General features: G+C 37.6%; 1 protein-coding gene across 1 annotated transcript; it reads left to right on the top strand.

Annotated features, from left to right (window-relative positions):
• The first annotated feature begins 34,815 nt into the window (after positions 1 to 34,815).
• Positions 34,816 to 71,042, top strand: SLC27A6 (solute carrier family 27 member 6). The gene is made up of 10 exons (XM_054397741.1): positions 34,816 to 35,329; positions 43,006 to 43,212; positions 45,370 to 45,528; positions 46,550 to 46,674; positions 56,422 to 56,616; positions 65,277 to 65,367; positions 67,121 to 67,319; positions 67,877 to 67,974; positions 69,478 to 69,608; positions 70,866 to 71,042. The coding sequence occupies exons 1-10, from the start codon at positions 34,816 to 34,818 to the stop codon at positions 71,040 to 71,042; spliced, it is 1,896 nt and encodes a 631-aa protein (XP_054253716.1).
• Positions 71,043 to 72,089: the final 1,047 nt, after the last annotated feature.

The following is a 72,089-nucleotide window of genomic DNA, read 5'->3' as shown; positions in this document are numbered from 1 at the left end:
TTACCTGCAGGAGTGTGCAATACACCTGGAATCGATTGCCCCAGGGTTGGAAACATAGCTCCACCATGTGTCATCGACTGATCCAGACTGACATGGAGAAGGGCGTGTCGTGGAGAGGAGGATTAGGGATGGAGGATGACGGTTATTAATTATGAATTATGAAATACAAATTATGAACATTATTATTTATTAATTATTAAAATTATGGATAAATATTAATCACCATATATATTGATTCGAATGCATGGTTGTAAAAATATAGTCCATAACTGGTTCCGTATATGCAATTATACCCAATTACAATATTTACAGTCAATTTCTAATTAAGGGAACAGAAGGTGCAGTTCTGCTGCTTGTCCACTAGATGGAGACTTGACAAGACGCTTGGCGGCTGCAACTATGTAAAGAGAAATTTATAATGTTATCACGAGGCAAGTTAAGCAGGAAATATCACACGGCTACGGGCGGGCGCTTTGAATAGAATGTTATTGAATGTTGCACATATGGAAAGATACATTCTGTCTTTCTTTGTAGCGAGGCAAGTTGCTGGGTTACACTGGCTCGCTGCTTATGTGCCCGGGTCTGGTCCCATTCGGGAAGTACCCTGCTTTCTCCTCCTGCCTCCATGGGTGGGGACCAGGCTTGCTTTCTCCTCCCATGGTCGCATGGAGGAGCGAGGCTTTCCTTCTCCCCCAGTCACGGGGAGGTGACGGTTCCCGGTAGGTGGGTTTCGGTAGGGGGTGCAGTGAAGCGACGCTTTCCCCCTCAGCTTGGCTCGAAGTGAGCTGACTGCCGAATATCGGTGACTGCTTTCCATTAAGGTTACAATACTGCAGTCTTTGCTTGATCTCAACGGAGAAGCTATCTTTCGCTCTCTCTTTCCCTCGGGGAAATCCCCAGTGCTTTGCCCTGACAGCACAGAGCTGTGGAGCGACTCTGGCTCCTTTTCTCTCCCGCAAACAGCGGGGGTCATGCAAGATGCATTTCTGCTTATTGCTGCAGCAGATCTGGACTGCCAGGCTTGGGCTTAGTCCTTTGCCTTCTGGGCTAGAGCTTACCCTCTCTCGGGGCTTCCTCAGTCCTTTCAACTGGGTTTACGACGCCAGTTAGGCAAAGGGATCATCCTTTGCTGGTTCCTTGAGTGGCTCGATGGGCTGGCTTCTTTTCCATATCACAGAAGCCTCTAGTATGATTGCGTGTTGAAGGCTTACAGCTTATGCAGCGTGAGCTTACATAACGAGTGAAGGCAAAAGGAGAGAGCAAAGTAGTAAACAAATGGAGTAGTACTTACAGATTTCTCGAGGCTGGATCTGGCCAATGGGCACACTTGTCAACAACCTGCTTTGACCTATAGAAAGGGTGAAGCTAGAATTATGCCTTTAGATGGAAAGAGCATGAGCATGGCATGCGATGGGTGCATGCAGTTGTTTACCCCTTGGAGACAGGTTGGCGCATGGGCCTTTGTCCACCTCTCCTGAAAGGAGGGTGGAAAGGGGGACTTACCAAACATGTTGGGACAAGTTTGCTGGTATCTGGGGGCATAATTCTGGGCATGTGGTGCCTTTGCTACAGGGCGATGCCCCTGAACATCTACAGCACATTGATGATATCATTGTATGGGGTGAGAAGGAAAAAGAAGTGTTTGAGAAGGGAGAAAAAAAATATTCAGATACTTCTGAAGGCTGGATTTGCTATAAAGAAAAGCAAGGTCAAAGGACCTGCACAAGAAATTCAGTTCCTGGGAATAAAATGGCAGGATGGACACTGTGATGTACCTATGGATGTGGTCAACAAGATAGCAACCGTGTCTGCACCATGCAACAAGAAAGAGACACAGTCTTTCTTAGGCCTTGAAGGTTCTGGAAAATACATGTTCCAGGATATAGTCAGCTTGTGAGCCCTCTCTATTGAGTAAATGGGGAAGTGAGCAACAACAAGCCTTTGAATGGATCAAACAAGAGATAGTTCATGCAGTGGCACTTGGGTCCATCTGCACAGGACTGTCAGTGCAAAAAATCCTTTAAACTGCAGCCAGGGAGCATGGTCTCACTTGGAGTCTCTGGCAGAAGACATCAAGTGAAACCTGAGGTTAGCCAGTGGGATTTTGGAGCAGAGGATATCGAGGATCAGAAGCCCACTATACACCAACTGAGAAAGAGATCTTAGTGGCCTATGAAGGAGTTTGGACTGCTTCAGAAGTATTTGGTACAGAAACACCTCTCCTCTTAGCATCCAGGTTGCTTATGCTGCACTGGATGTTCAGAGGGAACATCCCTTCTACACATCATGCAACTAATGCTACATGGAGTAAGTGGGTAGCACTGATTATGCAGCGAGCTCAACTGGGGAAACCCAACCACCCAGGGATTCTGGAAGTGATTATGGACTGGCCAGAAGGCAGAGACTTCAGAGCATCACCTGAAGAAGTGGTTTGTGCCCAGGAGGCACCACCATACAATGAATTATCTGAAGATGAAAGGCCTTATGCTCTGTTTACTGATGGATCCTGTAGTGTGGTAGGAAACCATTGGAAGTGGAAAGCTGCTGTACGGAGTCCTACATAAGTTGATGGTTGCCTGGGAGAAGAGACCAACCCCCTCCTGGCTATAACCTCCCTTCAGGTAGTTGTAGACAGCAATGAGGTCACCCCTGAGCCTCCTCTTCTCCAGGCTAAACAACCTCAGCTCCCTCAGCCTCTCCTCATTGGGCTTGTGTTCCAGGCCCATCACCAGCTTCACTGCCATTCCCTGGACACGTTCCATATGCTTGAAGATAGAGGCAAAAAAAGAGGAGCAACAGAACAAAACACCTGGGACAGCCAGGAGGCAGAAAGAAATCTTAGCCTGTATGTCCAGGCATGCAACACTATATGAAACCATAGTGAAACATGTCAGGTGTGGAGCTTCAAGAGAACCTCTGCTTGGATAAAATCAACATATTAGCCATGTAACCTTTCTCTGAGTGACACAAAGAAGCAGAAAGGATCTAACTGAAGTGACAACACTATCAAAATAAAAAATTAAAAAGTTGATAAGAAAATATTTGTTTATTTATCATTCACATGATGGAAAAAGCACTCGTTATAAACTTAACTAAATTATGTCTGCATTTCTTTCACAGGTGACAAGTGTTACAGCTGGGTCAGCTGCTAAATGACTGACAATGTTCTCTATTAACCTCTCTCCTTTCCCCAAGGGTAAGAGGAAGGGAATATCGGAGAGAGACTTCTGAATTGGAAAGAAAATTAAAATTACTGGAATGAAAATGTAACGATGAAATTAAGTATATAAAAATACACGCAAACAAATATCAAAGCCACCCCCTCTCACGGAAATTACATCACTGTCACCACCATCACTGGTGATGTGGGCAGGCACTGGAGAAATCCCAGACCAGACCTAGTAGCAGACAGGAAGTGGATTCAGGAGCTGGATTCTGGAGCTGGATTCAAGAACTCATGGATGGAATTGAAGGAACTCATACAACTGAAGGCAGTACAGACAGAGCTCTCTTCAGATGCTAACCACAGAAGAGAGCTTGACTCTCACATTCCCTTAGTTTTAGACCAAATATAATATATGTGAAATTAAATACTTCACTGGTCAGTTTAGGGTCCCCTGTCCTGTCTGCTTCTCCCTGCAGTTGAGGCCTTTCACTTTCTGTACCATGAACATAGCTCACAAGATTTAGCAATGACCTTGGTTTGCATACAAAGAGATAGTTACCACTGCTCTCAAAGCAGACACTGTGAAAACACGCCATTAACTGCAGAAAGTGTTGCCACAGAGAGGACACTGAGATGAAAAGTAAATCACTGAACAGAATTAGTTCTGTTCTAACTCAAAACAGGACAATAGGAAATTTCTTATTATTTACACAAACCATTGTCCACTAAATGTATCTGAAGCCTTTATTTGCTTGCACTGCACTTTCCTGAAGTTCTTCTTTGTCTCTCTGCCTCAGTCAGATAAACATCTGAATATAGTCCTACTAATTAAAGAGTACAGTGAGCTTCAAAACGGAACTTTTGCTGCCTGTTGATTAGATTGCTTTTAGTAAAGGTAGCTTGTTGTTTACTGAAAAAGATGGCAGATTAGCTGAAAAACAGAATATTCACTTGAATTATTAGTGAATGTTTGGGCTCATGTATTTGGAAACCTTTCATTTGTCATTATTCATCCGATTGCCTAGATACTAAGAAGTAGTTAGTTGTGCATTTTGATGCTGTTAATTCCTTTCTTAGTCACTTGTGGTTTACTTCCAGCTTTGAATACCCAGAGAAAGGTATTCATTAAAATGAATTGTTTCATTAAAAGGAATTGTTTTCAACCCTTGTGACTGCAAAGGAAAAGATGAAACAGAGGAACAAAGCAGAGAAAATAAGTAAACAAAACTCCACATTTCCCCACTTTCTGACTCTACAGCACAAAAGGACCCTGACAAACCAAACCCAGTGACAAACCAAACCAAACGGTGAACAGTTTTCTTGAATTCAATTGCAATTTTGTTTTTAAAAATTTCAAATCAGAAGCTATGTAGCAATTGTTCAAAACAATAAGGCTATTAAAATGCCATTTCTATCTTGAAAATATTTTTTCACTAGATGGATCAGTGCCTGGCAAGATTATGGAGCAGCTCATCCTGAGTGCCATCAAGCTGCATGTACAAGACAACCAGGGGATCAGGGTAAGCCAACATGTGTTTAGGAAAGGAAGGTCCTGCCTAACCAATCTGGTATCATTCTATGACTGGGTGGCCCTACTGGTAGATGAGAGGGGGGCTGTGGATGTGCTTTACCTAGGCTTCAACAAAGCCTCCTGAAAAGCTGGCAGCCCATGGCTTGAATAGGTGCACCCTTCGCTGGGTTAAAAATTGAATGGATGACCACGCACAGAGAGTGGTTGTGAATAGTACAGCACAGTAATGGAATTCTCTCCAAAATCTCCTTTTCAAGCAGAGAGCGGGAAAGATTCTCCACAAGACATTCCTCACCTGTGTAGAGAAGGTGCACACCTATCAGGATGTGGACAGGAGGAGTGACAGAGCAGCACAGGTCTTGTGAAAAAAAAAATAAAATCACGCTGTCACCCTGCTCATGGTTGAGGACCTGACTTCAACCATGTCTCCTTTGATCCATCCAAGCTGGACTGTGTGGTAGCTTCTCTCAGTTTCTACATCCACTCCAGACCTATCCTGCTCTGCATTAATATTTGTGCAGCAAAAGCACTGGTGATAGGAGAAGGTAACTTCTCTATTGTGATTGACTTAATACTGACTTTCAACTGTTTTATGCTTTTGATCAAAAGTAGACAGTCAGAGCCATTCCAAGCACTTTGTATATACATATATATATGCTGGCTAAAAAAGGGAGAAAATAGTATGTGGAAGTAATAATTAGTACTTAAAAAAGAAAAGCTTAAATTTGAAATTCTCCAAGTACTGAACAATGTACCAGCAGAAACAATCATTCATCAGCAAGTGAACAGCCTGGGAAGGGACTTTAGCATCATCTCATTTCCATTTCTATTTATTTGCTTAAGTAAATACAACTCCACTGGATAGTGGAAGACTCAGATTCCCTCCGTTTCCATCATATTCACATTATGTCAGACAATTAGACAAGGCACATTGGGTCACCTTGTTCTATCTCACCTTAAAGTTGAGCTACGCTTATCTTCACACTGGGAAGTACAGGTGAGCATGTGCACTAATAAAGTAAAACTGCAGCTCTCTGAAAATTAGAGTGGTACAAATTGAGCAACAAGACAGGCAAACAAAAAGACAGATCTTGAATTTTAAGTCAACACAAGGAGAACCCAATTTAGTTAAAAGTATAATATGCTTTAAATATTTTTTTCCTTGGCATAAGGGCATAATTCCAGTTAGTTACCTTTTGCATAGATATTTCATGGCTGAATTTTATTTCTTAAATGTAAGGTCAGTGAGGTCAGTCTCTAACAGCTCCTCAGAACCCACGGTAACAAAATTTCACATGCCTAGTATAAAGAAATATGGCCAGCACAAGTGCTTGTGCCTTGGGATAAAACTACCTCTGAGATTGGTCTGAATTACAAAGCTTCACATTACTTCACGGGGAAGGAAAAGGGAATCCTTTCTAAGCTAAAAGCAGGGAAGTCATTCTGCCCCTGTACTCAAGCACTGGTTAGGCCACACCTCTGGTACTGTGTCCAGTTCTGGGCTCCTCGGTTCAAGAAGGACATTGATGAGATACTTGAACATGTCCAGAGAAGTGCAACAAGGCTGATGAGAGGTCTGGAGCACAAGCCCTATGAGAAGTTGAGGGAGCTGGGGTTGTTTAGCCTGGAGCAGGCTCAGGGGAGACCTTATTGCTCCCTACAACTACCTGAAAGAAGGTTGTGGACAGGTGCAGGTTGGTCTCTTCTCCCAGGCAACCAGCTACAGAACAAGAGGACACAGTCTCAAGCTGCGCCAGGAGAAGTTTAGGCTGGAGGTGTTCAAAAAACTATTGGTCGTGGCACTCGGAGGCATGGGTAGTTGTCAGGTGGTGTTAGGTAATAGGTTGGACTTCATGATCTCTGAGGTCTTTTCCAATCTGGTTGAATCTGTGATTCTGTCATGTCTTCCCTTGTAACACATCAGTGCCTTTAGGAATCGGTGGATGAATTGAATCAAGAATCAAGAATCAAGAAGGTTGGAAGAGACCTCAAGGATCATCGAGTCCAACCTGTCACCCTACACCTCATGCCTATCTAAACCATGGCACCAAGTGCCACGTCCAATCCCCTCTTGAACACCTCCAGGGATGGTGACTCCACCACCTCCCTGGGCAGCCCATTCCAATGGTCAACCACTCTCTCTGTGAAGAACTTTCTCCTCACCTCCAGCCTACACCTCCCCTGGTGCAGCTTGAGACTGTGTCCTCTTGTTCTGGTGCTGTTACCTTCTGGTGAAGTTTCATTAACTTCATAATGATGTAACGTTTTATTATTTGCTCTTCATTTGGTAACTCAAATATTATGTCTGCTAATAGACTTTTCTGATTTTTATCACCTTCTGCAGCCTGCAAACAATAACTAAGACACATGCATAGTTTTTGAAGACTAGGACAGACACCAGTTGTTGCATAGATCCAACATAACATGACTTGAATTCTGTGTATTGCTAATACTGCTGCATATGTTTTGTAGGTTCAACCTGAAATCATATTTGTGTTTTACACCAAAAGTCTGCAAGGGCATTCACACACTGAGAAGCCAGGCTTGATTTTTAATGTTAGAAGGTAGAAATCATGAGAAATGAACTCACTCTTAAGTTTTAAGTATAAAAAGTTTATTATAAAATAAAGGCAAACAGTGCTGAATGCATTGCAAAACAAAGTTGCTAGAGGCACATACATAGCAACACGGGCTGGGCTTAGTTTTGGGATTGCATCAGGATTATGGCTCCACGAATCCCCTTACAATTCCCAGGTACACCCCCACCCCTCAGTCCAGCCCCCTGGTTTTGAAGGTTATTTTGCATTTTCGTTAGGTGTTTTCATCACCTAGGCACATCTAGGCACAGCTTGTGCTTTGAAGAAACTTTCTGAAAGCCAGGTTTGGAATGACTGTAGAAAAGACAATGTTACACTGTTTCTGCATGTCTCTAATCAGCAACCAGTGTAAATTCTTGCCTGCAAATGAAGCTTTAAAATAGAGCTAATTTCTATTTTATAACTCATATAGCTTTACTCATTTCTCAGTGGTATAACATCTTTAATATTTGATAGCTGGTTTGGTTTTTTTTCCAGTGCATACAAAATTTGGGTCTTTTGCTCATTGTAGTTCTACAAAAGCAATCCAGTTTGTAGTGATTACACAAAACCAAGCCTGGCAGGATGGAACAGTTATGCCTGGGCACTAACATAAATTCCACTACAAAACCAAGCCTAGTAGTTTTTCATCTGAGTCACAGACAAGTGGTAGATCAGTAAGATAAAGGTATAAGCAGTAAAAGCTCTGTGGGATCAAAGGAGTGCATGACCGAGATTAACTGCTTAACTGCTTGCTCCAAAATAGTTACTTATGAAGTGAAGGCTACTACACTATTTTGTATTTAATGGCTGATAAATAATTTTTGCATGGCTTTCAAACGCCTGAGATAGTTCTTTGGGTTTATTCTGTTTGGTTTTTTTTGGGGGGGGGGGGGGGCAGGGGGGGTGGTGTTGGTTGATTGGTTGATTTTTGTTGCTGGTGGTGGTTTTGTTTGTTTCTTTCTTTCTTTCTCTTTTTTTTTTGTTTGGTTTAGTTTGGTTTGGTTTGGTTTTTGTTTGAAGGCACATTTCATATCATGGTTTTGTATATCATGTATATTGCCTGATTATCATGTGGGACTTCAGCCACCCTGGTATTTGCTGGAAAGGCAACACAGCAAGAAACAAACAAAAGTTGATTCCTGCAAAGGATTGATAATAACTTTTTGACACACGTGGTGGAGCCAACGAGAAGAGGTGTGCTGATGGACCTTCTGCTAAAGTGATGTGAAGGTTGGAGGCAGTCTTGGATGCAGTGACTGCAAGATGGTGGACTTCAGGATCATGTGAGGAAATAGCAGGGTAGTAAGCAGGATTGGAACCCTGGACTCCAGAAGACCAAACTTTGATATCTTCAGAGACCTACTTGGAGGAATCCCATGGGTTAGGATTCTAGAAGGTATACAAATCCATAGGCCTGAATGGGATGCACCCATGATTACTGAAGAAATGCTCTCCAACATTTTTGAAAAGTCATGGAAAACAGCGGAGGTGCCTGAGGACTGGAGAAAAGCTGGTTGTCATTCCAGTCTTCAAAAAGTGCAAGAAGAAAAATCCAGGAAACTACAGACCAGTCAGGCTCATCTGCATCCCTTGAAAGGTGAGACCATTCCGAGACTCTGTATGTAAAGCCATAGTATTAATCATGAGGTGTAAAATATTTTTAATTCCTGGAATAACAGTCCTGAAGAATTTGGGCACTATATTGTGATCACAGTTAGGACAAAAGTAAAATGTTAGCAGCAGAAAAGCAAGTCTGAAAATATTTATTGAATCATAATGCTTCTTTCTTTACCATGGTGGGAAAAAATGGCTAATGTTCTTAATTTTGTACTTGGGAATTAGGAAGTTACTGAAGGGAGGTGACAAGAAGTATTCCTACCTACCACAAACACATCATGTATAAGCACAAGCTTCAAATGATCTCTGATTTCATTGGTCAGAGACTGATGCAAGAACTGGCAACAAGGGAACATTTGAGAGAATTCAACAGCAGGTTTGAACGGAGACTTCTTATTGTGAGGTCTGGATGTAGGAGAGGGGTCAAGAAAAAAATGTATTAGTGGAAACAAGACAGGAAAGCTGTTGGCTGGAACTTAAGTCTGTACAAACATTATGTCAGTAGTCCATGGATCAAAAAAACCCCAAAGGAACAATTAGCTAGACCAGACTAGCTGTACAAAGGTCTCTCCTGCAGAAAAAGGCAGGAAGAACTTTATCTGGCATGATAACAAGAATTTAACAGAGAAGATATTGATATTTAACTGGCAGCTGGTGGTAAGAAGAAAAACTAGAAAGGCAAGCTCACTGAGTTGAGACAGATGAGAATGCCAACAGAAATGGATCAGAGAAAATAGAGAGTCCCGTCAAGTTCCAGTACCTTACTGAAGATACAACTAAATTCTAGGGTACCGCTGTGAAAGAAACAGTGAAGGGTAATAAACCAGCCAGCTGCATTTCACCTAGACTCCTTGTGCAGTGGCATGCCAGAGCACAGCAGTTCTGGTGCTGCCCAGACTAGAGCTACCTAAATGAGGGACCTATTGGAGTATGTTCTAGGCCATATCCAGGGTGTCTGTCCTTATCTCCTCTTTCACAAAGCATGCCTAGATCTCACACTAAAATTGAGAAAGAACACATATATGTGAGCTAGAATTTCTTGATGTAGAAAGAGACTCTAGACACCAGTCTCTGACTAAATAGGTCTACAAGAAGCTTACCCAGCATCCACGTACCTGCTGGAACTAAACTTTAAACATGGTACACTATAGAAGGCAACAAGCAAAACAGAATGTATGTAGAGGAATGTTTTTAAGGAGTATCATACAATTTTTAAAATAAAGGTATTTTGAAATTCAAGGTAGCATGTGGAAATCCTGCAGATGGCTGTACCAGGGATGGAACAAGGTAAGTGTAACAGTTTGTCCTGCACTGCTTATAAACCCTGATACTCCCAAAATTTAATCTAAGTCCCAGAGTCTCAGAATCTATTTTGAAAAAAATAAAAATGAGAATCCATTATTACACACTGAAGACCAAATGCTTCAGCACTTGCAGGAGAAGGGACAGTACTAGGCATGCAGTAACTCTCTCTATCAACCTGCCAGCTGGCTCATAACTGGATTTGACCACATACATGTTCTCAAACCACGCTATTCCTCCAGGTTTACAATTAACACTGCAAAAAGAACACAGGTCATTAAGCAGATTCCTCCAATCCTGTTCTTAACAAGTGGAGTTTGGTCTGATTACAGATCATCCTATTTGTGACAAATAATTTATCTGCCAGAAAATGCACTTCTGGATCAAATGAAATTGTCGGTTAATCAGGAGTTTATAAAACAATTCTATGTGAATATTTTTAAAGGCAAAAAAATTTAATCACTGATTCTGATAATACATTTCAGTGTAATTCTCAGGCAATGTTCCATTTTGAAATCACCTTAATGTTTTTCAGAAATTGAATGTATTTTTACAGTTTTTGAAGTTTAAAACAACACTGACATGGAAGCAAAATGTATTTATTTGATTTGAAGAAACTGTTCCCATGGACCTGAAATAATTTCATTTTCTGCTGTCATTTAGCCATGACAGTAATGTAATTACTCAATCTCAACTGCATTTCCAAAAAAAGTGGAGGCTTTTCCATAGGCACAGTCTTGACTATAGTCCTATCTATAGGGCCCTGAGCAGTCTTGTTCAATGCAGAAAACATTTACATATGTAAGCATTTGAGTATTTTGCCACAATAGTGACATAATTGACATGTAACAATGTCACATTAATAATTACATTTTGACTACAGATTTGATTACTGTCTATTCTGAATTTGGATTTAAGATCAAAAACTGCACATAATTATATAGGCTATGGCAAGGAGATATTTATTTATCCTTGCTTCAGAAAGGAATTTCCATTCATTGTGAAATGACACTTACTTAAAACATATTTACAGTTTCAAGATAAAAAATTCTTCTATATTTTGTAGTACACTTTTCTGCTACAGAATTTGTAAGTGAAAGTAGAAAGAACTACAGAAATAATGTTTTCTTCTTATGAAAATCCTTCCATCTCAGACCAACAAGAATTCTGATGACTGACTGGGTTTTAGTAGTGTGAAGTAGTTTAGTAGTTTAGTATTTTAGACCCACTTTTCTCAGCTGCAGAACTTCATCTCTTCCAGAAAGAAGATGTCAGAGTTCACACACAATGTGTGTCTGGGAAGAATTTCTGCGGAGGTCTTGCCCAATTACAATATTTGAATTCTATAGATCCACAGAAGGAAATCTTAATTTCTTGAACTATATTAACAAAATAGGAGATATGGACCATGTTGGCTTCTTCTTGAGTCTAAATTTAATCAAATCAACCAACCAATAAACTAGGCAACCAAAACCAAACCAAACCAACCAACCAACCAAAAACATAACAAACAAACAAAAAAGCAGATGAAAGGCGGAAAGAGCAAGGAAGAGTCTGCTTACTGAAGTCCAGATGTCGTAAAAACTGGTTCATGGAAACAGAAACCTCATTCTTAGCCCCTTTTTTGACTCTATTCTCTTGACACATTGTGAAGCTAGAAAAATAAAGTAGACAGAGCAAGGCCACAAAAACTGAAACTACTGCTTTTGGCACCTTTTTTCCCAGAATAAAAACAAACACACACACAAACAAAAAAACTCACTGCATAGAAGTGCCTATCTAGAGGACTGATTAATGCTGGTTTTTTGTTTAAATGTACTTATCATCCTGAAACCCCATAGATATTAAGTAATGAGGCAGAAATTATTTTTAATTTGAATTCTAATGTGAATCAGTAGATATATGTTCTACTCCCAAATTTACTCTCTGACTGTCCATTATTCAAAGCAATTTTTATCAGAACAATTGGAAAGTGAGTAAGACAGTGAAGACTCTAAGTATGCCTGTGAATCTTTTTAATCTAGTTCCTACATTCTTTTGAATTGCTGAAATACGATATCTGGAAAGAAGAACTCAAAAAAGGATGAAAAGGAAAGCACTGACAGGTAAGAAAAACCATTAGTTATATACTAATTAACAGGTATGTCAATTTAGATGGGGATATTTTGAGTCAGGGATTAACTCTCTGCTCCATGAGCAACAGGTTTATGACATAACTTATAACTTGAAAATGACACAGGAAAAATATATGATTGATAGATCCAAATACAAATCTATTGCTAATATACCCCAGAAATATATTTATATTTACCCAATATCACATGTTTTTAATCTACCCAAATATAGAAAAATACAATAATAGACAAAATAATTAATATTCTGGGCTCTGGGGTTTTATTCTCACTGCAAAAACTTGTTCGTATTCCTGAACAAATCAAATTTTTTAGTACTGCTTTTTTCCCCTTTTGTTTCCTAAATAAACTGGACACAGTGATTCCTAGATTTGTTGTGTTCCAAGAACAGGTATTTACAGATGCTTCCTAATGCCCAAATTTAAAGTTCTGAGAAAGAACTGTACCATTTCAAAATGTGGATAATGCTTTTCATATTTTTGCGTTCAGTGACCAAAACAGATTTAAGTACTTAGTACCTAGAGTTGCACAGAATCTCCAAGCTCCTACTGAAAATAGAATACTACTACTCAGATAGCTAAAGCTCTCAAGCTGAAAATATGATGCCTCGTGGTTGAGAATATCTTTGAGAAAAATCCCTAACACTGACTCTCAGAAGGCACAGCAATGCATTTTACTACAGACACATTAAATACCTGTGTGTACAAGAATCTATGTGTCGCAAAATTTTGGGAAAAAAAGTCTTTAACATCACTAGTTTTAATATGCAGATTAACTGTCATTGAGATAAAATTCCACAAGGCAAAGAAGAGGCTTGCACAGCTCACCTAAATTATATTTGTCATGCTAATGTCAATGTCAAATACATAGTAGTATTGGGCACCAAACCAGCAATTATTATTACTTATTTCTCCTGGTATATTATATTCTGGTAGTAGTGCTAGAAACCCAAGTACCAATTGATAGATGTCCCTGCCCATGGCAGGGGGTGTTGGAACTAGGTGATCTTGAAGGTCCCTTCCAACACAAACCATTACACTCCTTGTGTACTCCCCACAAAATTAGCTTCTGCAACAGGACAGGAAAGCATGAACTGCAAAGAGCAGGAAAGGCCCCCACATAATATATTCTGAAAGTTTTTCACATAGTTTTCTGCTGTTAGGGAATGCTGAGAAGTATTTGGCAGTTCTGCCTCTCCCTGAGTGCTGACAGACTGAAAGGCACACATTTGAGTACAAGATGGGAACATAGCAGAGTAAGTAATATTGGAGATTAAAAGAAGAAAAAAAAATTTATACATTTATAACGAAGTGCAATTTTAATTAAATAACTGAGGAAAGTTATTTTTTCACTAATAGGTTACTGTACCGAATAAACAGACCCAAACCCAGTGAGCATAGGGTGCCCTCTTCTGGGAAAAATGTTTGGAACAAGCTTGTCTATAAGAGAGCTCCAGGGTCCATCCATGTGGAACTGATTAAGCCTGTTTGCATTTCTGTGCTTTCTGACTAAAGGGTTTTTTTGGTTAATTGAAGACAGCTTATTATCAAAGATGCTATCAGTACTCAGGAACTGGAACGGGTTGCACAGGGAAGTGATTAAGTCACCAACACTGAAGGAATTTAAAAGACATCTATAGATCACAGTATCACAGTATCACAGTATATCAGAGGCTGGAAGGGACCTCAAGAGATCATCAGGTCCAACTCCCCTACCAGAGCAGGATCACTTAGGGTAGTCTGCACAGGAATGCATCCAGGTGAGTTTTGAAAGTCTCCAGAGAAGGAGACTCCACAACCCCCCTGGGGAGCCTGTTCCAGTGCTCCATATCCCTCGCTGTAAAAAAGTTTCCCTCATGTTGAGGTGCAATCTTCTATGTTCAAGTTTGAACCCATGTTCCTTGTTTTATCACTGTGAACCACTGAAAGGAGCCTGGCTCCCTCCATTTGACATCGACCCCTCAGATATTTATAGACATTGATGAGATCCCGTCTCAGTCTTCTCTTCTCAAGACTAAATAGCCCCAGGGATCTCAGCCTCTCTTCATAGGGGAGATGCTCAAGTCCCCTAATCATACTCGTGGCTCTCCGTTGGATTCTCTCCAGCAGGCTTCTGCCTCTCTTAGATGCACTGCTGAGGGTCATAGTTTAGTGGTGACTTGGTAGTGCTGAGCTAACAGATGGATTTGATGATCCAAAAGATTTGTTCCAACCAAACCAATTCCACTACTCTATGATTCTATAATTAATGTTTACATGTCTAAATACTTACTAAAGAAGATAATATCAATTTAATAAAAACAATCAAAATTATTAAAAAATATGTTGTTGCTTTAAAAAACACCATGGGGAGGATAGTAGAGTGAATGCTGAACTGAGTGTTTTCTAAGTGTACAGAAAATGAAATCCTTTAAAAAAAAAACAAACCAGTATCTTGAGAAAGAGTTCATCCTAATAAAATGACAAACAGATACAAAATTCTTATGTAAAATTTTATTTAAGATAAAATAAATCTGGAAATTTTTTCATCAGTCTGTATGTAGGTTCTTTCTAATGTGACTTGCAGCTATGGTTGACTGGTTTTGTGAAACTCAGACAGACTGAGAATTGTTCTTTTCAACCTCTCTGACTTGACTCTAGAAGAGGAGTAAAGCCCCTGGGACAATGATGAAGGTAATCCAAGGCTCTGAGACAATGATGCCAGTAATCTGAGGCTCTGAGATAGTAATTCTTTTCTCATGACTCTTGCTTAACTTCATTTTTTGTTTGTGGAAAGACATTAGGAAGAGGTTTGTAAGAGCATCCAGGGAGTGATTTCAGTTCCGCATTATTTGTGCTCTGTTTTATTTTGTGGTTTGTTTTGGTTTGGTTTTGTTTGTGTTTGTTGTTTTGGGGTTTTTTTTAATATTTTTTTCCAAAATTTTTATTTCCATGTAGAAAAACCTGACTTTATTAAAATAACATCAGGGATCATTTAAACAGAAAAACTCAGAAAACTGTATTCACAAGCCACACTTGAAATATTTAATACCTGTCTTTATTAAACTTATAATCTTCTCACTGCAACTTTTTAAATAATTACCATGTTAGCTATTCAATTTGAAGCAATTCTGCTTGGTAATACTTGAACACTACCATCATGTGGCAGCTATTCAGTGCCTGAATGACCTGAGTTGGTGGTTTAACATTTGATTCCAACTACAGCTGCTGCCTAAAGAAAAGAATGAACTGGCAAACTTACACATAGTCTCAGATCAGATGCTAAAGACTAAATGATATGAAAGTTGTGGAAACAGAGCAGCAGTGTGAAGAAGAAATCAGACATACTACAGATCACGAAAAAAAAAAAAACCAAGAATTAAAAATGTGGTCTGCTTCAGGACAAGAACTAAAAATGGTGGCTACATTGAAAATACTGTACATGTAATAACAGTGCTGGAGAATGGTGTGTTTTAAACTTTTCCCTTAATGTGAACTACATTTTAATTTGATTATTTTATAGACCACTTCTGCTCTCACATACTGATTATTGTGTGCAGACCATCTTTATCATTAACTGGCAATTGAATAACTGCTGTACTGTTTACACATTAAAAAAAAACAACAAACAATAAACAAAATCAGGAAGGCATTTAACCTTTTATAGTTTGTTTGTTTTAATGTCTTAAATGAAGTTTAGCAGTTGGGGTTCAGAGGAAAGCCATAAAATCACCTGGCTCTCTACAGAGCATCACTAAGCATCAGCTGCACTGAAATGAAAACATTTATTTTGAAACAGAAACTTGAAAGCTTGCATATGGCGTACACAGAGAAATGAGTAAGAAACATAAGATTAGAATCACAGAGTGGCTTAGTTGGGAATGAGACCTGGAAGATCATTTACTCCAACCCCTCTGCCATGGGCAGGGATGCCTTTCAACTAGACTTTCTTACCACAACCACTCCAGGCAACTTTTTCTAGAGTCTCACAGCCCTCATGCTGAAGAATTTCTTCCTAAGATCTAGTTTAAACCCACTATTCTTCATCTTAAAACCATTCCCCCTAATCCTTTCTCTAAAACCCTTATGAAAAGTCCCTCTAGCTTTCCTGCAGGCTCTGTTCAGGTATTGGAATATAATGACTGGAATATAATGATACATTTAGATTTAGATTTCATTTTATTTATGAATTAGATCATTCTGCCTATAGTAAAATTCTGTGATCCATATAATTCAGCAATTACACCATATTGGCACTCATATAATCTGAAATGGAATTTGGTCCTTTCCCTTTGATGATTTTATTCAATTACTGCAACTTTTAAGCATCAGAAAATACTTCTGGTGAAAGAAGTGTTTAATCCAGAAATTATATCTGAACCACAGTACTTCATGTATGGACCTGCACATTCGTTTATTCCTTTGGCAAGAAAGATACAGGAAGGTGGTTTCCAGTGAAATATGTTTATAAAGCATACAAAACAACAACCCCATGCAGAGCTACAGGCTGGGGTCAGAGTGGCTGGTGAGCAGCCAGGTGGAAAGGGACCTGGGGGTACTGGTTGACAGCCACCTGAACATGAGCCAGCAGTGTGCCCAGGTGGCCAAGAGAGCCAATGGCATCCTGGCCTGCATCAGGCATAGTGTGGCCAGCAGGAGCAGGGAGGTCATTGTACCCCTGTACACAGCACTGGTTAGGCCACACCTTGAGTACTGTGTCCAGTTCTGGGCCCCTCAGTTTAGGAAAGATGTTGAATTGCTGGAGCATGTCCAGAGAAGGGCAACGAGGCTGGGGAGAGGCCTTGAGCACAAGCCCCATGAGGAGAGGCTGAGGGAGCTGGGACTGTTTAGCCTGGAGAAGAGGAGGCTCAGGGGAGACCTCATTGCTGTCTTCAACTACCTGAAAGGAGGTTGTAGCCAGGAGGGGTTTGGTCTCTTCTCCCAGGCAACCAGCACCAGAACAAGAGGACACAGTCTCAAGCTGCACCAGGGGAGGTTTAGGCTGGAGGTGAGGAGAAAGTTCTTCACAGAGAGAGTGGTTGGCCATTGGAATGGGCTGCCCAGGGAGGTGGTGGAGTCACCATCCCTGGAGGTGTTCAAGAGGGGATTGGACATGGCACTTGGTGACATGGTTTAGATAGTCATGAGGTGTAGGGTGACAGGTTGGACTCGAAAATCTTTGAGGTCTCTTCCAGCCTTCTTGATTCTATGATTCTATGATGCTAAATAAAATTACCATACAGAAAGTAAATTTCAAATATCCTCCTGCAATTACTGCAACAAAATCCAGTAACCAATATGTGTTCTAAAAACATAAGACAATAAAATTAGTGACAAAATTTATCACTTCGTTAGACAGAGCCACAGTAGTTATTTGCATTGTGGAATCTGCACTGCATCTGCTCATATTGCTTACAGGGCTTACACTGCAGATTATTTTTTTTTCTACACTTAGTAACTTAGTAAATACTTTACTCCTTTGGATCTTAGTAATGATTCTGCTTTTAGAATGCATAACTTATTAGAAGAAAAATGTTATAGGCATTAATAAAATATAAAATGGGCACTCAGAAACATAAGCAAAATACTGCAAATATATTGCACATAGATTTCAGTTTAATGCTTATTGATTATATGATGCAATATTTAATTACAATATTTTCTGTGATGCTCAATTTCAGATTTTTATGGAAAGCATTCTGTGTCAATACAGTCATGGTATCTAGTCACCGTTATTTTCCACACCAGAACAAACAGAGATTAAGCTATTTGCAAATATTCATACATGCTAGCATTATGATCTCTTCTTTACTTACCAATTGAATTTCTGAAACAGAGCTTTCACGTAAACAAGGCAGAAATTACTATACTACTCCTAGGATCGTTCCTAGAAGGGTCACAGGCAGAAGCAGATCAGAGAGCACTAGTATATCTGTTGGATGTACTTTGCTTCACTGTACAGACCTGATTACATTAAAAATCAAACAAGTCCACATATAGGTGTAGATAAACCTCCCTCCTGTGTATTTCTCTGAATTCACATGTTCTGTTGTCTGGATGAATGAAATAGCTATTCCATTAAGCTAATTCTTGCCCCATTTGGAGCTCAGACTTGCATGGTTAGCCTTTTCCCAAATATGAGACTTACTTTTTATTGGGTTTCAGTATGAGCTATTACTACTGCAGTTACTACTGCTATAATGCACTGGAACAAGATATCTAACCAAAACTCTGTTGGTCTATTATAGAAGGACAGAACAGCAGCCTTACTGCATCCACAAAAGACACATTTTGACTAACAAACTTGGTTATTATCATAACCCTTGACAACGCTGTGTAACTTGCAAGACACATCATGGTACCTGTGCCATTCCAAGTTACGAAGTGCATGTGTGTGATAAGACCTAACACAGATACTGGAAATTGAGATCTAGAAGCAGGTAAACAAAAGTGTACATACTTGGAAAACATACTACATACACCTATGGCACATTGACCTTTCCCATAATACACAAGGTTTCAGGGCATGGAGTGAGATACTCAGAGTTCTGGGGGGGGGGGGGGGGGGGCACTCCCTAAAAACAACAGTTGCCTAAGTTCTTGCTTCCAAAAACTGATCATTCATGGACTAGGAATAATACTGAGCACAATGTGGCCTTGAGGAGGACCCTAAAAATGCCAGTGGTCAGAATTCAATATGTGACTCTAGATCTCCCCAAAATCCCCTTTGGCTGAGGTAGTTAACTTCTTATAGCTTGCTATGAGCTCTCAATTTCTGGCCATCCTAGTGTCAAGAAAGGAAGAGCCCACTTATTCATGACTGTTGAATATAGTGGTTCTGTAACTACTTCTACCATGGTCTTCCAACACATTAATCAGTAGGGTTCACCTAGAGATCACCTCAGAAGCTGACATCTTCTGTCCAAATTTTCAGACATGGTAGTGAGACAGCTCTGAATTGTAAACAAAATATTTGTACTTTTCCTAGCATCTAATGTTGCACATAAATACACAAACATGCACCCCTTTAAACACATAACCTTTACAAGGACTATCCCTATATAACTGTTGATACCAATACAATCAATTAAGTTTGCAACATTTACAGAGATCCCAAGAGCTCTGGCAGAAGTCTGGCCATTACTTTCCAGTTGTGCTACAGAAGTCTGTCTGACTTGTCAGCTATTTCCCCCTTTTTCCTGTCAACCTTTTAATTTCTACATTCAATTCCTTCCCAACATCCATCCTTCAGAAAAAGTGAAAATAATTAAAAGCACAAGATGATAATTCCATCCCTGGTTGCAAAATTCGGTCAGTAGCTTACTCACGTATACATATATACAGGCAGCAAATTATGTCCCACTCAATCTATATATGGGCGTTTTTCCTTAATGTTTTCTAAAAGCCCTAGAAAAGAAATTACTTCTTTTCTGTTTCCAGTTCAGTTTGAAATTGTAACTTAATCTCTGGTTTAAGGAACAAAAGGTATACTAATAAATTTCTCTTCAACAGTGGAGAAGTTACCGGTATACTTTTTAACTACCAATGCTTTTTTTGCTGCCACTACAAGCAGACTGCAAAACAGTCTTGATAAACTGAGGAACCAAGAAGATGGAAAACAGGTAAAGAACTAAACACAAGAAGGAATAATTTGGACCCACATGAAAAAGAACAACAACTAATCAGCAACTTTTGATGGGGAGAGTGACCAAATCAAAGGACATTGCTTCCAAAGTGGGTACAGGCAGACCAAGGCTGTTCATCCTCCAGCAGGACACATAAAGCAAGCTCAAAACCATTGAGGGTACAAAGCACAGCGGTCAATATAATATAACCTGCATAAAAGCTTGTGCTTTCTGCAAGGCTAACATGGTTACATCGCTTCCAAAACAGCTCAGAGCCCCCAGGGAGGAATTCAGCTGTTTGCATTCATCCATAAAGACACAACCAAAAGTACTAAAAGGCAGTTTTAATGAGCTCAAGCAGTAACAGCACGTGCCACCCACCTAATTAAGCATTCCTAATTAAGCTTTCAAATCTCAGTGCCTTAATCACACTGCAATTAGATGTCCATAGAACAGTGAAGTCCTCTTTTCAAAGGACTTCATTCTCAACAGCATAGAAGGTATCTCTGGGTGAAGGGCTCTCAATGCCTGAACAGTGAATCAAATACTACTTTCAAGCTGAGAGAAAGAGAACAAGGTAGCTGGGTATTATGAGACACTTTCACACACTAACAGAAACTGCTAGCCTGCTGAAGAGGCTGTAAAATCTACGTTGTCATAAGCTTGTAAAAAAAAAACAACTTAGTTCAGATGTGCCCTAAGCTTCTGGCCAGAAGCCAGAATTTAACTTGAGTTATGAACTTACTTGAGAACATTATACTGTGACTCAAAAAAAAGCCATCCTGTCATGATGGCATTCCCAGGAGGTCATGTATCTTCGGGCACAAGGACTGGTCATGTATGTTGTTCTCACAAACTGCATCTATCAGTGAGACAAATACCAGGAATATTTTATTTACAGATTAATTTCTTTGAAAGTGAAGATGCATTAGATGATTTTTTCCTGGTCCTATGCTTTGTAATTTTAATTAAAATACAGGAGCTTTATCTCAGGACTAAAAATAACCTACTCTGTATGCAGCAATAAGGTCTAGGTGACCTGCAAAATTCAACATTTGTAAAGCTATTGTTCTAAGAAACAGATGACAGAAGCAGGTATTCTTTCATAAGCTTTCATCAGCTTCACAGTTCAAAGCTTTTAGTATTGCTTCCTGTGTCAACCTCACTTTCATGTTTTTTGTTCCTCTTTAGGTACTTTCCACAATCACCTCCTGATCAAGAAGCTTCAGCCAACATCCAGTTCAAAGCAGTATCACTAACATCTCTTTATTTATTTCTTCAGATTCCTGTATGGATGACCTTGCTTTTGTTTTGCTGGAAGACATGCATTCAATTTGGAAAATTATATTACCTAAGAAAATTTCATAAAAGAATTCCACCAGGGAATGTACAGCAACCTTGAAAAAATAACAACAGTGCTTAAATCAGAGCCAAGCCACCATCATAAAAATTAATTTAAAATATTGTACTAAAACTTTTTAGTACAGAAAAATACATAATTTCTTAGCCTATGTCACAGACAGATGTATACATCACTAAAAAGGCTAAAAAGACATAGCTATGATTTATATGTCAATAAACTTTTGAGATTTAGAGCTTGTTGTCATTGATCATTTTCCCAACATAATACTTAAGTACTGATCGGATTCTGTAGTTTGTTTCACAAGCAGCTGAGTACATTTCTGTATTGTGCTGATTTTCTGCACCAAAAATCCATTGCTCTGTTGTTCCTGTTCATGATTTTGCTTATGCAAGAACCACTTCTACCTATGAACAAAACGTATTTTTTCAGTTGAGAAGTAAGTTAAATATTCAAAATATTTCCTGCAAGAGCAGTTCAGGGAAGGAATACATAAGGGAGGGAAGGTATAAAAAAGAAAAATCAATTACCTCTTTTGGAAGAAATAAAAATATAAGTTTATCAATATCCTGTCACAAATCTCTTGACTTTTGCAGCTAAGAAACACAGGAAATCTTGTGCACCCAGAAAACTGGGAGCTTTTTACCCTGTGCATTATTAGGTCGTGAGGATCTCCAAGTCTCAGGCAAGCAGGTAAACAAACTGCCAGAAACTAGCCTAAAATTATCAAAAGTTCAGGGGCAAGTGAGGCATTGCATGGAATTCTAATTCACATTTTGCATGCTGATTTTAAAATATCACAATGTTTTTATGTGGTATTGCTAATTTTACCTGGCATTGCTAGTGTTCTAGTATTGTTTAGCAATATTAACTATTCTCTGCCAGCTCTGTCAAGTTGCTGTTCTACACAGACTGTAGTATTTAGCAATTTCAAATGACTATACTTTAAAAAATTTGTTCTGTGTTGATGACGAGTTTAAAGCAACAAAAGTCATAACTGTGAAACCATTACTATTAAGAAGTCTATTAAATTGTGGATCTTCTACCTAGATTATATTTAGCAATGCCTCTCACAATTTTTCTGATCTGTTTTTGAAATTTCAAGGAAATTATTCTTGAATTTTTACTAAAAATTAACCAATTCTCACATGGAAATTTTCTTATTAAATAAATACAGAGTAACCAAATTGCAAGTACACTCAACACTCATTCAGGAGAGGATTTTTAGCAACTTCCAGGTGGAAGCTTTATCACTTTCCAAGGTAAGAGCTGCAAATGAGTAATAAGGCTCTAAAATGCTTCAGAAAAATTTGACGTGAATGAAGACTGCATTTCTGAAATTTATAGGTATAGCTAACAATTCTGAACTTTACCTTCAGAAAAACAAATAATCAGTACTGGATGTCTGAATAACTGTCAGGTCTCATAACACATGTCTGTGGCATGTTGTCTCTTCTCCCCATTCCACCACTGCATTTCTTTGACCTCTAACTTGCAAAGACCATATACCAAATCTCTGGAAGACAGTGTAGTACTGAGGGACATGGGACAGGAAGGGGACAAGATAAGGAGTGAAGCATGTCATTGGCCTGTCAATCCTTTCTACTGTCCTTTTCCCCACATCAGTCTTCATTCACTCTTGATCCTATTTTGAGAAGACTAATGCAGAAAAAATCCCAACCTTCAATATTTTACTGGAGTGAGAGGCCTCCACTAAGCTCTTTCAAGAAGAGGGTGTATGAGAGTAGTGTCTTGGTGCTGTGTCTGAGCCTGTGCTGTCCAGGCAGAATGCTGCACATTGCTATCACAAACATGAAACCTCTGTGCTCTGTTTTTGTTTCCTCCAGTTAGGCAATTCTCTGCTTTGCTTATTCCACAAGCTAACCATGCACGAACTTTACTGCCTTGGCATTCAGTGGCAATTGAGAAAGCAACTCTTAATCTCATTTTGCCCAGCTGTTATTTATCAGCTATCATGGTTTACAGACAGATGGGAAATGTAGGTAGACATACTAACTGCAAATTACTCCAGTGGGACCATGTTGGCTGGTCATCTTAGCACATCTTTGTGCAAGTCACCTGATCTTCAGAAAGCATCCAGAATTCCCTTTGCTTTCAGACATAAGTGGAGCTGACTACCTCATGTTCAAACAGTTTTCAGTGCAGTCTATACAGCAACACTTGAATGGACAGTGTGCTAGCCAAGAAAATACAAAACAGGATTATCACAGCATGTATTAGCCCTCGACTGACCACTCCAACTCATCCTGTAAGGGGATGGTTAACACTGTTGAGACGGGACTATGAAGCTGCAATTAGCCAACAGGCCACTTATTAAGTGGTTCAATACTGGCTACTAATGCTGACTATAGTAAGTCTTAAAAAAATTTTGGCTACCACATGCAGAAATATCCTTGAAAATTACTTTTTCAACACCCTGGCATGAAAGTAATGTTTTGCAATAAGATCATCCATATAGATATATAAAGTTATAAAACTGCATGCAGACAAAGTTTTTGGCAAGAAAATCCCTTTTAGAAACAAAAGCGTAGTTATTTCCTCACATAATGCTTATTTTGTCTGTCTATACTTGTCTTTTTGTTACCACTTTCTTTTTTTTTCTTTTACTAGCATTTGAAGACACCTACATATTTACCGCCTCATTATTAAGATAACCACTTAATAACACAGACACACCCCAGGCAGTTGAAAAACAAGAAAATGGCCAATTTGTTTGAAACGTTCATCACTTACAGCTAAGAAACTGTGAAATGACACATTAAAAATATTTCTATGCATGTAGTACTGACTGTAACAAACAAGCAAACAAAAAGTTAACGATAATGAAATATCTGAGTGACTTTATTTTTTCCTCATTAACTTCATGAGGTTTATCAATCCAGGTGGTTGACGTGACAGAGCTCATCTACGTTTCCTATGTTCAGTTACCTAAATGGACACAAAGGATTTATCTTTTTTCAGAAAACTGGTGAAGACATTAGGCTCTAACTGAAGTCAGACAGCACTGCAGCTTTTTGGAACCTGTGCAAATCAAGCTCCAGTCAGTACCCAAATGGGCAAGTATCACTAACTGGCCTTAATGGCCCAGACCAACAGTCACCTGGGATCTCCTTACATTCACCCAAAGGCTCTAAGAGGTCTATTTAAGATCAGGTCTGGGCAGCTGCTCCTATGTTGTCCTGTTCTGTGGATGGACTTTGCTGTATATTTATCTCTTAGCCCTACCTCTGGCATCCTTTTCCATCTGGACACTGTGAATGAACCCTGGACCTGATTCATCCCCAGGCCTTGTATGCAACTGCTGAGAAGTAACCCAGACACTGGTGTGTTCAGGTGCAGTAGCAAATCTCTATGGTCAGGGAGTGTATTGCTGCCTGTGCTGTGGGCACCCTTAGCACTTGTTTTGTCCTCCAGTTTGTTGAGCAACCCTGCTCTTGCTGCTTGGTGACAGTAACTATATGAAATGGAGCCACAGTAATATGAAATGGGAGGTTTTTCTTCAGCCATCTCTCTGAATAAACTGCCTTGTGAAGGAGAAAGGAGAATACCTGGGGAAAAAGGGAGGACCAAGAGCATGTCAAACATTGCTTTACTTGAGCCTGAAATTCATGTGTGTCAGAAATTGCTACTAGCTGAAAAAGAACCCAAACCAACTCAATACAGGAGACTTAACATAAAACCAATTTGCTTCATAATTGCATTTTCAGGATTCAAAAGAAATAGCCCAAATGTTTGTAAAGAAGTACAACTACATCTAACTCTTACACACCTAAAACTCCCTTCTCCCTCACCTAGTCTAAGTTGGCTTAGGCTTTCAAGAGAGCTGTTCCTCCTCTTCATTTCCATACAACAGAAAACAAGTATGTGAGAAGAAAAAATAAGAAAATTTGCAAGTTTTTGCTTCTGAATTTAAAGAAATATGTATTTTACCACGCAGCTCAACTACACCAGACTAAAAAGTATTTCTGAATGTGGTGTTTCACACAGAAGATGTATTTTTTTAAAAAACAATGACAGATTCAGAAACTAGTACAAGTCCAGGGAAGTACTGATAGCAAAAAGGGGCAACAGTAACAAATTGTTATATCGGTTAACATTCATAATATTACATTCAGACTGTTCTGGTAAAATTTCTAATGCAAGCAAAGTACAAATTAACAAAAGCACAAATAAAGGACGAATGTTCTCTGGCGTACTGATTAGCTCTGTGGTGGAAACATGAAAGCTCAGATAACAGAGGCACGTTGAAAATTATCTTGGGCTTGCCTGAAGGCATGAGAGGCAAACACCCTGTTCTAATCCTTTGAAGGATGATTCCAAGAGCCCTTTCACCTAGAAATTCAACAGCATAATGAAAAGGTTGAATAATTCCAACTGTAGCTGTTCAAAACGTGGTGACTAGAAATGGTGGTGAATAGAGTTAAATACAGTTGTTGGCCAGTCACAAATGGTGTTCCTCAGGGCACAGGATTTGGGCCAGTTCTCTTTAATGTCTTTATTAATGATCTGGACAAAGGAATTGAGTGCATCCTTGGTAAATTTCCAGATAATACTAAACTGGGTGGAAGTGCTGATTTGCTTGAGGGTAGGATGGCTCTGCAAAGAGATCTGGACAAGCTGGATCGATGGGTCAAGGCCAATTCTGTGAGATTCAGCCAGACCAACTCCTGGGTCCTGTGCTTAGGCCACAACAACTCCATGCACAAGCCACAGACTTGAAAAAGCCTGGAAAGCTGCCTGGCAGAGAAAGACCTGAGGGTATTGATTGACAGACAGCTGAACGTGAGCCAGCAATATGCTCAGGTGGCCAAGAAGGCCAAGAGTATCCTGGCCTATATCAGGAATAGTGTGACCAGCAGGAACAGGGAAATGATCTCACCCCTGCGTTCAGTTTTGTGCCATCCACTGCAAGAGGGACATTGAGTTGCTCGAGCATGTCCTGAGAAGGGCAACATAGCTGGGGAAGGGCCTGGAGAACAGGTCTTATGAGGAGTGGCTCAGAAAACTGGGATTGTTTAGTCTGGAGGAGGCTGAGGGGAGACCTTATTGATCTCCCCAAATACCTGAAAGGTGGTTGTAATGACGTGGGGGTTGGTCTATTCTGTCTAGTATCATGTGATAGGACAAGAGGCAATGGCCTGAAATTGTGCTAAGGGACATTCAGATTTTTGTTACCAGGAAAAATTTTTTTATGGAAGAGTGGTCAGGCATTGGAATTAAACTGCCCAGGGAGGTGGTGGTGTCACCATCTCTGGAGGCATTCAGGTGTGGACATGGCAGTTCAGGACATGATTTAATGGCCATGGTAGTGTTAGATTGACAGTTGGACTTGATGATCTTGGAGGACTTTTCCAACCAGAACAATTCTATGATTCTGTGAAATACGGAGTTTGTCATTTTCTTTTAAATTAATTTTGATCTCGCTAGCACTCATTCACAAAGCAGAAGCAAACACAAAGGAAATGTTAGGCACCTACCTCAGAGATGATTACTTAGAGTCAGTTTGTCATATTTACTCATTGTTGCAGTTTTGCTCACGGTCTTCATGCCTCAGAAATGCTCCACAATATTTTGACACAGGCAAACACGTCGGAAAATTTCTCCAATGAGTACTGGAAGACTTTCTGCCAGAGCCCTATGTTATCCTATTCCAAGACAAGATAAATCCAGATATTATGTTCTGCATTAGCAGTCTAGAAAACAGTTATAAAAATAACCAAAAAATTAAAGTATATAATACCTATATTTTAGGTACTTTCAAATCACCCACAACTTCATCAAGTTAAACTAGTAGTCAATGAAATACTTATTGTGGTGGGTTGAAATTAACCCCCAACATAAAATTGTCAGACCAGATCAGTTGAAAGCAAATGAAGCTATATTTACAAGCAAAACCACAACCTAAAATATGAAACACAATTATTATGTACAAAATATACAATATTTCCATATATATACAATTTATCAAAAGCACAAGAACCCCCCTGGACAAAACCAGGGCGTTACGAACAGCTTCCTCCTCTGCCCCCCTTTCTGTCTGTACATGGGACAAGAGAAGAAAGGAGAAAAGCAGAGAGTCACTTGTTAGTACTTAGCCACAACAAAGAAACTCATCCAAAATCAGCAAGCTAGCAGAAGCAGTAGCCAGTACCTGCCAGAGCAAAGGAAACTGCAAAGAGAGAAAGTTAATGCTAGTTTTTGGACCAATGGGATTATTTAGACCTTACAATTATTTTCCTTTTGCATCCAACAGTAATTTACTTACATTGTATCACTTTCTGTTCAAGATCTGTGGAAAATTCTCCTAGGCACAGCCTAAGCCTACCACACTTACTTAAAGGATGTGAAAGCAATGTCACTTCACACTAAGAAGTCTGTTTCCTTCTCCAATCAGTATACGTCCTGTCTACATTTTCCCCGTGTTTTAAAGACAGTATTTTCGCATACCTCACACCTGAGACTGCACCAGAATATCCTTTCTAAAGGATTTATATTCAGATTGAAATGTTCATCTGACTCTTACTTAAGAAGTGCTTTTGATCATTCTCCATACATGATTAGGTATCCACAAGAGTCAAAGTAAGGTAGGCATCCCAGGACCATGTGCTATACTTGATTAGCATGGTAGGAGCTGTGTAAAGAGTAAAATCAAAAACATTGTCTTGAGTCTACTAGTGTAAAACATAAAACTCTTCCATATCATTGTTATATTTAATCTCACGTGTATAAACAAGCAGCTAAATAAATTTTAAAGGAAAATTAAATTGAATATCTATTTGCAGATTGCTATCAGTTCTGAATTCAGATCCCTTCTGGATGACAGTGAGACTGAACCCCAACTTTATTGTGAGGGGGTGCAAAAATTCAATATTGTGTGCTGGTATTTCATCAGCAGTCAGCAGTTTTTCAAGGATGGAGAAAATCTAAGTATTTCAATTTGCTTCTATGGGAGATTGTGGCTAAATTTTACTGCTGTAATAGATAGAAAATACATTAGTACTCCTGTATGGACACACATGAATTCAGGCAAAACTACAGATTGACCCACAGAGCTCATCCAAAGCAAATTAACAGACAACAACACATTGTGAGGGGTTTTAATGATCTACTATGTGAATAGTAAAGCTTTCTATTAATAAAATTACATCTACCAGAGATGACATTTCTCTACATCCTTGAAAGGCTGTCCATAGTGTTGATATGCTGTAAGGACTGACCTGAGACAAGACATTTCATGTAACGTATTTTAAAAGTATGTCTTCACAGAACTACAGGGAGAAAAGATCCCATAATATTATAAAGGTAATTTTTTCATTAATTATGATTTTGAGTCATAAATGTTTTCCAATGATTAAAAACTTTCATAACGTCCTGTTTCTGACACCACAACAACTTCAGTCTTCACCTCCTCAGGTCCCTGCGGTAACGCTAGCATGACTACACCACTCATTTCCTAAATCCCCATGTGACATTTTTAGTTAAGAATAATTCTAGGAATTTCTAATTCACCTTTGTCTGCTGTAAAATTCCAAAGGTCTATTACAAAAGAAACATCACTACTTTAAAATTATTTTAATTAAAAATTGAAATAACTACCCAACAAATACTCTGAGCAACTTTCCCCCAATTCTTTTTCCCTAAATTTTAAGTATTTCACTTTTGTTGACACTTATGCTACTAAACTAGCACATGCTAATTCCCTTAGGCATATTAGCCAGGTTCACAGTTAATGCAAAATACCCATGCATCACTATATTGTGTGGATATTAAAGGTCACGTTGTGTCAAAATTATAATATTGAAACTATACAGTTTTACAATACAAAAGTGACTCAGTAATTTTGGTATATTTTCTTGCTACAGTGAAATATTTCAGTTTTATCTAATCATACTTTTCTAGTGACTTCCACCAGAAGAAAATTAAACTCCTTTATATTTCATCATTGGGTCATACCATACTCTCAGGCATCAAAATGTTTTCTGTGAAGAGAAATTGAGCAGAATAATTACAGCATACTAAATAATTCAGGGGTCAGTGCTTTTTCTGTGGTACGAGTTTATGAGTTCTACGTAACATCAAGAGTAAAACAGATTCCAGCTCACGACATGTAACAAGAAGATGATTAACAGCTAAATTTCTTGTTATGTTTTTTGGGTTTTATTTACCTAAAAATAATAAAGTTTACACTTTAAGATTGTAAACTTTTTTTCCTAAAGTTTGGAATAGCCTTAATTAAGATTTCTTCCCAATATGAATTTAGCACTTGCAAGTGTTACATTACTAATTTAAATCACATAATATCACACATTTTTTTTCCCCAGGAAACTATTGCTTTATTTACTGAACACAGCAGATTTTATTTACTTAACAACAGTTTAGTAGTTTGTGTTACACTCATTGTCCCATGCATGCAGAAAAATTTATCATTACTGCTGATATTTACTAATTAACATGAAATACAATTATCATTTTCTTTGTGAGCTTTTCAAATCCTATGCCATATACTTTTAAAATATACTAATAAAATGTGTATACGTCTCCACTGGGTAAAAAGATCACAACATATAGAGCAAAAACACTGAGTGAATTTAGCTTTCCTACCTCATAGATACAGATACCTATAGCTAAATCCAACCTCAAAAAAATACTCAGTATGTGTGATAACTTTTAAGGGTTGCATTTTTCACCATTCCACCTTGTATGTTATACAGAGCATGAGTTCTCGTTTCTTAATCTATAGTTGGTTGAATAACACCAAATTAAGAATCTAAGAGGAGTTTTTCACTATTTAATTTGCTTGACTTTGTTTCCAATGATTCAGACTGCACTCATAAAAGAAAGCTGTGTTTGTATATTTGTAATCTAACCAAATCTCAGTCTTAGTGGTAGAATAGAAAATAACAGTACTACAGCCACCTGAGAACACAAATGAACTCTTCAAGCATCTGGTCTCCTCCATTTCTTTGAGGCAACGCCAAATGAGTTAGCCTAGATTAAAAACTTTGTGACTAAAATCAGTCAAAACCACAGTTCTGAGATAAATTGATTGGTTCTGCAATTGGAGATGACAAAGACCATGCATGATTTAACATAGTTTGACTATGCAACGACGTTCAAGGAGAGATGTCCCAGGATCTTGGAGCATTCTTCGTACTGAAAAGCAATGTAAGAGGCTGTTGTCTGACACTTTTCAAAATGCCGTTGCTGCCTCAGTTCACCTTTTCCCGTGATCCACTCATTTGACTCTCAGTGCATATGGGAACACAGGAAAGACAGATCATATTATTCCCAGGGGTTTAAGGCAAATAAAAAAAAAAAGACCACAAAGCTGAGCTTTGGCTTGAGTCAAATGGACAGAATTCAATTTCTATTACTCCTTGTGTTCCTCAGTTTCAAGTGCAGAAAAACAAATGGAACAAACTGAATTTTTCCTGTTAAGATTAGTGGAGGACTAGTACAAAATCTACCTTCAAAATCTCTGGTTGAAACAAGTCTTCTCTCTTGACAGTGTAGCACCAATGTTCCAACTGCATGATGCCAAAAAGCTTGAGAGATTGATGATCTATTGTTTCCATTATAAACTTTCTGTAGTCATTTTTTCAAACACTGAGGAAGACAGTATGCACTCTGATTTAGAGTGGTTTATCACATTTATGTGCAAGGAAAAGTATTCTTGTAAAAACGCTATAATTTGAGCAATCTATTTGCAGCATTTGAATTATGTCTCCTGAGTTCTTTATTAGTTCCTTGTTCTCCTACCACCTATTGGGTAACAGAAGAGCAACGGTATGTGTGACATTCTGCAACCTTGCTGTCATCTTCTTCTGATGAAATGTCAGATTTGTCCTTTAATGAGTCATCTGTGCTGTGGTTTAAGCAGAGTATGGGCCTTCTGGCTTTGCCAGAAGCGATATATTCCTCAATTTGATTGCCTGGAAACTGTGTTCTTCATGAGTACAGATCATCCTTTCAGTTCACTTGCAGCTGTTGCTTCCTCACTCATAACATTTCCACTTAACACTTCATTGATACCAATTTGCTTGCTTTTGTCACAAGGCTCTAAAAAAGGCTAAGGAGATCCTCAGAGGATGACTTGGGCTGAACAGACAAAGGAGCGGACAAGTTTCTTACTGAAGTGACCTGGGTTAGCTAAGAAACCCACAGAAGTCAGACAAAGGAAGGTTTGCAAGAAAAATGCCACAGTTCAAAGGAAGTTTGAAGCCGTGTGAGAAGGACTCTGTACAAATTTAGGTTATTTGCCTAACATATGAAATGTTTGAACTGAAAGCGTTACCTGTATTCCCAATACTGAAACATTTTACATTGCTATATGCAAACTGCATCTACCCTAGAAAGAAAAGTTGAGCAGTATGCAATGGTTTAGTGGCTTAAGGCACGACTGATGTTCAGAGCAGTAGAGAAAAGAAGGAGGGGGGGGGAAGGAAGGAAAAAAAAAAACAAATAACAAAGAGAGAAGTATGAAGTTAAATCCAGTTGGTGGGCAGTCACTAGTGGTATTTCCCAGGGCTCAGGATTTGGGCCAATTCTCTTTAATATCTTTATCAACGATCTGGATTAGGGAATTGAGTGTACCTTAAATAAATTTGCAGATGACACCACATTGGGCGGGAGTGTTGGTCTGCTTGAGTGTACGAAGGCTCTGCAAAGAGATCTGGACACAGGCTGGATCAACAGGCTGAGGTCAACGGTGTGAGGTCTGACAAGGCCAAATGCCCAGTCCTGCACTTGGGTCACAACCCCATGCAATGCCACAGGCTTGAGGCAGAATGACTGGAATGTTGCCTGGTGGAAAAGGACCTGGTGGTGCCAGCTGACAGCCAATTATGTGCTCAGGTGGCCAAGAAGGCCAAGAGCATCCTGGCCTTTATCAGGAATAGTGTGGCCATCAGGAGTAGGCAAGTGATCTTGTCCCTGTAGTCAGCACTGATGAGGCTGCATCTTGAATATCGTGTTCGATTTTTGGGGCTATTGGGGCCCTTATTACAATAAAGACATTTAGCTGCTGGAGTGTGTCCAGGGAAGGGCAACAATGCCAGAAAGGTCTAGAGAGCAGGTCTTATGAAGAACAGCTGAATGAACTGGGATTGTTTAGTTTGGGTGATACTGAGGGGAGACCTCATTGATCTCTCCAAATACCTGGAGGGAAGTTGTAGTGAGGTGTGGGTCGGTCTCCTTAGTATCAGGTGATAGGAAGAGAGGAATTGACCTGAAATTGTGCAAGGGGAGGTTTAAATTGGATAATAGGAAAAAAGTTCTTTATGGAAAGAGTGGTCAGGATACGTTACCCAGGGAGGTAGTAGAGTCACCATCCCTGGAGGTGTGGACATGGCACTTCAGGATGTGTTTCAATGGCCAAGGTGGTGTTAGGCCAAGGATTGGACCTGATGTTCTAAGAGGTCCTTCTCAACCAAAACTATTCTAAGATTCTAAGCTGTAGAGTGGTAGCAAATGAGAATGGCTGGTGTTTCAGCAGAACTGGAGACCGGGCCAATGGTCTCGATTCAGGCTGGATGAAAAGGATATTAGAAAAATGTTTTAGGAGAAGCAAGTCTGTCAAGGCTTTTACACTCAGAGTGTAGAAGTACAAGCAGTTGCCAGACCTGCAGAGCACAAAATATAAGTTGTAGTCTTGATGTTGTAAGGGAGGATTCTAGAAAGAACTGAACGACAGTTTGCTTTTACTTTTCAGTCTTTACTACTCTATTTAGGTTTTCTACTAGCACTTGCAATAGACAGTCTCAGGAAGAAATCTGTCATATTCTTCCCAGTATGGGATTTCCTCCATGCTAGTCATTAAATTCAAGATGAGTCTGGAATAAGTATCCTCTCCTATATACATTTCCTCGTTGTCCTGAGAAGGAAGACATCCTTCTTTGACTCCAAAGAGCACAAAAAACACAGCTGGCTGGCTTGGTATCTGAAGGCAATGGAGAGAAGGGCTACACTGCCAGCTTTCAGGGCTCACTTATCTCAAAATTATGACATACCTTTTTGGGGAGGAAAGGATTTTAATATCAATTGTCAATTAGATGGATGAGAAGTATATTCCTGCAGATATTGCAGTAACACTTTGGAGAACTAGCCCAGTATATAGGGCAAACAAAAGGCTGGGGTGTGGAAGATAGATTATTGTGGTATATCGGCAATATGCAGACAGAAGAGTACATGTGGTAAATTACCAATACTTGTGGTCAGAAAATTCAGAACTATTCAAAAGCACATTCATACCCTATAAAAAATGCATTTGCTATAGGCTACAGTTTTCAGTAAGTACCTTCTGGTTTTGTCACAGTGCACCAAGACTCATATATTCAGTTTGTGGCCAACACAAGCACAGAATATCTGTCACTCAAAAATTTACGTCGGCTGCTCACAGTTCACGTAACTCCAGACTCATCCACAGTAAAACACAAGAACACCATGTTATGCATCTCACCATGGACAACAGCAGTGGATGCCTTTGGATGACAGGAAGCCTTGAGTATTTTGAAGTATTTGGGGTAATCAATATCAGCAGCTATGGGATGAGCACCATACTCAGCTGCAGCTGCTCCATGCCAATGGCATCCCTTCAGCATGACATTTCCATGGCACACGAACCAATGGCCTTGGCTCAATCTCCAGTTCCCAGATGAAATGAACATGTTGTGCAGGTATTGCCCAGACACAGGCTAGTTGCAGCACTGGTCTCCATAGTCTAAAACTCCTCCTGTGGCCCAGGTGGCATGCAAGAGTGGCCTGGGCCCCTGTGATGACAGGGCCTATATGCCAATTACTTCTTGACGCCTCAGCACGGATCCGAGACATAGGGGCCTGCGGCCAAAATGACATACCAGCGATGGACCGCTACAAGTAACGAGGGACCATCCCGGCGCGGGGCACCTGCCCGCCTCGGCGCGTCCACCTGCCTCCCAGGACCCTGGGCCTCTGTGCTCGCCCTGCTGCCACCAGCCGCGGCCATCCTAGGGCGAAGCTTCCGCACACGGCCGCCGCCTTACCAAGGAGATAACCTCCCGTGGTACTGCCGCCGGGAGCGGAAGGCGGCAGCTGATCGCGCCTTATGCAACCAGCTCAAGAAGTAGCCGCCTCCGCCCGGCCCGCAGTCGGTGCTGTCCTTGAGTCCCGAGGTGGGTGGGGGGGAGTGGGTGGGTACAGGAGCTTCCGCCCTGTCTGTTATCGCTTCCCACCGGGGCGTGCCGTCCTACAGGTGCGGGGCCCGCCGCACCAAGGAGAAGCTAAGACGGGTGGGCGGCTCCGGGCGGCGGGCCAAGGTGTGCAGCTTGCGGTCGCTGTGGAATGCTTGGTTTCTCCAGTCCTGCTGCCGGCTGACAGCGAATTGGTGCGGGCTTCCCAGGGTGGCGGCACACTAATCTGGAGGAGAGGGCGGGAAAAGCTTTAGCCCTTACCATCTTTCTCCTCAGACTCCGTGCCCTGCCTGTCTGCTCTCTGCGCCCCGTGTGTCAAGTCGCCTAGCTGTCGGGAAATGAGTGGCTGGGACGACCTTTATCCACTTCCAATGCCGCCCTCCTGGGTACCGGGCGCTGCCGCCGGGATTGTTTCTTTGCACTTCATCCAGAAGCTCTTCTTCCCTTACTTTTGGGTTGACCTGAGATACCTGCTGAAAGTACTGATGTACGGGCTGAGAGTGGAGATGTACCAGCTGCAAGGGAGGATCGTCACCGTCCTGGACAAGTTTGTGAAGCTGGCTGAGAAGCAGCCCCACAAGCCGTTCCTCATCTATGAAGGGAAGGTGCACACCTACCGGGATGTGGACAGGAGGAGTAACAGAGTAGCGCAGGTCTTCCTACGCCACGGGGCTCTGAAGAAAGGCGACACCGTGGCCTTGCTGATGAGCAACGAGCCAGACTTCATCCATCTGTGGTTTGGATTTGCCAAGCTCGGCTGCGTGGTGGCTTTCCTGAACTTCAATGTCCGCGCCAAATCTCTCCTGCACTGTGTCAGTAGCTGTGAGCCCAAGATGCTGGTTGTGGGAGCAGGTACAGTATATGGCTGATACATACATCCAGAGCTTTTAATGTCACATCTGCCCTGTGTATACCTTTCCAGCTCCTTCATTGAAAGTCTGACTTTCAGATGTTTACAGAATGAAAGGAATCTAGGACTGGGAGGGGCTTCAAGAGATCATAAAGTTTAAGCCTCTCAGGCAGAATCAAAGGTATCCATGCTTTCGGGACATCTATTTAACCTTTTCTTTTAAAATGTGCATTTCAGGAAAGTTTATCATCCAAGTGCACCTTGTTCCAAGCATTTAATTAATTCCCTGATTGCTTAACGTATCTCAGAAAATATTTAAATGATCCATTAAGAAAAATTTCTTATTCCATTTAGAATAGTAAATTTTAACCTGAAGTCATCTGCCTTATTCTACAGTGATCAAACCACTGCAAACTAGAAAGTTTAAGCTCGGACTACAACCTCTCTGTACAACTCTTCAGAGGTATGATAGTCACCCAGCGACCAACATTGAGAGGCTTTTCTTCTTTGTTTTGGTTTGGGTTTTTTGCGGATGTAGCACATAGGAGGTTGATTTGTAATAGCCAATTTAGTGCTGGCATTGAATTGTAGAAGAAATTGCTGCATTTTTATAGGAGATGATTGTGTTGTGTAAGCTTTTAGAGTATTACATTTTTATTATGTGCTTGAAAAGAATTTAAAAATCTTCATGTAGACATACTGTGAGTTGTATATTCAAATTGGACTTTGATTATTATAAAATATCTAAAACCTCAACTTGCGTTAGCATTTATGATCAAGTGCAAATGAAATTGCAATGCTAATAGATCATGCAGAACCTTGTCATTTGGTTGGAGAAGGATCTTTCAAAGTATTAAAATTGTCCTGCCTCTCCAATAATAATATAAAGTCTACTCTGTCTTATTCCAATTTCACAAATTCTTGCCTCATTCCTATACACGTTGTGAGGTTTTGCATCTATGATACCTAAATGATGTAATTTCCTCTGCAAATTTGTGCTTTCAAATATGTACTTAAGATTTTTCCCCAGCATATTTTTTAATTATAACTGTTGTCATTGTGATTGTATGCAGTATGCTAGTTTAATAATGCTTGTTAATTAAAACAAGCTAATGAAACAAAAATCAACTTAAATTTAATCTCCAAACATATGATAACAATGCTCCTGAAGCATTTTTGCCTTAATTAAAAAAAAAAAAGTATTATTTAACACTCTCATGAATATATGCTTTGGAGTCTGTGAATTGAGGAATGGAATTAATATTTAGAAAATTCTTGCTTATTGACTGTGGTGAAGGAAAACTGTGGGTCAAACCTTATATTTAAGGGCAGCCTTTATTAATTTTAAAGGACAACTAACAAATTAAAAAGCAGGAACAGGGCATATGTTTCTCCATTCTTAAATTGTTACCAGCAGCTATGTTAAGTACCTTGTTCTAGGAACCACCCTGTACTCACAGAAGAGTATGTGCTGATGGATACCAACAAGTTAGTCTCTGAGCTTTTTTTTTATACATTGGTCTTCTTATTTAGTTATTTACGGATTTTAGTCCCAGCATTGCTGTCAGGCCCTTGAGCCTGCAAGGCTTCATAGTATTTTTCTAGTGTTAGAAACTCTTTATCATCTGTATCTGTGAAGAAGCTGAAGTTCTGTTATGTCTTGTTGGTTGGCTATGCCATAAGGAAAGGTAGCTTCTCCAAAGGAATTCAGGCTTCACAACTAAATGTTCACATACAATTAGGTGACTGAGGACTAACTCATACCACTCTTGAAACAAAAAGATAATTATTGCGCATAATTTCTGCCTAATATATATAAAAATTACAGTGCAGTATTTGACACTGAGGTTACAAAGTCAGGTAATTCTCAGAAGTGTGTTGAACATTTTTTCTTTTAGTATTAGTGTAATTTTCAAGGTATTCTTCCTTATCAGTAGGCATGACTTGAACTTTCTTACCTGTTTTGCTCTTGCATTGTTTTCCACAGGATTATACATAGCTTGAACATAGTGTATATTTTTTCCAAAATATTTACAGTAAAAACAATCAACCTGTGATCCAATATCTATCATATTCATAGTTAAGTAGCATGTTTGGCAACTAACATTGTTTGGGTTTTGTTTGTTTTAGTTAGAGAATATTATCTAATGGTGTTGTTTCTGAATAATAGAAATTCTAGTTTTGAAAAATATATGGGCTTTTCACCATCTACAAACAAATACAGATTAGACTTAGCAATTCCACTTTTTCTACCAGTTACAAAACTATCTTTTCAACATTTTTATTATCTCTGATCTTGTTCTTTTCTGCAGAACTGCAGAAATCATCCCCTTAACAATTTGACCATTAACTGCCTCTATTCAGTAAGACCATATTTGGTCTTGAAAATCCTGCCTGTAATGGCACATTAAATCAGGAACCTGCATTCAAATCCACTCAATATTAGTATTTTGTTTCTGCTGATGGGCACCATCCATCTTCTGCTGATGTCTGGAACACTTCCTATATTTAATAGTTTCTTGCTAAATCTTTGTGATCACAATGGTGGCATAGCTTTCCTGGGATTTCCTGTGTTTTGCAGCTTCTTTTGGGACATCTTGTCATTTTTCCAAAATGCTCTTAGTTTTTATGCAAGCATGATACCCCTGTCAAAATAGGGTGGGTACTGTTCCTGTTTTGATATTCTTTCATGCTACCTCTTGCGAGATCTCTTACTTGAGGAATTTATACTCTTCAGTTCTGTTTTGTACCTTGTATATTTTTCTGAGTTTGTGGTTTGGTGACCTAGCCCAATTAGTATCATCTTTTCTTAGGTACTGGCAGTCAGACTTCGGTCTGACATGTCTCTGATATTTTGATTGCTTTTTCTAACTTGAGATGGAATTGTCCAATAGCAGTTAAGTTTTGAAGCTTTGTTTTTTACTTCTAAATTTTATGAGCTCTCTGTAATTATTATTCCTAAGCATCAGATATGTTATAATAACATAAAAATTTCTCCCTATTTTTGGTTTCCTGTATGACATGGCTACCTCTTACAAGTTGATTTTTTTCTACAACAGCGATGTTCTTTTAATTCATTCAGCATAATCTATTAACTAGGGTTTTTTTCCCTCTCATGCAGCTGCAGGCTGTAAATAGATTCTCTGATTTTTCAGCATTTACACTTTGTAGCCTAACTACTTTTCAGTATTTCCACTTGCCTTTGTGGTAGGGAGAGAGTTTTTGCTCTAGGTCCTTTCACTCATCTGCTCTCTTGCCAGAGCATTTAGCTTTTGCTTTGATTTGTTACATAACATTCTCACACTTCCATTCCCAGAAACACTGTCTACTACCACTCCCATTCTGGGGAATGTTTCTTGAAAGGGATTCAAAAGTTGGAATTTAGAACTGTGTTTTTTATAAAACAAAATTTAGCTAATGTGTAAATAAAAACTTGAAAATCAAAGCAGCATTGTGCCCTTCTCACTATCAGGCTACAAGCATTAACTTACTCTAGAAGCAATCTGAACTGTTTAAAAGGTATTTGCCCTTACTACATTTGTTAACATATTTTGCCACCCTTGGTTCATTTAAAAACTACTCACCAGAAAGGTACAAATTAAATTTGCCAGTGCATTTGTAGTGTGTTGCTATTTGGAAGACTTCAGTTCTTAGCAGGACACCCCAGATTGCCAACACAACTTGTGATGTAAAGATTCAACAGTGAAAGGATTGCATTATTTGACTCCATTAGACTGACTTACATCAAGCATGACACCAAAACCTATTCAGGGAGTATACATACTGTATGGACTGCCTGTTCTACACGGGTCTGCTTGAGCAGGGGTGTTAGACCATAATGACCTCCAGAGATCCCTGCCAGCCACAGCCATTTTGTGATTCTGCAGCTCTGTACAGAATTACATCTCCAAGCAATGCAAATAAAATATATCATTTTCTTGGCCAGGATTCTTTGCTCTTCAGGTACCAGGAGTGCCTTCTGCTGCTACTCAATGTCTTCTGTACTTCTCACCATCTGAGCTCAGAAGCAGGGTTTATGCTGGTAGGAGTGAAGTTCAGACACAAGTGTGTCAAAATCCTGGAAAAAGAGTATACAAAGTCATTTTGGTATTTGTGAATTGGTATTATGTACAAGTAGCAGTATCATCTCTCGTATGTTAATCAACTGAGTGAGAAAAAAATGTGTTTTTTTTTTTTATCACAGCCATCTTTTCTTAACTATTTGGAATTAAAAGCTCTTCAGACCTAAACATTTAGGACAAGGAAACCTTAGAAGATCTGCAGAACACATGCCTATTTGCTCTGTTAGACATTGTACCTCCTGGATCACTTGCCTTTACTTACTTTGCATCTCTGTCCCAGATGGAGTTTAAGTGGAAGATAGTGCCCAACTGTGATTCCCAAGCCAGTCTCTGTTCTGCTACCTATACTTCCTTAGTGGCATTTCAAGATACCAATACTGATGCTGAGCCATAACCGACTTGTAATTCCTTTTTTTATTACAGAAAGAAAGTGCTGAGTGTAAGGAGTCACTTGGGGAATCAGGTACAAATAACAATTATTTTCTGAGGCCAGACAGTGTGGGGAAGAGTTTGAACTTGCCATAGCTTACTGAGCACATCAAAGTTATGTAAGAACCATTTCATACAGTTTGCCTTCCAAGTAACTTTCTGTCCAGTACAAGTTGATCTCAATATGATGTATCCCTTTCAGCAGTGTAGGACTGTCCTTGCCAACAGGCTGCATTGTTTCTTTGCTGGAAAATAGCATAAAAACCCTTCTGTGCAACTTGTAGCTCAGGACAGTAGTTCAAAAGCAAAACATTTTTCATCGTTTCTCTAGAGATATAACTGAGTTACGTATTCATGTGAGTTTCATGTAACAGTTTCACAAAGTTTTTGTTGAATATTGAAGTGCTTTAAAAGCAAGAGAGGGGAAAAAAAGACAATAAGAGGGGAGAAGCATATTTATCTTGAATAATTCAATACTTTTTTTTTCCCTGGCAGAAGCCGCATAGTGAATATTCATATCCAAGCTATGTAAACAATTTGCCCACACTGCTGCTGACTGCATTACCAAAATTTAGATAAGCAGTCATTTCTTCCAAAGCAAATAAACTAAAACCTGAATATGCTTTCATAATGTAAAAAGCAAACAGGTACTTAAGACAAACCACAAGCTTAAATACCTAAACTGTTTCACTCTAACTGCATTCCTGTATGGTAAAGTACAAATACCAGCTACCTCTGGAAATAATCAAACTACAGTTTTTCCAAGAGGACTCTCTTTTTCCCCACACATAGGCAAGACAGTATGTAAAGGCCAGTGAGCCCTACACAATGTCTGGCATAGAAATTCTTTGTTGATGGAACAGAACATTAGCTGACTATCCTCAGAATTATTCTATGGAAATATGTTAGTACAACTGAGAGTTATCTTCAAACACCCTATGCGTCTGTGTGTTCCAAAAGTAGTTTTCAGTTTCTAGCACTTTGAATACCGTTTTAAATTGCCCTTTCTTTTTGAGGCTATCCCTGATTGTTCTTTGCTGTTCTTTGCTATCTAACTAGAAATTTCTTTCAAGATAATGTATAACCACAAGTTGTTCACATATTGTTCCAAGTATGAGATCCTTGAGCACAGAAGAAAAATTCTATTGTATAATTGGTTCATAGTTCAATAGCTGTCCAAAAGCCAAGCAAGCCTGCATGCAACAACAAAACTAAGTTTTGACTGAGTGTTTATGGAAACAAGAAACAGTGTATATGTTTAATTTGAAGATTGTTCTTTAAATTAGAGTAAATATTTTTGTCTATTAAAAGGGATCTGTGCCCTCTTGTTATTCTTAAATCTTAAATAATTGCATCTTAAATAATTGAAATTAATAGTTTGCAACTTCCATCCTTTTAAGAAAGGAAAATGGGGGAAAAAAGAAGAGGTGACAGACTTGCACTTCATGTTACTCAAACACACAAAACTTGGTGCATATCTTATCTAGAATTTCTGAATACAAAAAATGAATACTGTTGTAGTTTCATATTTATTACTTGAAAAGTGTTCCCTAATTGTATAATATAACAATAATACGGAGTGTTGTGGAAGAGGAATGTATGCCAATGAGTCAAGCAGGAGGCTATCTATCTTCTAGATTTTTGTAATTATTTGAGTGATTACTTCCTGAAATCATTTTACAGTGCAAGGAAGTTAGAACACAAAAATTTTAATGTTGCACTCCACCAGATCTATTTACTAAACATTCATAAAATATATAGAATTTATACTCTATAGTTTTATAAAATATTTACTTGGCCACAGTAAGTGATACATGTTACAGTGATAGAGTCCTTCATTAAAATACATACAGCAATCTGTCATCACAAAAGTAGTTTTTGGAAAGATTAAAAATCTACAGCTATTTTGATGTAAAATTTACACAAGGAGGTTCTGTTAATGATACTCATATTTAATATTTGTGAAATGAGCTTGGAGTTGACATCAGGATTTCAAATGCTGGCCCTGGCAATACCTCCTTGTGAGATTCAGAGTGTGAGTCATGTAAACTTCTCTTGTTTATTTATCTAGAAAAACAGAGATGGTAACATAAATTTATACACACAGGAATATTCACAAAATTAATTGCATAGGCTGAGATCCAGAAAAGCACTTAAGTGTAAATGAGTCTTTAAGTATGTGAATAGTTCTATTGAAATCAATATTATTTCTATTCTTGAGAATTTTCTTGGATTAGAACTTTAATGTCTGTGTGATGTTCTGAAAAAGTGACAGGTTGTAAAGCTGCTTAGAAATATAAACATAAATACCAAATGTATTACTTAAGGGTTGGCCTCCATTTATATTATTTTTTTCTTTTTATTTAATCTGGGACTCTCATGGTTTCTTTCCTGGTAAGCCAGAAAAACTAGTAGTTATGCTGCTAGTTTTATTCTATAAAAATGTATTTATATTCAGGTAAAGGCCAGTAAAAGGAATGGTTTTCAGTGAATGAACATGTGATTATAATAAAATAAAATTGTCTGATTTACCTGAAATCAGATTATCTAAAACACTCAAAGCACTACATAAGTAGTCACATGGTTCTTTGGCAGTGTCTGAACAAGGCACGAGTTTCTCTTCTGTGAAATTCAGGTACCTGCATACACAATACAGTTTTTCATTTGTATGTTTGTTTTTAAATCAGGCCCTTATGTGCTTTTGAAAAAAAAAATTACTGCTTGATGAGTGATTGCTGTTGAAGGCATCCAGGGAAACCTGCACTTTGATTACCAGTTATTTCTATATTTGCCTTGCGTCTTAACAGATTTCTTCATTATTTATTTGAAGTTGAATCCTAACTACACTTCATTCCGATTTTAGCAATGACCAAGTGTTATACAAAATGACATGATAAGCAGCAACTAGTAATCAAAGCTCATCGTTTTGCCTTGAGGGATACTTGAAAATTGACTTTGTGGGGTCAGCAGTATTTTTAGCTCATTGTGTCCTGTTTTCGGTGAATTTTCATACTAGTTTCTAATTATTGTATTGAATTTATTTATGTCCATGGAAGTGGCTTTCAGTCCTCTTTCTATTATTAAAAGTTTCAGAGGAAAAAAAACTGTATTTGTTTTGTTTTGTGAAGACATAATATAAGTAACATTATTTTATGTTAATTTTTAAGATCTGCTTGGGTCTCTGGAAGAAATTCTTCCTAACCTCCAGAAAGACGTAAGTGTTTGGACAATGACCAAAGAATCCACTTTTCCAAGTGTCCACACCCTTTTAGACAAAATAGAGGATGCGTCTGAAGACCCTGTTCCAGTCAATCAACGCTCTGCCAAGAACCTCAAGTCATCTGTTTTATATATATTTACCTCAGGAACAACAGGTACAGAGCTGCTAAAGAGTCTATATTATCCTTTAGCTTTCATCTAAAAACTCTGTTTTCCAAAAGTCTGTTCTTCTCATAGTAGAATATCAGACTTCCTAATTAGAAATATTAAGATAGAAATGACAGTTACTGTTTATATTCAGTGGCTTCTTTTTATTCCTACTACATTGTGAAAATGCTGTGAGATGCTTTGTACCTTAATGGTTCACAGCTGAGGTGTTTATAAGATGTTTTGCCTTTTCTTTTTCCTTTTTTTTTTCAGTGCTAATAAATATTATTTTGTTATCACATACAATTGCTTAGTTAATATAGCTAACATCTCAAACTTTAAGAAAAAAATCTTCAAAGAAGCAAATAGACATTTTTTTCCTTAATAGGTCACGTTCTATGCAGGTCACTGTAGATAGGAAATAGGATTAAGTTACTAGCCTTTTAGTTTAGAAACAGATGGCTGCATTTATTACCAGTGCTTCACCAGCTAAGAAGCTAAGACTTTAAAAAAATCTGATCACTGGCATGAAAAGTACCATAATGTTGTTAAGATAAGCAGATTGGCATTCTGATTCAGCTGAACGCAAGAGTTTTAGTCACAAGAAGATTTAAAATTAAGATGTGTTTTATGGGTTTGTTCACTCATACAAATAATTATTTATTTGCCTTCGGTTCTAGGGAAAAATTAGGAAATAAAAATCTCAATCTAGAATAAAAAATTTAGGAAGTATAAGTACTATCAAGAGGCTAGGTGTGTTTGTAATAATACTAATGTAAATATGATTGGGCTTGCTTGTTGAAAGTATGGAGGTTTTGAAAAAATATTGTAGAATTCTCCAGGTAGGAGGATTTCTCTCTTGTAACTGCTTTTGGAACATCTGTGTGAAGTCTCAAATTTCAGTTATATAGAATTTAACATATTTTTTGTATGTAAGACATTAGTTTATATTGAATTTCTTTTATGTACCATATGACTAAAAGTGTAAGGTTTGTTTAGTCTGAACAGTATGGAATAACTATTTCTAATGTAAAGTAACTGAGGATTTTCACACTTTTTGATAAAGCAAGAGCATAGTGTTGCTCCTAAAATCACTGGTAAAATCAGTTTAAAAAAAAAAAAAAAAGAAGAATCTTGTCAGCTACAGACTGATTTTTTTTCCAAAAAAAAAATCAAGATTCTGTGGAGCACTTCTGGCTCTTAAGTGTTTTTTTTTGCAATATAGGCTTGTTGCCTTTTCTCTTCAGTATGATGGGTTTTGAAATAGCTTTGAAGTGTCGCTATAATCTGCATATATGACACTTCTAGTAAACAAGTCTTCAAATGAATGTTAGCTGTGCTAGGAAAAAAAAACTTTCTGAATTATTAATTTTTTTTAAACTTTTAACAGTTCTCTCTGTTCATCATCAGGACCCAGCCTGAAGTATGTGGGTGTAGGTGAGAAAATAAATGAATCAAGACCACATCACTTACTCATAATAATGGGTACCAGAGTACCACCCCAAGAAGCTCTTGCGTGTGACTGCATATTGCTGAACAGAAATGGTGTGATGAACCTGAAGAAACTCATTAAGAAAAACATAACTGGAGTGAACTTTTTGTTGGCCTTTTTTTATTATTTATATTCTATATAGTCTTCATACTATTCTAAACCAGACTGTTAGGCTTAGACGTATACATCATAGATAACCACTCACTACGTGATCTACTTCATGTAGATCCCACGCCTTTCTTAATTACATTACAGTCATTGACTCTTACATGAAAGAGATGTAGTGTGATACTTCTTTATGTTAAAAGAAATTAATGTGTTCAGTAAATGCTTTTGGCCCTTTGTTGGTTCTGTCTAATTTAGTAGCTTGCTAATCATGGAGTTTCTTCATGTTTCCACTAAATCAATTTTAATGCATTTGACGTCACATTAAATTACTAGCAGACAAGGTTACAAGCCAGTTTGTGTGTCTTTATGTGTGCAGAGCAAACATGCAATACTGTATTAAACAAGCAGTTGTGTATTAATGACCATCTAAACAGATGGATGAAAGTTTGGTTATGGAAGAAAGAATTGTTTATTTTACAGTATTAGAAACCTCACACAAGAAAAAAATATTAAATTGAGTTTTCTTTAAGAGAAGCTTAATGCATGTTTTGTGTTTTCATCACAGGTCTTCCAAAGGCTGCAGTGATCAGTCACTTGCAGATTCTTAAAGGAGCTGCTGGACTATGGGCTTTTGGTGCTACTGCAGCAGACATCATTTATATTACTCTGCCTCTTTATCACAGTGCAGCATCTCTTCTTGGCATTGGTGGATGCATTGAATTGGGTATGGCTTGTTTATTTGATTATGATGTTATTAGATAATTATTATTAAAATGTATAAAACACACTTAGATTCACCGATTATTATACAACTGTATGAAACACAGGTTCACTGCCATTAGAGAAACTAATCATTCACTGAAATTAAATTAATAGTCTTTTCAGAATAGCTTTATATTTATCTGTTTTGGAGATGAGGAGTGTTGTAATAGCAAAGGATCTCTTACAAGCGATAATTGTGATACTAGAGAAGAATTAGTTCTGGTCATTTGTGTCACAACTGTTTTTGCTCTGTTTAATACTTAGGTAAAAAAAGAATTTAAAGACACAGATAATATTTTGGCAGGTAGTATATGTACAAACTCATCATTGTATTGTGGCATAGAACTAAAATGTATTTTGGTGAACTTAAAAAGACTGACAGATGCATTTATAGTTAACACTGAGTTTTGTCATGTATCATTAGATCATATATAGCTTTTTGCCCATTTAATTTTTGTGCTCTTTTGGCATGGAAAGTAAAATACGAATTTTACTGAGGTGATGTAGGTGTCCTCAATGACTCTCTTACGAAAGATTTATTTCAAAATTGATATCAAATATTTCCTGTTTCCTGAAGTATCAAGGGCAAGTTAAAGCAAGGGAAAGATCATTGGCTTATGGATTAATTCTGTCTGATTCTGCATTGATTAATAGCTTCTTTGTTGAAAAATGAGGTTTCAGTGTTACTCAAATAATTTGCTAATTTTGGCTGACTTTCTGGATATTTTCAGTTAAATTCTTTTGAATAATGTTACAAAAATTTTTAACCACTTGTTTACTGTCTCACAAAGGAGGCCACTGGTTTCATCTCCATTCTTTGTCTACCAGATTTGTACTTCTAATAAAACAGTTTAAACACTATATAGTTATCTGAACAAGGCTGCTCTTGGTTTACGTTCTATTTTGTAGAAATACTGAACATACCTAGGTATGCTGCCATATAGACAAAATGCTTTGTGTCTTTTTCTACTGTTTCCATAAAGGTGCAACCTGTGTGTTAAAAAAGAAGTTCTCAGCTAGTCAGTTTTGGAGTGACTGCAAAAAGTACAATGTGACTGTCATCCAGTACATTGGAGAACTTTGCCGTTACCTTTGCAACCAGCCAGTGGTAAGTAGAACCAAAATGGTGGCCATTTGTCTGTAAGTGATATGCACAATTTTTGTTCTCAATGTGGTTATTATGTTAAGAGGGAAATAAAAATGTTCTGAACCTGTCTTTTTGCCCTTTTTGTGTGAGGTTTTTCACATATTTGAGATTAAAAACTAATTCAGTATCCTTTGGTGAAATTGGTGAAAAAATAGTATTTCACTACTATTTAGTAAAATAGTGTTTCACAATGTGAGTTCAGAAAAACAGGATTACTATTTAATGTGTTTTCAGAATTTTTAAAATTTTGTTTCTAAGCACATAATCTGATGTTTTGAGAAGATTTAAAACATATTTTAAAGTCTAGAAGGGGTTTTGTCTAGGTTAGCAGATCAAAAAAGAAATTCTTTTGTTCCACTCAGAAAGCTATTCCAGACAACAAAGCTAGTTTTGCTAAAGTGACATTCTGCTCCTAAACTGTGTTATCTGTAGCTTGAAAATACTTCTCCCTTGGCAGTCAGTGGTGGGATGATCTACCTATATGGTATCAAATACGCAGTATGCTGAAACTGTTGTAATTACCAAGTAAAGCTGAATCAGGTTAACTGAATTAACTCTTGATCTGGGTATAGAACAATATAGAATGAACAAATACAGCCTATTGTATAGCAAATGTGTCTGACTTTGTATTCTCAAATGCTTGCCCTGCATGTGACAAATGACTATGAAACAAACCTTCATGGTCTAGCATAAACCAAAATTCATCTTGCTACTGCTGGTAACTTCCATCTGTTTATCACCTTCAGGTTATTGTATTGTGTTTCAATAATAAATCCTAAATGTTACACTATACATTATCTTACAAGATTAAACATTTTAATAAATCACATTACTATAGTCATAAATAGCATTTATTTGGAATACTAAATGCTTCAACTCCCTGTAGAATATTAAGGAAACGAACCTTATCCTCTTACAATTTAATGCAATACAACTAGTATTTCTGAATACACTCTCTTCGACATACTCAACGGTTTATTGTCTTTTCAGTGAATTTTATTGAAATGACTCATCTTGTAGGAAATGGTGTCAATAGCTCAAAATAATTAATCTGAAATTTTTTTCTAATCCAAGTCCTTATTTTACGATTTTGCAGAATAACCTCCTTCTTTAAGCAGTGGTTTAGTAATTCAAAGAGAATGCAAGTCATTTGTGTTTTCCATCAGAGTAACAATTTGTATTAAAATCTCAAGTTGATGACTAAAGAATGGATAAGGTCCAGTATTCATTTAGCACTGGATTTTTTTCCTCCAGAAAATTTTCTTAATTATGTTTAATGTAGTGGTAGGTCTTAAATCCTACAGCACTATCCATGTGTGCCTCACCAAAGAGAATGTTCTTGAATTAGTGAGTGCATGGCTAATACCCCAGTGACCACCACTGGCTGTCATGTGAAACCAGGATAGAGATGCCTTTCCATGTCTGCTTATTTTTATTTGGTTTGGTTTTAATATATTTTTATATGTTTGGTTTTTTTAACATTATTATAAAATAACAAAAAATTACAGGATAATGAAAAATCAAGAAAGTGTGATTTTTCTTCATTGTAGGATAACCTGATTTCCCGAAAGTCATCTCCAATCTCTGCAACTCTTCCCAGCTTTCACCGTATTTCAGCTTGAGATATTAATTTCTCCCCTTTTTTGTCTTTTAACTCTATATTTAGAGCATGGCATTTTGTTTTACCCATTTTACCCTGTTCAGTATCTTAAAGCAAAATTGATACGTTAACTTTCTTCATTTTCTGACCCATTTTACCCTGTTCAGTATCTTAAAGCAAAATTGATACGTTAACTTTCTTCATTTTCTGACCCCCGTTAACAGAGCTTTGCAAAAAAAGTTATTTATACAATCTCTAACTATTTACATACTGTGTTTATGACGTCATTATCTATACATTAACCATATAATTGTTCTATTTATTAATTTATGTGAACACTTTTGAGGGGCTGTCATATCTAAATTCTTTGCTCTGTGAGGCTACAGGGTATTTTATATATTAGGGTTTTTTGCTAGCTGGCTAAAGACCTAATGTATTTTATGAAGAAATAATAGAATTGTAAAGTGAGTCAGTTTGACAGCTAGCTGCTTGAAGAAAAAATAATTGTCATGTTCAAACTGGAGATAAGCAAGTTCACACAAATAAGTGGAAAGATTTAAAACATGTTACACAATCCTTTATTTTTTTCAAGTAGGTGAAATGAAGTTTCAAGTTGTTATGTCTTTCAAGTTTCATTCGCTTAGAAGTACTATATATACTGGCAGCATAAGAAAGACATAATAAAATTTTCAAAGCTCTGTGAAGATACTCTGTGGGCTGTGTTCTCAAGCTCAGAGTACTATAAGGTCCTAACCCACACAGATTAAAACCATAGCTGTTTTCTTAAGTGCTTCGTTTGTTTCTTTAACACTAAACTTGACATAAATGGTGTATTTCCAATGGTTGGAGATACTAATGTGGCCTCTTTTTTAACAGATTTTGAACAGGCCTTTTTGGCAAGTCTCTGTGGTACTATATAGCCTCTTGGCTTCACTTTCCTTGTTAATTTTGCCTTGTTTCATTTTTTCCACCTCCTAAATCTGCAACAGCTCTTGTACAGTCTTTTGCAGTAGAATTTTCCTCATTCAGTTTGGTTAAGTAATTTGCTGTCTGGGAAGAACAGGTGTGGAAAAAGAAGTTGTCTTTTTTTTCCTTAAGTATGAGTACAAAGACTCTGCAGTATGTTATGTTCATAGATTTTGCTAGACTTCTAAATAAGTGAGTAATCCTCATGCTTGCCTTGTTCCAAGCTCTGTTTTTTGCAGCCTTTTGATCATAGTGGAAGTACAACTGCCAGCACTGATGACTAGTAGCTCTCAGTAGCTACAAAATGGATCCTGCTCTAAGATGTTAGCGTGACTGCTCCAGTGAAAGAGAACAATCAGAAAATGAAAAACTTGTCTTTGTTGTCTGATGCTGCTCAGAGTGTGAGCGCATGTCAGAAGTATGGTGTAGCATAGCTTCCTATATCCTTGTAGAGCAAAGGCCTTGGAAATACTTCTCAACTGATAATCTGTGGATGTATTTTTCCTTAGAGGATTCTAAGACATTTAAAATTTGACAACATCTTCCCAATGAACTTGCAGATTTATTTCAAATTTGAAGTAATGAGCTATTGAAATAATGCATTCCATCCTGAAGCTTTTGGGAACATATGAATAGTAATGCAACATCTCTTTCCTGCATTTCTGTAAAGGAGACATGAATCCTGAAGTTAACAGAGACTAGAAATCATTTTCATGATCATTATGCCCTGTCTCCTACTCTATTAAAATGCCATATATTAAAATATTAATTGTCCGATTTATGATAACCTTGCATGAACTTGATAAAGTGTCTGCTGAAACCACAGTTCACTTCTACTTGTATTCAAAGTCTATTTCACAATTAATTTTATCTTTGCTTAGAAATTTTCTTTCTATAGCTGTCCTATGTCAGTTTGGTATTGAGCCAATTTATCCTTTGATACCAGCAGCATTTTGTGTTTCCTTGAGGTTACCTCAAGTGTGTAAGACCATGTATATCAGCTTTCAGGCTTCATTTTGTTAAGCTGCAGCAAACCAACCTCTCCAATAGATCCAGTTTGGTTTCTTTGGATGAGATTAAGCTCTCTGAAGTGACTTTAGAAAAGATGCTTAAGGATTTATTTTATTAAAACTCTTCTGTGTTAGAACAATAGTAATTTAGAAGAACAAAACAAGGAAGTCAGTGCTTCTGAGATAATCAGTCAGAATGAATACTGTGTTCCTGCTGTTGATTCAGTTGTCAGAAGGGGCATAAGAATGGGATCTGTACATGTTGATTTGCGTTGTCTCCCACTTAGGAAGAGGATCCTTTGAAGGAAGGCAATTTGATAGTCAGGTAAGTAAGAAAAAATTAGTCAGCAGGCACTTCTCTACATGCAGATTTTACTTGATATCACATTTTCTTCCCCGCTAAACTTCAGCTGAGTTTATAGTCAGGAATGGAATGTGTCTTGCTGTTAAAAAGCAGAGTGAAAATTTGTCAAAGCACTTGTAGGTTTTCAGCATAAACATTTTATTAAATACTCCAAACCAGTAATCTGTCACTGCTACAGACAAGCACATCTGTACCTTCTATTTAAAGTCTCCAAATGGTCTCTATATGTCATTACAATTTTATTTACTAGGGGAAGTTTTGCAATTTATTTCTTCTTACAGTAACCTCTGTGGGTTTTTGTTTGTTTGTTTGTTTGTTTTTAAATCTGCAACCACCTGAGTATGTCATAAGCAGACATCATTCTTAATCTAAGTTTTTAGTGGTATACTGCAGGGTTAAAAGTACCAAGAAGGAGTATTGAACACCTTTTGTACATGCAATTAGAGAAAATGCAATTTTTAGACTGAGAAAGTATTCAGCATGTCTGGAATAAAGCTTTAGAAATGCAACTGGGATTTGGAAGCTTGTGTTTTTTCCCTCCTGACTGTATCAGCTAATCTGATTAAAAATATACTGCATATCACAACAAACTTTGTGCTTTAAACTATCATGACTACAGACATATTATTTGTTGAGAGTGAGTTTGAAAGGAGATGGTAAACCCATCAATTTTGGCTACAATCATCCAATATTTAAATGTACTGGCACAGTTCTCTTGGAGTTTACCCACACTGAGTTATGTCTGTTTTCTCATTCTTCCTACTAATAATATAAAGGTTTTAAGGTTATCTTCCTGAAAAAGTCTTCTGTTCACAGAGTTGGGTTTTTATACCCAACACAGCGGGACTTAGTTCTTATCTTCAAGATGTCATATAAGTTGACTAATTTCTTTCATTCCAATTTCTTTTCCTGGATACTCATCTTTTAGGCTATGCTAGTGGAGTTATGCAGAAAATGTCCTGATAATGAACACCAGAAATCACAGTCACACTTTTACAAAAGGAAGCTTCATATTGCTCACAGAATACCATGTGCGATATGGAACACAAGAAATAATCTCTGCATGATTAATTCTCTGAATTCTCCTGTGGAAAGTTTTGTGTAATTTGTTTTGATTGTGGGTTCCTGAGGTGATCACCAAAAATACAACAATCTGCAATCTGCTGGGTGGAATACAGGCAAAAGTGACTTTTATTCATTGATAAAGATTTCCTGAGGAAATAGAAGTACAGTTAAAGAAATATTTCCTATTGGTAGAGTTAGAGAAGAAGACTTCTGTTAGAATCTAATCCTATTATATTATCAGGAGATTGATTAATGAAAGTGAGGTGAGAGTCAGCTATGCTAAATAGCAAAGAACCAATTCCTGAACTGGAAGGGTATGTCTTGTTCCTAGAATTCCTACTCTTTTTCTTAGGGCACATCTCTTCAGCACCTGTCCTATTTTCTTTTACTTGTATTTTTAAATTGGCATACACATTATGCTTTGAAATGTACTTGCCGTTTTTAATCAGGCGTTACTGAAAGGTGAATTTAAGCATACGTCCTGAAGAATATTACATCTGTCATCATAACGGCAGTAGAATATCTACCATCTTACAGTCTTTTTACTAATGCCACGATGCCCCTCTTTTCAGGGCTTATGTGTCAATAGAGAACTGGTGAAAGTGTTGCTACATGAATGTAAATCCTGTGTGGTCTGTCCATCATAGTTTATATTTAAGAGATGTTTCCATTTCTTGGGCCCTGAGATCACTTTTAGTTTCTGTCATGGTCATAATGCAGGAAACATTTAATACTTCCTTTGCTTGAAGCTGCTTCTCTCCATTTGGCTTTTCCTGCTGCAGAAATGGTAATGACAATGAGGCTGTTTTCTTGTGTTCTTTCGAAGCAACTGCTAAGTACATTTTTATATAGCTGTCGACATGAATCCTTCCCGCACTGTTGATGGCACTTTAAAAGGCACTTCTTTTATCAACAATTTAATCATGTAGCTAGCTCACATAGTTTACAAAGAACACTTAAGCAGGAAATGCTAGCAGATGAAAAATCCTAGGTATGTGGTATTTACTATTGTAAGGCGGATCTTGACTTGTCAATTAATTACTACACAAATGAAACACGCACTCAAAATGAAGAAATAGTATGTCAGAAATCGATGTATGATGTATGCAGGTACTTGGTATACAGTTCAAAGTCCATATGTAAGTTAGAAACAGAGATTGGTTGTTAGTGCTTAAAAAAGCACTTGAAAAACATGTTCCACTTTTAGGATATAGATCAAATTCCTTGTTTCATTTTTCACTCTAAGAAAAGAAAATCGTAGTGCAGGAAAATAAATAGAATTTTGCTAAAACCTTGGAGAGATGTTCTAACATTCTGTTATTCTAAAATTTGTCTTTGTAATTATCTGTACAGAAGTGTTAATCACACTCAGGAGCACAAAGCATGAGCAAATTTTCATGGGACACACATTATTTGATCTTACTGGTAATAGCTGACCATTGCAAGTCAGTGAGCCATTTGTAAAGGAGGTGTTGAGAAGAAATACAGCTTTTAAGTGAAGGAAATGTTAACTAGATACTACGTTGTTGCAGCAGCCTAAAAATATGTATGCAGACAATTGCTGCATGCCAACCATAGCACAGTAACTGGCTGACGGGCCACGGCACGTACAGGCGTTGAAAATGGCATGGGGGTAGCAGAAGTTATCTCCCAGAAGAGATGTGTACTAGGTGATTCCTTGGAATTCCTCGTACTCCTATAATTCTATCTGCTGTACAAAAGGGAAGCTAGTTCATGAAATGCCATTTGAATATGGCATAAATTCAAAGTAGGAGCATTTGGTGCCATGGTCTGTTTAAAGTGTAAGTGCCTGCATATTTATTTCAATTTTCATACATTAGGATACCCTAACTGTGTGTCACTCAACCATGCTTCTAGAATTTGTTGGAATTGTAATCTCTCTTTCTTCCTTTCTCTTACTTATTTTAATTTATATACTCTCCAAGTTTTTGGGTTTATTTACTGTGGTTCACTTTCCCTTTAAAGTCAGTTACACATAAAGCTAATAGGAATTAATGTAAAGTATTAGTTATACAAATCTCTAGGTAAAAATATGTTAAAAATTAGTTAACTCACATGCAAGCTAATATAAATCATCACTGTTTAAACTTTCTCTCAGTGTGATTATTCTCTTCATACTTAGTAAACCTGCTGGGAAATTAAATTATGCATGCTTTTCATTCTTGCAGTTGAAAGACTGCTAAATGCATGACAGTTTTAGTACCTTTTCCTCAGAAAGTTATGCAGTACTCTTCAGTCTTGTATCGACAACTGTGACCTGAGTTTGCAAACATTAAAAAGGGAATTTAAATGGTTAAATTACAAAACAAACAAGCAAAAAACCCCCGCAACCCACTATGACAATATTTTAAATCTTTTTCCTTCTGATACTTTGTCATAACTCTGATTGTATTTTAATGGTGCTCCATAGAATAGCAAGGTTTGGGAATGTGTTCATGAAATTAGAAAGTCTCACTGAACTGGATGAACACATACTATTGTGTTTCTTGTAATAAAACATAGTAGATAATGATATCAACTCAAGATCACCAAGAAATTATGTTTTCCAAGTAACATTAAATAGCACCTTAAAAGTCTTAATATTGAAAGAAGCAGAGCAAATGACTCATGCACAATATGTGGGAAGGATCAGATATTACAAGTGTGTGGAATCTGATTGGTTCTTTATAATCAGTCTGAAGACACTAGAAAGTAACTACCAGTCTCTGCTGATTTTAATCACTTGACAGAAATAATTCCTGCTGTTCTCTGTTAATCCCAGTACTCTTAATTGAAACAGAATCACAGAATGTTAGGGGTTGGAAGGGACCTTCAGAGACCATCAAGTCCAACACTCCTGCCAAAGCAGGATCACCTAGGGCAGGCCACACAGGAATGCATCCAGGCAGGTATTGAAAGTCTCCAGAGAAGGAGACTCCACACCCACCCTGCGCATCCTGTTCCAGTGCTCTGTCACCCTAAAGAAATGTCTTCTCATGTTGAGGTGGAACCATCTGTGTTGTAGCTTGTACTCACTGTTTCGTGTCCTATCACTGGGCACCACTGAAAAGAGACTGGCACCTTCATCTTGACACCCACCTCTCAGATATTTATAGATTTTAATCAGGTCCCCTCTCAGCCTTCTCAAGCCCCAGTTCTCTCCGTCTTTCTTCATACGAGAGATGTTCAAGTCCCGCAGTCATCCTCGTAGCTCTCCATTGGACTCTCATCAGCAGATTCCTGTCTGTCTTGACCTGGGGAGCCCAAAATGGGACACATTATTCCAGGTGTGGTCTCACCAGGGCAGAGTATTGGGGGAGAAGAACCTTCCTAGACCTGCTGGACACACTTTTCTTAATGCACTGCAGGATGCCATTGGCCCTGTGATATGATTTATGATCAAATTTATAAGATGGAAATCATATTAAATATAATTTATTAGATATAAAAAATTATTTTTCTGAGCTAATTTTATTCAGGTTCGTTTGCCCAGTCAATGATAGGTTGACTACACACGATAGGACATTAATGAACACTGGAATAACAGTCTAGAAAAGTCAGAAACTTGGAATACAGAGGAACAAACTGGAAATTCTTACAACACAAAAACAAACAGCTGTGCCACCTCGGGAGGCAGGAGAGACCCTCCCGGCCTTGCTGTGGAATTAAACTACAGAGAAACAGTCTGTGACCTTTAGAAATAACCAAGTAAATTAGCTTTAGTTACTCACAGACCGCTGAGCTTCCAGTCACCAAAACTTTGCGAAATGAGGAGATATACAGAGCTGCAACTTGTAGTCCAAAGGGCAGGGATAATCCAGAGAAAAAATCCCAAATCGGAGCAAGTGAGGGAGAGAAAGAGAGCACACTGCTGTGGTGTGGCTCAGAACCCAACACACTGCTAGGGGTGTGGGCTATTGAATCATCCCCTATAAATTCCCTTTTTGAAAACTGAAGGGCCCAATGGCAGATTACCTATTCAAATACCTCCAATCAGTTCAAAGTGCTGTATGGCAGGCAAACTGTACACTCCTTCTTGACTAGCCTCTGACACGTGCAGTTGTCTGTGTGAAACGTGAGGCACGAGGTCCAGCTTCCACCCCTCCTCAGGCAGCCTTAACGGCACCTGCCTATTGGCTCCTCAACCTCAAACCTGGACCACTGCAACAGAGAGGGAAGAGAAAAGACAGTGGCCAAACAGTTTAGCTGGGTCATTAATACCACTTCCAGGACACCCTGTTGGCCAAAAGGGCACATTGCTGTCCCATGGAGAACTTCCTGCCCACCAGGACTCCAAAGTCTTTCTCCATGGAGCTGCTTTCCAGCACGACTGCCCCTAGTCTGTACTGGTGTCTGGTGTTACTCCTCTTCAGATGCAGGACTCTGCACTTGAGCTTGAAAATGCACTAAGACAATGCAGCTTTTAAAATATGGAAGCATTTATATAAATTAATGGAGACACAATTCAGGGAATAATTTGCTTTCTCAAAAATATATTTTGGATTGCAGTGTCCTACATTGTAGCTGTAAGTGAACTATGCCAGCTTTCTTTTTTATTTTTTTGTTGTTTTGTTTATACTTGAAGTATTAACAAAAAGTGCATTTTCCCCACAATATATGCAGCAATCAAATGCAGTCATCAGTATGTCAGATTTAATTGTTTGGGGGGGTTTTGTTTGGTTTTGTTTGTTTGTTTTTAACAGAAAGAAGGAGAAAAAAATCACAAAGTCCGACTAGCAGTTGGAAATGGAGTAAGAAATGATGTATGGAGAAATTTTTTAGACCGGTTTGGTGCTGTTAAGATCTGCGAGTTTTATGGTGCCACTGAAGGAAACATTTGTTTCATGAACCACACAGGAAAAATTGGATCTGTTGGACGCACCAATTTCTTTTATAAGGTGACTGTTTATTTATATTGTAATTTGTAAAGGGGAGTGCTGAATTTTCTCAGTTTGGCCACAGAATTGGATCTGTTGGACACACCAATTTCTTTTATAAGGTGACTACTTATATTGTAATTTGTAAAGAGGAGTGCTGAAGTTTCTCAGTTTGACTGCAGTAATGAGTTCAAAGTAAATTTTGTAGCTTAGTTGTAGCGAGGTTAACTGATCCTCTGTAAAGTCCTCACTGCCAAAGTATTGCAAATAGTGCTTAGCACTCAATCCAGTCCCAGCAGTAACACTTAGATTTTTCTTAAAGTTAACGAGACAAAAAGGCCTTGCCTTTGTTCTGACAGTTTTGAGTAGGCTCCAAGTAGCATTTCAAATCTCTACTATATTAAAGAACATAAGAGGAAGCTGAATTTAATACCCAAGAACTCATCATCCATGAAATAAACATGTTCTGTTCTTAGCGTTCTATAGATTATATTTAAATCTGTTTTCAAATAATATATTGCATATTACTATATAAATATTTGACATAAATGGGAACTAATAGAATGAAATGAAAGTAACATATAAGCATACATAGCTTTAACAGCGATTTTATACTTAGGCGTGTTTAAACATAAAGAACTCAATTAAAAATATAGTCTGTATCATTATTCAGAAATTTCAAAGACAACATGATGCAAATACAATCACTGTTGACTATGATACTTGCCAAGGGAGTTAATTTAAAAGTTCTATGCCCCTTTATCTACTAAGCCTGCTATATTTATTTGATTGTTCTAGCTTACTAAAAATAGAAAAGTCATACCTTTTTTCCTGGTTTACTCAATAGTCTCTGTTCTGTATTTCATCAACTTTGACAATGGTAGTTATGTGTTAGGGAAGAGAAACACATATTATTTATATCATGCATGATGGCTTTTCCCTCATCCTTCTCAGTAAATGAAGAATTTATTTCAGCTTGAAATTCATGCATTTTTCCTTTTGAGTCTCATTAATTCCATCTCTTAAGTGGCTTGAGAAGTTAGTAAGCAACATGTGTCCAATAAAATATTACTTAGCAAGGCTTTCTAGCAAAGATACTAGGTATTAAATATTATGTTCTTATTTACACTGATTTTTACTCTTCTTGAAATAAACAGGACTATAGACATTGCCCAGAAATTGCAAATTAACCGAGACTCTTGTCTATACAGAGATACCTCTCTGTGTATGAATACTGCTGACTCAAGTAGTATTTGTGCTCCTGAAAAGAACTGATAGTAAAGTGTACTCAAAAAACTTGTCTTTTTTTTCCCACAGATAATATAAAAATATTGTTTGCAAATACATCAGAGGCACCTTCTGATGACATGCAAATAGGTTTCTAGGCAGCATACATTCCAGTGTCTACAACTGCAATACAGCATCACCATGTTACAATCTACCACAGACTACTTTATAACTTGAGGAGTTCTTTGCTTCTGGAACAGGAACTCAGACTGCAGGGAGGAACCTGGAAACACTCAGAAAAACACTACAGGAACTAGTGTGTTTTTCAGAAACTGTGAGAGATTAGGAATTTAAGCAAACTCACTCTAATGATTCTGTGTTTTGCAGGACTGGTGTACTGTAGTATACACTGTGGACATCTGGTGCTGAGGGTTGTCTCTAAAAGGGTACAGATCCAGCAGGGAAATCAGGTGTCTGGAATGTAGGCAATAGTGGGTGAACTGGGAACATTAGAGTTAATGTTAGTTTTACTTTCAGACTTTTCTAAGTCACATGTTTGGGTTTTGTTTGTTTGTTTTTAATTTTAGGAAATTTTACATTTGTTCCAAACCTGAATACATTTGTTTTCAGTATTTTAGAACTTTTGACAGAGTTTTGTCATAAGTGTTAATCTTTTGTAAACACCATGTAAAAGTTACAGCAGATACAGGATTACACTTGAAATTACCTATTTATTGATTTAGTTATCTGCATTTTTAACCAAGGTGGGAAAGAGGGGTGTTGCATGTATTGAAAGTGGCACTCAATTTGTCATAACATGCTGTTTGTGTGTCCAAAAGCAGGATTAGTATTGTGGAGTTTTTTGCACATGTAAAATGCTATGTTTTCCTCTTTAGTGATCTGAGCCTAGTGACTGCAGATTAGGAATAAAAATAGCTCATGCAAACTGCAGTTAAAAAACAAATACAGTTGTAACTGAATACTTGATGCCACTAGAGGTCTTTTCTGTAGTTTATATACACGTGTAACTGTTACGGTCTGTGGAAACATCAGTATAGTCTGCTTAGGTAATCATGGATTGTCCCCTTAACATGGAAAGACCATGAGATATTTTATGAACTGGAAAAAGCCATTCATTCCATTTGGCTTGGCTTGAAATCAATTTTATTGTGTCTTTTTCAATACTCTCTTTTCCCTAGAAACAAATCAATAGTAAATCTTCAGTTGTTTCCATAGTTTCTGTCACAAGAAAAGTAGCTGAAGTACATTATATGTGAGCTAGCTCAGTAACTGGCTATCACTGTTCTCCAGGGGGCCTTAGATGTGTTGGCTCCCAGCCCTTCCCCTGGTGTATGTACATTTGACATTCTGTGTCAATAGAGTTGCAGAGAAGAAGGAAAGTTGTCACTGAAAACGAGATTCAGTGCAGAGAAAAATTACCTTGCCTTGGCTACATGGGCATGGTATGCCTAGCCAGGTCAGTGGGTGGATTGTTTGGTTCATTTTATGTGGAAATAGAATGGCCTTATGTCTTACAAATCAAGGAGGTTTCAGAGACTACTCCAAATCTCCATCAGGACATTTTTCATAATAATATGTTTTGATCCAACCATTAACAAAGTCACTACTAAACCACATCGCTCATCGCCACATCTATACATCTTTTAAATACCTCCAAGAATGGTGACTTCACCACTTCCCCAGGAAGTCTGTTCCAGTGCCTAACAACCCTTGCAGTGAAGAAATTTTTCCTAATATCCAACTTATACCTCCCTTGGCACAATTTGAGAATATTTCGTTACTGCTTGTTACCTGGGAGACTGATCCCCACCTTGCTACAGCCTCCTTTGACGTAGTTGTAGAGAGCCATGAAGTCTTTCCTACGCCTCCCTTCTCCAGGCTAACCAATCACAGCTCTTTCAGCCACTTCTCATAAGACTTGTGCTCTAGAACTCTCACCAGCTTCACTATGCTTCCTTGTTCTTCTTCAGTAACTTTTATGTTCTTACAGTGAGGGCCCCAAATCTGAACACAGTATTCACTGGCCTCACCAGTGCCCAGTAGAGAACAATCACTTCCCTTCTTGCCAGCTATGCCATTTCTGATACAAGCCAGGATGCTGTTGGCCTGAGCACACTGCTGTCTCATATTCAGCTGGCTGCCAACCAACACCCCCAGGTTCTTTTCTGCTGGGCATATTCAGTAGTCTTCCCCAGACCTGTAGTATTGCATGGGATTGTTGTCACCCAAGTGTAGGACTCGACACTTGGCCTTGTTGAATGTCATACAATAAGCCTTGGTCCATCAACCCATCTTGTCCAGATCCCTTTGCAGAGCCTCCCTACTCTCAAGCAGATCAATGTTTCCACCCAGTTTGCTGTATTTCTGCAAACTTAACTGAAGGTGCTCTCAACTCCCTCTTTGAAATCATTGATAAAGAACTGGCCAAAATACTAGCTATGGGAAACAGCACTCATGACTGTCTACCAAATAGATTTAACTCCATTCACCACCACTCTTTGGGCTTGACCATCCAGACAGATTTTTATCCAGCAAAGCATCCACCCATGCAAGCCATGAGCAGCCAATTTCTCCAGGAGAATGGTATGGGAGACAGTGTCAAAAACTTTACTGAAGTCCAAGGAAACAAAATCCACAGCCTTCTCCTCATCCACTAAGCAGAAGTCTTTGTCATAGAAGGAGATCAAGTTCATCAATCAAGACCTGCCTCTCATAACCTCTCCTGTCTCTGAGGGCAGGCTGACAGACCTATAGTTCCCTGGATCCTTCTCCCAGCCCTTCTTGCAGATAGGCATTGCATTTGCTAACCTTCAGTTAACTGGGACCTGCCTGGTTAGCCACAATTGCTGATAAATCATGGAAAGTGACTTGAGGAGCACTTCCATCAGCTCTGTCAGAATCATTAGGTGGTTCCCACCTGCCACCATAGACCTGTGTGCATCTAAATGGTGTAGTAGGCAAGTAGGACTTGGGTTCCAGCCAAAGCTGTCTGTTCAGCCACGCTGATCTTCTTCCCTGCCAGCTTGTCTTATATTACATGGGAATGGCTTGTTCCTGCATCCTAAGACATTCTTTCTTGAAGAATGTGCAGCCTTCATGGGCTCCTTTGCCCTTCAGGACTGCCTCCCAAGGGACTCTGGCAACCAGTCTCCTAAACAGGTCAAAGTCTGCACCCTGGAAGTCCAAACAAGCAGTCCAAATTGGTGCCGACCCTTCTCCTTACACCCCCAAGCTTTGAAAACTCTATCATTTTATGACCTCTCTATCCAAGATGGGCCTCAGCTTTCAGTTCACTCGGAAGTCCTTTTCTGTTCACAAGCAAGTCCAGTGAGATGTCTTCATTAGTTGGCTCTCTTCCCAGCTGCGTCAGGAGGTTTTCTTCTACACACTCCAGGAACCTCCCAAACTGTTTCCACTGGATTGTATTTCCACGTTCTCTCTCTCCAAAAGAATTTGTCAGTGGAATGATATGGCATAATAGTAATATTAAAATTGCTACACATCTTAAATAGTTCTGCAGTGTGTTAACTACTGAAGCTCTGTTTTCTGTCATCAGTGCAGTTCTTCTGAACATCAATTTCTTTGGTCTCCTTCCTAACTCTTGTTTGCAGGAGCAGTTAGCTCCCTCGTATGCTGAAGCAGAGTTGACATGAAGGGCTTAGATACAGTGCAGTTTCAGAAAAGTCAAGAAGAGTCTGAGAGAAGGAATGTTGAAGATATTATTAGACATAGATTTTAGTGACTGTCTTTTTTTTTTTCCCCTAAACACACATGTTTAGGAAACAAGTAATTTATATGTATTTTTTAATTAGTTTTGGGCTTTTTAAAGTACATTTTATGAGCTCCTTTTGAAGAATAGCTGTTCTGTTTGTTGTACTTCAGTCTGAATTACATCTGCTGGACATTGAGCAGTATGTAGGAGAGCTGCTTTTATCTGATTTTCTTAGGCATGAAATGTTGTGGAAAATCACTGGAAAGCTGAGTATGGAACAGACAGAGCATGGCCATCCAATTTCTTTTTTGTTTGTTTCGTTTGGTTGGTTGGTTGGTTCTGTTTCTTCAAAGTAGTGCTACCACAACTTTTGAAGCATTACTCTTGACACATGGGACAATATGAGGAGATACCCTTGGGCATACTCTCTAGGGATTTTCTAAGCACCTATTTCTTTCTTAAACCAGGAGCAGAAAGAGAACTATATTTATATTTAATAGTGACTGACAGTCTTACAGATTGTTCCCATATCACATCTATATAAATACACACCTAACATGTGTCATATATAATAAAATTAATCATTATTATCTGTATACATACATATGACAGATATAAATATTCAACAGTCATTTATTATATTACTATGTTTATCTATAAATCTTATTTTTTTAAAGCATTTATATATGTATGTATGTATATATAATCTACACTGCATCTACACTGAAATAATTCTGAGCGATGGCAGAGATCATGCAGTAGGAGAATGAAACTAATGAGATCTGTGGAAGCTTGTAAGAAGGGCTAAAAATAACCCATGGCAAGTACACCTGAAAAAACAGCATGGAAAAAAATAATTAAAAACTTTTTTTATAAGTGTATTTTTTTCATTATTTTGAGCATAAGTATTCCAGCTATTATAGGAATCTAAATGACTTATTCAAAACCGTATATATCAAAATCAGTTTCGCTGAAAAACATTTAAATCTGACAACAAATCCTAAATCAATTCAACATAAAAAATATTTTGTCTTTCACACATCAACACAGAATTAATATTACACACTTTTTTTTCTTACAATAGTAATAGAACTTTAATGGCAGAGGAGATTTTTTTAGTTTAAACAAAATAAAGCAAATCTTAAGACTCTAGAAAACAGGATTAACAGCAAGAACATTGGTGTGTGTTAATCCAAGCAATGAAATCTCTGAAGTTCATTGACCAATGAAAATTAGTGTTGTTTCTGCTCTTTTGATTAGTTTTGTGCTAAAACAGTCTACAGTACTGCAAGTGTATTCCAAATGAATTTATTATGATATGTAATGATTCATTTAATATCAAGCATAGCAGTAAAATTTTTTGCCTTGGTTTTGTTACTTTGGATAACAAAATTCTGCAGAGGACCTACTCATCTACTTTTTACAGCATAAACAAGGCATTAACAGTATATTTTTAAGGCATTTATATGATATATGGTGATACTATATTCCAGAATTATTTTTCCCTTAAACTTTTTTATGCTTGGAGCTAAACCTACTAAATGTAATCTCTTGGTTTATAAACAGATATTTTCCTCGAGAGAGTATCTCTAAAACAAATAACTTAGGAATTTCAAAGCAGTATTTAAAATCACATATATCCAGGTAGTTAAAATAAGGGTGGGGAGAGGAAGGGCGATGGAATGCTATTACTAGGTAACATCCATGCAGTATAGTAATAGACAATAATGTTGCACTTAAACTCATTTTCAGTTTCAGCTAGATAAATACATTTTGGGGTGGGTTTTTTTGTACATTAATGTGGTGCTTTAGGGAATAAAATGTAGATGAAAATTACAAATGCTGCATTCATGTGACAACAATATGGCAATTCTTCATCAGCTCAGGCCCTCTTCTCCAATAAATTTTAAATAATGAAATTAAACAAATGCAGGTCTGTATCTAGACTGAATACTTCATTTTGGAGCTTTTGTTTTAGTATTTAATATGAAAAGAAAGGTGTTTGCATTGAGACAGGTGTTTGCACAGAGACAGGTGTTTGCACAGAGTGTATATTGGCATGATTTCGTTATTCATGTCTAATACAATAAGTGGCATTTTCTCCTTTAAATTATATATTTGCATGACTTGTTTTAAAAAGCTAACTGTCACAGGCATTGCTTATACTCTAAAGCTGCAGTAACTATAAGAAGTAAGCAGCACCTTAAAGAGTAAATGTCTCAACAGTATTTTATAACTTCAAATATTAGATTAAAATTTCTAACAAGTTCATGCATCATGCAGACAATATGTTGACAAGATAAAGCTATTGAGCCCTAAAGGATTGAACACAGAAAATGAACTGAACAGGGCACACTGCTGTTCTAATCAAACACAGAAATACCAGATTAACATCTCACTTTATGCCATTTAATTCTTATTGTTTATAGTATTCATTGCATTTGATCTCTCATATGAAACCTATTAAAGTAGTACTGCTATTTATTCAGACTTAATTGAAAACAAAATGATGCAATATAGCTACAGAAGCATTTCAAATTAAGATAAAATAGTTATGCAATTCTTCACCCAAATTAGTTGCAGGAAAGCAAAGGTTTATGTTTTAGTATCCTACTTTTAACTTCAGTCAGTTTTGTAACACCATCCTTAAATTATTTTGCATTTCTTCATTTTGAAGAGTGCAGTTGTATGTTAATGTGGTTTTAAAATTGTTTTCTCAGATGCCAAGATTTCTCCAGGAGAAGATAATCATATATCTTCGTTTTGACTAGTTGTTAAATAGATCACTAATATCTTGTTTATGAAAAGGGAAATCAGAATCCCAGGCTGAGCAAACCGAAGCTGTAGGATAATAACTGCAAACATGTTAGTCCATATATTATCAGGCATGTATCTGTCAATATCTCTCAAGGGTCTAGTTTGGATTCTTATCACTGTAGAAAAATTAAGTGGAAAACAAGTCAGACCCTGTATATTGGAGAAAAAAAGTATTGCTATTTCTGCTGTTGTTAAGAATATCTTACCCTCTCCTTCAGCTAACTCAGAGCCACATTTGCTAGAATGATCCTTACACAAGAGTATTATAAGTAGGAGGTCAGTTAGCTCTGCAGCACAAGGATTCAAGGTACGTAACCACATCACATGCTGTGGGAGTATGTGCGTATCATTTTGCTTGTGCTCGTGATAAGACTTGCAGCCATACAGCAGGCTGAGACAGCTTGAATGAAGAACTGGGGGTAGTTACGCAAGGGAAAAGCCAAACAAGAAGCAAGTAGCCCTTTGTAAGTAGCCTTTTGTAAGGAGATTTAGGCCTTTGCTTTGCCAGTTGTTTTGGGTACTAGAAGACCCCAAGAACATTTTTCATATGGCCAGTACTATTAAATGTCATTTAAATTCCAAATATGCTTCTTTAACCCTCACTCATGTAGGCTCTTCCACTGATATGTGGATGTAATAATTTATTTGTAAGAAAGCTAATAAAATTACAAATCTATATATTCAACAAATATTTTTGAAAGCTACAAGGTTATAAATATGTTTTGATGTTGCTTGCCTTCAGGTAAGGGTGTAATTTCCATACAGAGTACTTTACAGTTTTGAATGGAACTATATTTTACTTTAAGATCAGCAAGACTGGAGAAAAGGATTCCTTGCTTGTATTTGCTGCCACCAGATGTCACTATGTAGATGCATAACTGATGACCATTTTCCTCCTTTTTAGCTTTTTTTCCCCTTTGATTTAATCAAGTATGATTTCCTAAAAGATGAACCAATTAGAAATAAGCATGGTTGGTGTGAGAAAGTTAAGAAAGGTGAGTGCATATTTTAATATGATATAAGACTTTCTGATTTTAATACAAATACTGCCTAGAAATTTTTAAGGAGCCTTGCTATTGTGTTATTGTAGTATGCCAACATCAAGTGTTACTCATTGCTCTAACAAAAGAATATGATTTTTGATCAAAGACAGAACATTATTAAACATACCAGTTCTGATATCAGAAGAACTTGGGAGATTCTTGGATATATGTACAAAGAGCGATGTTCAAAAATGATGATGTGGTATTATATCTGACTATGTGGATAAAGACAGCAGTGGTCTTTTAAAGGAGGTTAACACAGTGAGATGGCTGCCTAAGAAATCCATAAGAAAGACTGGTGGATTAGAGCAAATATTTTTTGTGAGACATTAAGTGTTCCTGACAAAATTTGGTGATTAGAGTTATCAATGTTTCGTTCTTGTTGTTATTTTAAAAGAGGTTGTTTGATTGTAGCTCTCTTCAAATTACTCACCAAATATCTGGTATCTCTTGATTACACCTATTTGCAAAGTGGTTGAAACTGAAGCATCTCTGGTTTATTGTAGGAAGGTAACTGCTGTAATTAATGCCTGGAAGCTGAGGCATGAAAAACTCTTTAGTAATGGTCAGTCAGACAGCTTTATCAGAGATCTGAAGCAGATTGTCCGAAGAAGTGTTCTAGCAGGTCTTAATCAAAGATGGGCACTTTAAGTGTGAAATTGTATAGGAAGTTATATGTAGGTATATTCAGACTGACCTGTAAAGGGAACACAGACACTATTTATTTTTCCAGTTGCACTGGTCAGTCTAATGAAGATTATTATCTATGTCTATGTACTCTTAACTCATGCTCTGTATCATCAGAGCATCATGGCTGCAGTCACACTGCTAGGCAACTAAATGCTTTCACCTTAAACACTACCTTAAACACTTTTTCACTACAGGGAAAAAGGCAGAGCTCTTTTATGAGGAGACAGACTTAAATTAAAAATTGGGTATATTTTTATTTTTGTGTATTTTCTTATTTACAATTCTTGTCTCTGATACAAAGAAACATAACTCTTAAGTTTTGTTGTTCAGAATGTGCTTTCAAGAAGGTTAGGCATTCATATAACTCTCCCACTTTCAGCAAACCAACATCCTGATACTCAAGATGCCTAACAGGGTAATCCTTTCTCCATCTCTTCCCTGTTCTTGGAGAGGAAAAAAATTATATTAAAACTTTCATATTTTACTCCAAAGAGGAAACAATAAGGCTATATCACATTAATAAAATTCTTAAGAATTTTTCACAGAACATCTGAAAGGAGTCTAAGCAGGGCTTTAATACCTGGATTGAACACCTCTTTTTTATTAACACCAGTTCTTCAGTAGGAACCTGATGAAATCAAGACTCAATCACTGGAAATTGGGTAAGGTGTAGGGAGTTGGACATAATATTCCCTTGAACTGTGCACTCTGAGAGGATACTTAATAGTGAAGTCACAATTGGTTGATAAAATTTCTTGGGAGAAGTCTGTTGAGTCATCAGAAAGGAATACATAAGACTGGAAATTGAAGTGAACAATACTGTACTGTGTCTTTATGGTGACTCTGTATGTAGAGGTGACCAACGGAATTGTAAAAGAGTAGAAACAGTTAAATTTTTATTATTGAGTCTTGCACAATGATCTTGTAAAATTGTATGTACCAAATTAATATTAATGTAAAGTAAAAAATAAGCAATGATACCTTAAGTTTACATTCCTTCAACTTCTCTGTATAGGTGAGGCTGGTCTTCTCATTTCCAAAGTCAATACAAAGAACCCCTTCTTTGGTTATGCTGGCAATAAGAGACACACAGAAAAGAAATTACTCCGTGAGGTATTTAAGAAGGGAGATATTTATTTTAATACTGGAGATCTAATGGTTCAAGACCATGAGAATTTTCTTTATTTTTGGGACAGGATTGGAGATACCTTCAGGTATAATAATTTTTCTTTTCATATCTTGTTCGTTAAAAAACATGGGTATACAGAATAATACAATACTGTTCTCTTTGTTTTCAACCAGAAGTGTTAGCTTTATTACTATTGTGATGTAGTTAAAAATGATCTTGAAGTGGACGATAGGGTCATAATTTTGAAAAAAATTTTCCCCTGAAGCTGGATAGCTCATCTCTAGATTGTTTTGTAGGAATTACTGCTCTTTGTATAGTCCTTCCCACGAACATAGGAGCTAAGTGATGGTCTTGCTGGGAGCAGGGAAGTTTTATACTGAGGCGGAGAAAAATGTACCATATGGAAAAGGTTGCCCAAAGCTGATACATTTAGATACTTCATAGTGACAGCTAATGCAGTACCATTTGAACTGCAAGCATTGTCTTCTGGGATCAGATCAATGCACCGACATGACAAGTGAGAACAAATTTCAGGTGGTGTTAGTCTGAAATGAATGGAGGTCCTACTGAAGTTAATGTTTTTTAAAAGAGGAGATATCCATGTATTTTCAGGGGATTAAATTATTTTTTCACATGTTTTAGATGGAAAGGGGAGAATGTTGCAACTACAGAAGTTTCTGATGTCATTGTAATGTTGGACTTCATACAAGAAGCAAATGTGTATGGTGTATCCGTGCCAGGTAAAAGAAGCTTTAGCTGTATGTTTTTCTTAGTTGCTAACTCTAATAACTCTTTTATTTAATGTTTTAAACCTATGAATCAACTCTGATTGAGTCATCTGTTCAATACCTAAATAAAATCTGGGTAAAGAAAATACCACCAAATTGTGAATGAGCCAGTCATTCATGCATTTTTATGTGTACTCAGTGATCTGTATTTTTTAAAAGTTATCTAAATTAAAGTTTAAAGATTTATTAAATTCACATGCATGTAAAATTCACAGATCTGTGTGTCAAAATAAAACGTCAACTAGAATGAAAGTAACTCTAAAGAAAAGTGTGTGAAGACATTCTGTCTTATTTCACTTTTCACTTAGCCACATAAACCATCTGTAATAGATGGAGATGGCAAGGGATGTTCCATATCATATGATGCCATGCTCAGTAATAAAAGCTTGAGGAAAGGAAGAGGGAGAGACATTTGTGGTGATGGCATCGGTCTTCTCAAGCATCCACTACACACAAGAATTATCTTTTGCTTTTCCTAATCAGCTGTCAGTATCTTGATATGTGAGTCTTCGTTCTGTTCCTTCCTAACGGAGAAGGGAGTGAGTTGAGAAGCTGGCTGGATGTTTGGCCAAGGTGAACCCACCACAAAATGACAGAAAAATTTTAAATGTGATTAAGGTGTCACACATCTCTGGTTTAAAGCCACACAACAACAAGATCACAGTAAAGAACACTGAAAATAAGATTCAAAAATATGAGAGCTTCTCATTTCCTATACAGTTAACTGCAAAATCACAGTTAACTGCAAAATCCTACCCAGTTTGTGCCACTGTCTTAATAATTGCACTTCAGCATAAACAAATTAAATTCCTTATAGATTTTGTAGCATTAGCAAAAAAAAAAAAAAAAACATAAAGGAGACAAAAGATAGTGTTGGTAGAACATCTTTGCTGTTATTAGTGACTGATAGTTAAAGTGTGCAATTCTTTTTGATGGGTGAAGTTAATTGCCTTTATATTTATCCATTTTGTCCTTTTCCATAGATCCACAGTGCTCTCTCTTTCCAGTCAAACCAGTAAGAACCTTTAGACTTTCCCTCTGTTTAATATTCAGAACTGCAGCTTTGAGAGTAGACACTGGCAGCAGAGCAAAACTAAAACTAAAGAGAAGTCATAGTTGGCTAATCCAGTAACAAGACTCAGCACCCTTGTTTTTCAGAAAGGAATGGTGTTGATGACTATCCACATACATTGATTAATATTGACCATAGGACTTCATTTATTCTTAAGTGCCAAGCTCTTTTACAGCACTATTGTTTAAGTGATCACTTGAGTGATGTCCAAATATATGTAATCTCATATGAAAAATTAATGTAATCTTCCATCTTTACTGAAAATCAGGAAATTACTGTCAGTTTGTTAATATGCAAGAGTTCTTTTTTTTTTGTAAGGTTCATAACTAAAATATCAACTTTATTCATGCTTCAAAATTCTCATCTCACTTCCTTTCCCCCAGATCATGAAGGAAAAGCAGGAATGGCCTCACTTATTTTAAAGAAGAATGCATCATTAGACTTGGAGCAAATGTATAAGCAAGTAGTGACCTATCTACCAAGCTATGCTTGTCCTCTTTTTTTAAGAGTCCAGGTAAGCTGCATTATTGCACAGTACAAAGAAATCTCTACATCATTTGAACAGAGGGCTAGATGAATAACATAAAGTGCTTGTTCCTTGTTCCTTTATCACTTCACTAGTTTTAAAACAGGTCCTAGTTGCTGTCTTAATTATTGGAGTCCTGAGAAAGGAATTAAACAATAATTTGATGACGTTTGCAGATTATGAATAGAGGAATTGTACAAACGAGTAAAGATAGATATCATACAAAAGGATTTAGGGAAATTAGATGCATGAACATGGGAAAACAAAAAGATTCAGATTAACACAATGTGAACAACTGCATCTAGAGAATATAATTAAAATGCATTTTTATTCACTGGAATGAGAGAACAGAGAATTAGAGCTAACACAGGAGACAATGACTATGAACAATAAGTGAAATGTCATTTTTGTGTAATATAATGGCAAAAGTTAAAGCGTTTGAAAGGGTTCCTAAGTAAACTGAAAATCATCATAATCATCAAAGCCATCCCTGTTTTTGTGCTAGTACTTTGCTGTAGTAACTGTCCGATTTGCAAAAACGAAACAGAACAAAAACCACCAGTCCCTTTCCCAAAGAGTTTAAAATGTGAATGTAATACTATTGATTACATATAGCTAGGAAAAAAAACTTAAAAGTGAGAGTATAGAGAGATGGTTTGCATATATATTAGAAATGTATAGACAAAAGATAGGAAGAGAGGTCATAAAGCAGGTCTGAGAATAGGTAGGGAGGATATAGAAAAGTGTTTCACTAGAGATTCCTCCCACTACTTTTTCCAGGTAACTTAGTGACACTGATAAGAAGATTGAAAACTTTATAAAATACATGGTAAAGATACACCTTCATTTGGACATGGCTGAGTATGTGATTCTTTGAACCCTTTAATTGAGGTGACAGTGGTCACAGATATAGAGAATCTCAAGGACTTTAATTAGTAAGAAGTTCTTGATAATGACAGTTTTTACTCTGAGATTCTTTACAATGTGTAGTTTTGTAATGCACAGAACTGAAGAAGCTGAATTGAAACTACACCATATCAGACACTCCTTGCAGCAATGCAGAAAGCAATGGGCTGTAACATTTTTCCTCCATGTTTCTGGATGTTCATCTATAGTGGCACAAAAGTTCTAGCTTTCCAGTGCAGTGGGAATAACTAGTATAGACCTTTTATCAAGTAAAAGAAATGTGAATGTAAGCAAAAGAAAAGGAGTTCTTGTATTGACTAATATATCTTTCTTATTTAGGAAAACATGGAAATGACTGGAACATTCAAACAACAAAAATTTCGACTGGTGGATGAAGGTTTTAATCCGTCTACCATTACAGATCCTCTTTATTTTTTGGATAATTCCAAGAAAGCATATGTCTCATTAACCAAAGAAGTACATGAGATGATCTTATCTGGGAAAATGAAACTTTAATTAACCTAATAGTTGGCTATTAAGGGACAGTCTATACAAGCTACTGTAGAGAAGACAGTAGCATTAATTACCAGTATTTATACATAGTTATCCAGATTAATATTTTATATACTTGATTTTTACATTCGTGTATGTCATATAATCTTTCCTCAGTTGATCATTATTGTTGCTAATCATTTTTTACCTCTTGAGGCCAATTCCTAAGCCCATAAAAAGTGAATTAAATCTATTTTATCTTAATTTTGGAATAAAGATGCTGAATCTGATAGTTTTTCTTAGTTCTAAATGAACATATGTGATGTGAAGCACAGAAGAAAAAGGCAACATAAAAAGATCGTGATGAGTTGTTGAGAGTGAAAATATGCCAGTACCATCTTTTTTAAAAGGTAGTTTATACTTCATATATGCTTTTAAGAAATACTTGACAGTGGTTGGAAGAAAAAAAGGTCTCTTCTGCAGAGGACTTGTCTTATGGAGCATACAATGAAAGAATGAAGCTGAAGAAAGCCCTCCACACAAACCTGAAACAAAGAAGTTTACACTAACATCGTTGCTGAGATTTTGTTGTTGTTGTTGTTGTTGTAATAATCTGTGGTCTTTCATTTCTTAAACTGACTGTTTGGAGAGTCAAATTCTGAAGACAGAGCAAATTTTGTGAAATGTTTATCAACAGATAACAATAGGCAGAAAATGTGCATGCTTAATGGGGATAATTGCCTATATAATATAAAGAGAATTATTACAGCAGTTTATGTCACACATATTGACTAACATAGAGCTTCCTTACTGTTATTAATGATTACCAAAGGTTGTTATTTTATTAGTATAAAATATAAGAGAAATTTTTAAATTCTAAGATGTGTTCTAATGCATTGCTTTTTAAACATTTTAAATCAAGTATTAAGATAATTTAAATCAAATTATGTACTGTCTCTGACTTAAGTCTGATTGCATAAAGTCTATTTTGTAGCCTGTTTTGATACACTACTTGCACAGTGGCCTCCTTTAATAGATGTGATGCCAGCTTTGATCAGCCAGAAGTAGTAC

Source organism: Indicator indicator, chromosome Z (genome assembly GCF_027791375.1).
Source record: "Indicator indicator isolate 239-I01 chromosome Z, UM_Iind_1.1, whole genome shotgun sequence".
NCBI lineage: Eukaryota > Metazoa > Chordata > Aves > Piciformes > Indicatoridae > Indicator > Indicator indicator.
Note: the sequence above shows the minus strand (reverse complement) of the source record. Positions and strands in the feature narration are given on the sequence as shown.

Excerpts from the sequence above, each read along its gene's own strand:
- SLC27A6 (XM_054397741.1), top strand. The coding sequence starts at position 34,816 with ATGAGTGGCTGGGACGACCTTTATCCACTTCCAATGCCGCCCTCCTGG. Across the intron at positions 67,975-69,477 it reads GTATGGTGTATCCGTGCCAG|ATCATGAAGGAAAAGCAGGA; the intron begins GTAAAAGAAGCT and ends CCTTTCCCCCAG. Across the intron at positions 69,609-70,865 it reads CTCTTTTTTTAAGAGTCCAG|GAAAACATGGAAATGACTGG; the intron begins GTAAGCTGCATT and ends TTTCTTATTTAG.